General features: G+C 36.8%; 4 protein-coding genes and 1 pseudogene across 7 annotated transcripts; 3 read left to right on the plus strand and 2 right to left on the minus strand.

Annotated features, from left to right (window-relative positions):
• Positions 1–4,572: 4,572 nt before the first annotated feature.
• Positions 4,573–21,916, minus strand: LOC107831049 (B3 domain-containing protein Os07g0563300). Of its 4 annotated transcripts, none has more exons than XM_016658764.2 (13): positions 21,344–21,916; positions 18,881–18,962; positions 18,610–18,708; positions 12,199–12,526; positions 11,721–12,060; positions 11,386–11,482; positions 10,347–10,521; positions 9,980–10,059; positions 9,271–9,663; positions 7,625–7,674; positions 7,403–7,516; positions 5,698–5,768; positions 4,573–5,568 (listed from the first exon to the last, which is right to left on the minus strand). In XM_016658764.2, the coding sequence occupies exons 1-13, from the start codon at positions 21,475–21,477 to the stop codon at positions 4,808–4,810; spliced, it is 2,724 nt and encodes a 907-aa protein (XP_016514250.1). In that variant the 5' UTR covers positions 21,478–21,916; the 3' UTR covers positions 4,573–4,807. The 4 variants fall into 4 exon arrangements, with proteins under 4 accessions (XP_016514250.1, XP_016514249.1, XP_075106411.1 ...); XM_016658763.2 differs by having other exon boundaries at positions 7,625–7,677; positions 21,344–21,912; XM_075250310.1 differs by having other exon boundaries at positions 12,199–12,478; positions 21,344–21,863.
• Positions 6,555–6,660, plus strand: LOC142179726 (U5 spliceosomal RNA; annotated as a pseudogene).
• A 5,688-nt stretch (positions 21,917–27,604) lies between the features above and the next one.
• On the plus strand, positions 27,605–28,147 carry LOC142178458 (secreted RxLR effector protein 78-like). Its single transcript, XM_075248007.1, has one exon. The coding sequence runs from the start codon at positions 27,605–27,607 to the stop codon at positions 28,145–28,147; it is 543 nt and encodes a 180-aa protein (XP_075104108.1).
• Positions 28,148–39,766: 11,619 nt separating this feature from the next.
• On the minus strand, positions 39,767–48,919 carry LOC107831053 (sphingosine kinase 1). The gene is made up of 10 exons (XM_075250314.1): positions 48,503–48,919; positions 46,007–46,129; positions 45,799–45,903; positions 44,632–44,700; positions 43,354–43,440; positions 43,152–43,229; positions 42,963–43,033; positions 42,275–42,541; positions 41,268–41,390; positions 39,767–40,325 (listed from the first exon to the last, which is right to left on the minus strand). The coding sequence occupies exons 1-10, from the start codon at positions 48,816–48,818 to the stop codon at positions 40,131–40,133; spliced, it is 1,434 nt and encodes a 477-aa protein (XP_075106415.1). The 5' UTR covers positions 48,819–48,919; the 3' UTR covers positions 39,767–40,130.
• A 10,966-nt stretch (positions 48,920–59,885) lies between these two features.
• On the plus strand, positions 59,886–67,085 carry LOC107831052 (calmodulin-binding protein 60 B). The gene is made up of 8 exons (XM_016658767.2): positions 59,886–60,294; positions 61,515–61,590; positions 63,297–63,355; positions 63,581–64,074; positions 64,166–64,326; positions 64,423–64,626; positions 64,932–65,169; positions 65,993–67,085. Exons 1-8 carry the CDS (start codon positions 60,206–60,208, stop codon positions 66,535–66,537), a joined length of 1,866 nt encoding a protein of 621 aa, XP_016514253.1. The 5' UTR covers positions 59,886–60,205; the 3' UTR covers positions 66,538–67,085.
• The last annotated feature ends 5,004 nt before the right edge of the window (positions 67,086–72,089 follow it).

Below are 72,089 nucleotides of genomic sequence, written 5' to 3' on the forward strand. Positions count from 1 at the left end.
TTGTTGTAACAAGTTCTAAAAGTATGTAATTTTATTTGGAAAATTGAGATTTTGTTCATTTAAGAACGACAATTCAAGACGATTACTTGCAGATTCTCTAACCAAAAATATTCGTACTTTGTGCACATAAATTTCCGAATATATATATATATCTATGAACATATTGACGGAATACTACCATAGTGGAGTGGGAAGAGAAAAACAAAAAGGGGTTACAGAAATCGGACTCAAATGCAAGTGATTGCTTTTAATTTTGATCCCTTCGTTGAAGGCAAGTAGGAGCTCCAAGTAACAAGTAATTTTGAGTCAATCACTCAAATGGTTACTCAACTATCTAAAATTATCTCCTAAAGTCAACTTTCTTTCATTTTGTAACAACAAAATCACTGAACTATGTCTATTGTATTCAGAAGGTCACTCAACTAGATTTTCCAAATTTTGGATTGCCAAATACCTATTTTACCCTCTAAATTATAAATATTTATCTTTCTTTTTTTTTGTAATTTTTTAGTATTATGATTTTCTCCTTTTAATTTATATTATGGACTTGCCTATAGAATAAATAAATATTATTTATAAATTAAAAAAATAAAAAGTATTTAAGCATCTATAATGCTGGACTAACAAAATAATGAGCATAGTAAAAAAAATTAATTAGAATAATTTGTTTGTAATAATAATTTTAGTATTAATAACAAAAATTCAAAAATTTATTTACACAATCCAGAATGAAAGAAAATAAAGGTTGTAAAATATATATTCCATGCATGTAATACAAAAATAATTATTTAAATAAAAGTATTTTTAGAATATACATTATATATTTTTGAAAATTATGCTCAATTATATTATATATATTCCATGCACGACTTAACATAATATATTTTACCCTATACAGATAGTCCCCCTGCTTTCTGGTGACATAACTTTGTGTCATCGGAAAGTTAGTAGAAACATAATAATATAATTGAGCATAATTTTTAAGAATATATAATCTATATTATAAAAATACCTTTATTTAAATAATTATTTGTATATTACGTGCATGAAATATATTTTTTACAACCTTTATTTTCTTTATTCCGAATTGTGTAAATAAATTTTTGAATTTTTGTTGTTAATACTAAAATTATTATTACTAACAAATTATTCTAATTAATTTTTTTATTATGCTCATTATTTTGTTATTCCAGCATTATATTTGCTTAAATACTTTTTATTTTTTAATTTGTAAATAATATTATTTATTCTATTGGTAAGTCCATTAATATAAATTAAAAAGGAAAAATCATAATATTAAAAAGTTTTAAAAAATAAAAAGAAGATAATAATTTTACAATTTAGAGGGTAAAAATAAGTATTTGGCAATCCAAAATTTAGAAAATCTAGTTGAGTGACCTTCTGAGTGCAATATGCACACAAAAAAAAAAAAAGATAAATGTTTATAATTTAGAGGGTAAAAATAAGTATTTGGCGATCCAAAATTTGGAAAATCTAGTTGAGTGGCCTTCTGAGTGCAATAGGCATAGTTCAGTGACTTTGTTGTTACAAACGAAAGTAAAGTGACTTTAGGAGATAATTTGGTATAGTTGAGTGACTGTTTGAGTAATAGACTCAGTAATTTTTCACAACACTAATATAATGCTGCTCTAGTAGGTCTAGTAATAGTATTATTTTCCGCAACCAATATAATGCTGTTAATTGCATGCCAAATATGTTACTCCTTCTGTCTTAATTATTTTATGTGACAAAAAGTATTTTCATTTTACTCTCAAGAACATGACTTGATATGACCGAATTGATATAAAATTTCATTCTCTTATATGGAAAAAGAAAATAATAAGATGTAGAACTCGCACTATCACTATCATTTAAAAGTATAATTTTTGTATTTTGCATATAGTTGGATTATTTTACTAAAGCACTCGCTACTATTTATTTCGAACGTTGGAATTTGAAACTTTTGATTAACTAGAAAGATCCCGACCATTCATTTTTTCCTCTTTGATTATTAGAGCAAATGGGTGTTTTGGAAGCTTGAATCACATATGTTTCAGTGACAAGATATATATGGGGACCAAAATAACATAGTTGTTTGGGAGTTAACGAACTGTCGGTGAATTTGGATTAACCTTAGATTTTCCTACTTGCAACTGCCTCAATCTTTTGGGTCAAATTTTCCTGCACAGCAAAAAAAAGCCAAACTCACGTTACATCAGATATATAGTGAATATTTAAGAGTAGAATTTCATATTTTATTCATGATTGTCAGAATTATATTTTTGAAATAAAATCACGTTATTAGACACAAGTTGTAGCTCAGTTACCTTGTACTTTTGTGCTTGTGGTATATTCTGAGGATCGAACTGAAAGGGTGTCAAATTCCGTAACCAGCACTACAAAGTCAAATTTTCCTTTTCAGATAATGACAATCTATTAGAGAGAATTAAAAAAAAAAAATTACATTAGCGTGTAGAAGTTCCAATTATAATATTTGAAAGGCTCGTGACAAGGTTGAGTAAGATTGTCAGCTGCAAGAGAAGAGAAGAGAAGAGAAGAGAGAAGGTAAGTCGAAACCAGGGAAATATTCTCCACCTTTAAGGCGATAGCACTAATACATTTAGGGATCGTTTGGTAGGATGCATTAGATAAGTTAATGGATGCATTGGCTTTGTGTATTAATAATATATTGTTTGGTAGACATTTTGAATCTATGCATTAGTTATGCAAGCATTAGTTATACATCCTGTTTGGTATTATCCTATGCATAACTAATGCATAGAAAATAATGGTATTAGCAATGCAATGGGTTTTAATGCATGCATTAGCTTAGTTAAAGACAAAATTATCCTTCAAAATTTATGCTTGTTTAAAATATGTTAGTTAGTATATTAATGCAAGTTCAAAATAATCCAAATAGTGAGAAATAAAATTATATCCCTAGTAAATGAATAAATACTTAGCATATTTCCTTATTTATAAATAAATATTTTATTTTATTTTACAATATAAGTAGACAAATAAAATAATTTTTTAAAAATTTTTCATATAAAAATATTTCTCAACATATGTTTCTTTTAAAAAGTTAGAGTGTGGACTAGTTTTGAGGGCATTTTTGTAAACAAATAATTCTTTTAGAAATTATGCAATACTTTAATATATCAAACCAAACAATGGATAAGAAATATGTCAGCATAACTAATACCAGCATAACTAATGCAAGCATAACTAATATCAGCATTACTAATGCATCCTATTCAGCATTATTCTTATGCACCCTACCAAACGACCCCTTAGAGAGTGTTTGGCTAAACTTATAAGTTGTCAAACTGGCTTATAAGCACTTTTTGGCTTATCTACGCATTTGGTAAAATTAAAAGTACTTATAAGTTAAGTGCTTATAAGCCAAAAATAAGCCAAAAGTCATAAGTTGGTCTCTCCCAACTTATCAAATTTCAGCTTATAAGCACTTTAGGTTTGACCAAAATATTTATTATTCTATCCCTAAAATACTTCTTTTTAAAACAAAACTCTTCGTAAACCCGGTTCTTCAGCTGCTTATTATTAATTTCAGCACTTTTATCCAAACACGTAACTGCTTATTTTTTAAATCAGCTTCAGCACTTAAAAGTACTTTTCAGCACCTAATACTTATCAGCTACTATAAATCAGCTAAGCAAAACGGGCTCTAAAATCGTCTCATTTAGTTATTTTTAGATGTATTGCATGCCATATCCATATTGACATGATATTGCAAGGAGACCCCCCTTATTCTTTCTCTAATTCACATACCTTTTAAATATTGGAGGAAATCCCGTATTTGAAATTTTCATTCTACCTTACAATGCATGCCAATTTAAAAAAATGGATCCTAATCTTGGAATAACGTTGGAAAAGAGAAAAAGAGAGTTAAACTGGACGCAAACAACAATACTCTCAGCGTTTCATCACCCTACATATGATATAAGATATAGAAACGCCGTTAAGAGTCCATTCTTCAAATTAGCCCTCTAATTTACCCATTATTCATGTTGGCTGTGCTCTTCGCAATTAAGCACGAACAAAATGTTTGTAATAATAAGAAATAAGGTTAACGTTTATGGCTCCAACCTTTATATAAGTTGGGTTGTTGGATAGGGGATCCTCATAGTTGGCTGAACCAAAAGCCAGGAGGTATTAAGTCAAATCGATCTTCTCCAACGAACAATAAGGCTCTAATCAGTCTACAGTTAATCAGTCTATTTTTCTACTCGTTTTTAGCATCATCAAAATAGATTTCCCTGTCACCTTTGGGAACCATGACTTCACCCATAGCAAGCCAAAGTTGGCCACACATGCTTAGACAACCCCAAATCCTCGAATCCGTATCAGGGCTAATAAGCCTACGGTCATAGACATAATAGAATGCCTGTTCTCGAGATGGAAGGAAAACCAAAATAACTCGTGCCATTGTTGGCATTAAGCAACTTCCCAAGCGCAAAGTCAGTCCATGAGCCTTTCTATCCAAAACTTGTGACATTTCCAGAGGCACCAACAAAATAAAAAAAGAAACAAGCACTTTTCACACAAAGATTGAACACTCCAAAACCCTTCCGGCCATTTATAATAATATGCAAAGCACCTCGCACCCATTAAAAAAGTAACCTGTGCGGAGAGGTTGCATCACTTACTACACCTACCTATGTACAACTCTGGAAATGCATGATACCTGTAAAGCCTAAATATACATGTTACCACTATGCTGCAATAGCACCTCTGATTTCTTATATAGCACAAGCTAATATTAGGTGCTGGATGGAGGAGTATCCTACTGGTCATTAGGTGCCAAAGATGCAGCCGTGCCTATAGATAAAGGCCTATTATGGTCTACATCAGTTTGATTAGTACCACCAACAATAACACAATTATTCGGATTTGTCTCTCCAGTACCATCTCCATTTTCATGATTACCCGTGAAACTTCCATTCTCACAATGCCTGACATATTGCTCTGCAGCAACTTGGAGTATGCGCATTATGCTGCCAGAATCAGAGCCTGGTGAAAGCTCATCATCTCTCTCTGGTTTAGCATTCAGGTCAATTTCACCTTTAAATGGCAAAGCAGAAGATTTCTTCTCATTAGGGTAATTGGGATCATCCGCATAACCCTCATTGTTCAGCTCTCCCCGCTGTGGGCTAAAATGCCCTGCGTCATCATTAGATTCTTGAATGTCACCAGCATCAAGCAGTTGTCCAGCCAATTGTGGCTGCAGTTTTTGACAAGCAGCTTCTGCTTCTTTCTCTGATAACTTTTTTTCACGCTTCAGCATCAATGTTTTGAAACGACGCTTTACTGATTTACAGACGATACAATCACATGATTGCTTGTGCTTAGGACCTTTTCCACTTGGGGGCTGAATGCAGACAATGCAGGTACACCCAGGTCTATGACGTGGGTGCTTCGTCGTGGCCTGTGATGATGCTGGAAGAGTCTCTCCCTCGTCTAGAATAGCGAGATTAGCAAGTGCATCAAGCCCATCCAGAGCCTCAACGTCTGTTTCCTGTTTAGAAGCCTTCATTTTCTTGGCAGCTGCACAAAGATCATGTAATTTCAACAAACCTGAAGGGCCCCCAATTGATTGATCAATATGAGGCAAAGACAGAAAGTATTGGCTCACTAGTGTAGAAATTTATGACCGACAGGGACCAAAACACTCGCCTTTATTAATACGAGGCAGGAGGTCTCGCAGATGATCTGCAGTTAATTCTTGATCTGCCGAGCACACAGACCTAAAAAGCAGAAAAATCATAAGCCAAAACTTAATTGCAATTGAAAACTTGCATGAAATTCAGGTATTGACTAAACTATTTTGGAAATGAACTGACATTAGTTGATATCTACGTTAATGCAAAAGAAAGCCAGATGCCATTTGCAGAACAACAATCACAGAACATGGAAAACTGGGAGTTCTTAAATGATCAATACTCATATAATGCAGGACACTCAGTTGTAAAATTCTAGCAAAGGTGCCAAGAACATATCATGAAGGTTGGTTCAAAGTCAACTTTTTTTAAAGAACAGAAAACAGGAGGTGACATGAGAAAAATGCTATAGAGTTGATTAAACGGACAAACTGCTGAGAGAAGAGAGGAGACCAACCAAACATAGAAAACCTCATCAATGGCGAATTCCAGATAGCAAGGTTAAGACGGCCTTCAGAACAAGGAAAGGATCAATTTGTGTCCAGATGACAATATATTCAACGATTTTCAATATCTACCATTTGAAGTCCATTTGATCACGAGTGATTCACCAGGGGTGTCAATGGCTCGGTTCGGCCAGTTATTTTAAGAAATTTATACCATACCAATTTTCGGTAACTCAATTGTATATAACCAAAATTAGACTTTTCGAAACCGTCATAATCAACTTGGTTTCTATATGGTACCGGTAAGGTTCTGTTAACTTTCAGTAATTTAGTTTTAAAACATCGCATAAGAGTCACGCTGTTATTAGGATGTCTCATTTGTTATGTATAAGATAATAGCAGGTTTTAATATATAACACATAAACTCAGCCACGCGGTGAGCACAAAGCGAACTATTCTTTCGCCTTTAACTAAAGAATATCATGTGCTCGCCGCAAATAGTGGCATACGCCAATTATTTTAAGAGGGATTCTGAAGGAGGATCCCGCTGTTAAAAAAAATACAACACATAAAATATAGAGTAAGGAAGAAATCTCTTCCAACATAAAACATAAAATATAGGGTAATACGCGAGATTTTGATTTACATGGCAGAGGTTGCATTACTGCAGGTTGTGCACTCCCAAACCAACAACAAATATTGTTCTATCTTAGAACAATTGATGAATTGTTAACCGAAAATTTGAAACTCAAAAGACATAAAGTCTAAATAACTAACAGGTAGCATCAGTACAATTTTTTGAAAAAATAGAATTGAGATTTGACCCAAATAGTACAAAGGATATAAAGGGGAAGGAAAAAAACGAAAAAATATTCCTTGGTAGTTTGTGAATGAAAATTTTGGATCAATTTAGTTTCAATAGTAGCAGCGTAGGATTGAGTTTTACATGTAGCTGTTTTCCTCTAGATCCATCCCAAGGTCCAAGAATTTTTTTAAACTTAATATTATAAGTAATAGTATATTTTTTACAAATAAATTTATCGGTTCCGTCGGTTTTCAAAGAACCTCTGACATCCCTATGATTCGCCATTACAGAACATTCTCTTTTTATAACAAGCTGATTACTGGAGCTAGAGGTTGTGGACTTCCCGGGATTGCTTATTGCAATCCTCTTCAGCGTTTACACTCACAAAATCATGCCTTGGGTAGTTCCTTCATATATTCTATTGTCATTTAAGAGCATATTGTAGATATAATAAAGAATTTCCATCATACCTCTCGGAGTCCCATGAGTTTTCTGAACAAGTCCATCTTGATGGAAGGAGAGCACTGTCAGGAACTTTTCGCCACTTGAAACAGTCCTCACATTGTACCCATTGTATTTTTTCACTGGATAGGATGAATAAAGCATCAGCATTCATTCATTCAATGCAATTTGATACATACCATGCAGAGCTAGTTGCATATACAACTAATAGTCAGAGTTTAGCAGTTTACCCCAAATGATCCACAGAAGGGATTGCAGGCCTGCCAATAATTGGTGCATCCTGCTAAGAGGAACAAGTCAAGGATAAATAGGACAGGATTAATATCAGTAACAAATATTACAAGGACTACCAACACGAACTGACAAGTGGAGGGAAGATTGGACACATATTGCACGTTTCAGTATTAGCTACAAAATAATTGCTGAGTTTTTACAACCACTGAAAAGAAATGCCAACAATAACCTCTCAGAAAGAAATGAGGGTAAAATAAGCATTGAAGAATATTACTCAACCGAAACATCAACTAAGCAAATAATTTCATTATTGAAAACATAACTCGTTGCATAGTAAGAAGTATGTCATCACTAGATCCCATCTTGTTTTGGTGACATAATAAGTGTCTGCATACCTTGAGTTCCTTCCTTTTTTTCTGAAGTAGGAGTCCTCCTCAAAGTCCTCACACAAGCCAGTTTTAGATGGGCCAGCCAGAGAAGTGGGGCTCCGGAAAGCTCACACAGTAAAAATACTGATAGTACTCAATTGGAAGCAGCATTGCCTTGACATAATGATTTAGAAGCAATGCAGATTTCAAAGTCCAATGAGAACAGAAGCAGAGGGGGATCCAGCATATAAGGTTTCCAGCACACAAGGTTTATTATGCTATATATGTGTATATAGAAGACACTTAAAACTTTCAAAAATAAGTATATCCATCAAGTGGTGCCCCTCGTGCTTTTAATTTGTGGTGCTATGGAAGATAAAGTATATTGGACTATATATTGGCCTTTACCGGTTTACCCCCAATTTTTTGTATAAGGTAGGTGATTTTATCAATGTCGGTAAACTCCCACATCTAGCAGCATAGCACAAAGTAGAGAGCATACATAGAATATGGTTCTCAACAAAAGAGACACAATCTTCTATACAAACAAAGACTTAATGGGCGCACTAAAGTTAACAAAGAACAAGAGGCTATTTCTCAAATGTACAAAGTCATTTCCAACCCCACAAAACCTCTCCAACTTCTCTCCTTCAACAGGACCACACAAGGGGCTAGGAACGCAATATTGCTCAGATATGCAGTACATCCTTCACAGGTCCAGCATCATTCATTGTACTCCGAACCAGTTCAATACTAACCATACAATCATGTTGCACCTGAAAATGCAACAGGATGGGATCCCACGACTTCGCTCAAGCATCCACACATAAAGCACAATCTAACATATGTAATCCTCCTCCTTCTCAAGTTCTCAGCTGTCAGTATTGGCCCCTTGGATCCAAACTGATAAGACTCTTTTAGGTGCCCCCCTCCCCCCATTTTCAATGTGATATACCCTATGCTTCCAATGCATACACTATTTCAATACTTTTCTTTTTTTTGGTGTGTGTTGTGTGGGTTGGGGTGGGTTGGGGGGAGTATTTCTTACGGAACCTTGGAAAGAAATATGTGATTCACATTTCCAGCAGGAAGTGATAGCTGCACATCTTCTGAATGGAAAAATCAAGAGAGTGCTTACAAACACCATAAAGCATGCATAACAAAGAAAACTGATCATCTATCCTAGTTATATGCAAAAGCACATAGCAACTTAGAATTTCAGATCTATAACCAGCAAGAATTGGTAGACAATAAACTGCTAAAAACCATGGTACCTCGTATTCTTCAAACTCACAGCCTTCTATCACGATTACTGTAGGAGCATCACTTGAAGGTGGACGCATCAACCCTTGGGCTTGCACCACTGTGACCTTCAGCTCTACTAAGTCCTCATTGTCAATCCTCAAGCGTTTGCTTTTTGAACCCAGGGTGCTACTCTTCCTCTTACAAGGAATAGAACGATTGTTTCCTAAAAATTCCATAGCCATATCATCGGACAATTTAGTTTCAGCCCAGCCAATTGTTGAATCTGCTGGAGCAACATGAGTGGTTGATGAAAAGCCTTTTTTAGTAGAATTTGCCAGAACTTCTTCAGAGAACTTGGTACTTTTAGTATTGACATTCCCATTTGTAACAACACCGTTACTGTTACTGCAAGCTTCACTTCCCTGTTAATAGAAGGACAAGTAAGAACAAATGGAGGTCTGAATTCAACAGCTTTCCAAAAGAGACATGAGAAGCTCAGAATCTATACCCGATGAGCACCATGACTGAGACACATAAAAGTGTTGAAATCAGAAAGAAATTGCAGAAAGGATCCATATGGTTTATTATCCCTATTCTGACATGCTTTTCTTGTTAGCCAAGGTTTAATATTTTTAGCGTAGAGGTCTTAACTTTTGTTTCCAGATAATCTCAGAGCTTGTAAATTAAGACAGTACACCATGAGGAGGCGAAGAAGCTACTAATTAGGAATTGGCAAACCTGATCTGCTGTAAGAGTAGTTGAGGCCTTTCTGCACCCCATGACCAACTTTCCTTCTGGCTCTATCCTACTGAATGTTACTGATGGAAAAAACACACTCAGTCAGCAAGATGCCTCTAACACGCGGACAGAAATTAAGAAAAGTAAACGAATTTAAGGCCTACAGACAATTTCCTACTGATATCACAAGCCAAGAATGGCAGTTTAATAGTTAGCCACCCAAACAATCAAAATATCAAATAAGCCACTACGCTCTAACGACAAAAATCTTTCTCTTTCGTTAAGAGCAATCTTTCTCACCTTCCCCACCAGATCCATCAAGGAAGATAAACTAGAAAATAATTAGTTGTAGAACAGATGAAATTACCTATGTCACCTGCTTGCAATTGCATCGACTGTATACAAGGAGTCACCCCTTCCAAGACATACATACGACTGTTATTATTAGGCCAAAATCTGAACTGAAACATCCATTCCTTCCCTTTCAGATCTTGCACCTTGAGAGGCAGCCCTTCTGGATTAGAAATTGGTGGAAAATAGGCCTTCATCAAAGAAAAACTTTGTCAGAACAGGAAAAGAATGTGATACCTTTCAGTTAAAAGGGAGAAAATATGCATAGATTAATCAATTACGCAATAATCCTCAACGAATTTGATCGGTGAATTTTTTTCTCAACCAGCTTACGAATGGAGAAAGCAAGAACTTCAGCAAAGAATTGGTACTAGGAGACAATATCAAAAGCTATATACCGTGAACAGAAATAATGAAATAGATTTATCAAAGACGAGCAAATCCTATACCACCCCTGGCCCAAAGTAGTTAGAATTATTTTCTAGTTCACTTGTGTGCCTTTACCCCTTAGGGAAAGGCATGCGCACAGGAGCCCTTCCTAGATTACAGAGACACACGCAACTCACTCGATGTACTTTCACTACCACACCCTTCCTACAAAACAAAAGCAACCATTAAGGCATTTGGATATACACTTATTTGCAAATACAGAAATATTATTTGCAAATCAATGTTTTCCAATTTTGTTCATTATTTCAACTTCAACTTGAAATAAGAATCTGAAGTCGAAAAACTGCTGAGTATTTCAGGTGATATATAGGTTGTTTTTTGCTCACAAAACTTCTACTTCTCTCTAAGTGAAATTCATGTCCAAACACAAATTTAACTTCCAAATACACTTTTTCAGCTTCATATACAAATTTTTTTAAATTCACCCAAATATTGTCCAAACAGGAAGTCATTTGATAGAACACTTGTATTTTCTAATCCCTATTGAATACAAAATTTTTCTTAGATATTCTAATGTTTCAATAACCAAGTTTTTTCTTGGATTTGTTGAATCTGGAAGGAATAACAGATCTGGAAAGAAAAAAGAGTAGAGCAAAGGAGCTCACCTCAGCACATTTCTTCGGCAATACTAACCGTCCTATCCTGCCAGCGTCACTAGCACTTAGCATCTTTTCAAACAAAGGAGTAATTACAGAATTTGAGCTAAAGCATTGTCAAGATTGTAAACAATTAGCTGACTTGCACCCAGCCACTTGGCGAATAAACATATCCATGTAATTTTGGCAAACGAGCATTGCACCAGATGCATTAGCTATCAGCAAAGACGCAGTGCATCCCAAACGAATTTTATATTGTACAACCATGCATAATATAACCACAGGAAATTATTTCATTAAGACATCTCCATTAGTTCAAAAGGTCCTTTAAAAACAAAGGATACTCTCCAGATATTTGTTGTAGTTCTTCATCCGTTATGCGAGGCCAGTAACGAGGAAGTAAATGATGCTTTCCTCTCCCATCTACACGGGTTTTCGAATTGCGGACTTGAGTCTCTCCAGCGTAATCCACTGTAGCATGACCACCAAGCTGCTTCCCCAATGGAGTCGAAAGTGTGGTTTGTTGTTGGAGACTAATAGACACCTTACTGTGATCAGTTGGTTCATTTTTGCAAGAAGAACCGATAGTCAAAGAAAAACTGGGAGCAGAAAGATCATTCTTTGCATAAGATAATTGTGGTGGACCACTTATACAAGACTTAGGGGGCTCCTCATGATTAAGACCTGTAAGACAATGGTTACTCCATATTAGAACAGCCTAAACCTGTAATTATCACTGTAGTAGAACATCTTAGATATGAGTAAACCAAGAGCATTTCCAGTTTTTAAAAAAAAATCTATGTGGTAAGTGAATATCAGTACCAGCATATCCATTTTCAAGTGTTCCTGGTACACCAATCTTCAGCTTTCCATTCATCAACTTTTCACAAGAGTCCTTCCTGCTGTTGTCGGAGGACAAGGCAGACGGTCTCTCACCAAGACAAAGTCTGTCGACGCTGCCTGTGGCATCAAGAAAGGGTGTCCTGGGCTGCAACTCATTTTGAATGGCGGAACCATTAAATAAACTTGGTGCTTGTCTCCATGGAACAGGACCAGAACCAGCTATTGGATTCCAATTATTGACGTCTTTAATTCTTTCAGGCTGCAGAGGATGGAAAAGTGAAGGTGGAGGCCAGGCAGGATTTGGGGTCTGATCAAATATGAATATGAAGTCAAAATTAAGAAAACAATTTTACTTAATGACAATATGTGATGAAAACAAAAAAACTCTTATGCATACACACAAATCAAGCCAATGATACTATTAAAATTAGGAAATATTCTAAAATAAAATTAAAAAAAGTAAAAATGAAGAGCATTTCACAATGTCGACAGTATCATTGGAAAGGTTCTAAATAAGAGTTTTTTAAAGTGCACCACATTTTGTTTAAGAGGTTATCTAATATGGATACACAATCTTCTTTTTTCCTTTCTATTCTTTTTCTTTTCCTATTTTTTGTTTGTGCAGGAGGAGGGGTGCATTTTTTGCTTTGATATTGTTCATCCGGTCAGTGTAAGCAATTTCAATGGGGCAAAACATGAAAGTGAGAAAATTACCGATACATAAACTGTCAATTATAGAAAAGAATTCCCCAAGATCACAAGGAAACACTCTTAGATAGGGCCATCACTCACCTTCCTATTTACCTTGACCATAGCTAGCATATTAGTGGCTCAGCTGTATAACTTACACGAGGCCTAGGATGGAAAAATACCAATTCAGTAAGCTCATTCTAGGTACACAAACAACTTCAACTAAGAGATCAAAGTGTAACATCTGGAGGACCAGGCTTAGCTCCACCCTGTGAAAGGATAGGTCAAATGGCAGCAATGACCTGGGTAATTGGAAGCAGAAAAATAAATTCACCCTAATGCAACATACTTGTATTTTTCTTCGACCACTTCATCTTAGCCAAAAGGCCGAGAAAGGAATTATTTGACCCCTTCCTCAAACTTCCAAAACAACTAAAATATTTACCAGAAGCATTTGCTGGGGAGCTGGGGACAGAAAGGCAAGTACAAGGAGGAGCTCCAAAAAAAAAAAAAATCTTTGATCGGTATAAAGAGGAGCTCCATATTGTTGTTGGTCAGTATTGTGAGGATGACATTGTCATTAGAGCTTTATTAAGTTCCAGCGCGAGCATCAGTGATTTCCATCAGCAGCATCAGCATGAATAATAAGCATCAACATAGTCATCAAAAGATTTTCTTTTTTTTTTTGATAAAGTAAATTGTATTAATCCAATAGAAAGGGAAAATTCCCTTTTAACAGAGTTACACAGAAAAATAGAGAATTTACATCAGAACATGATTCTCTACAAAAGACGCCCAAAGGTCCACACAAGTGGGGCTACATGAGTACACCAATAAGCAAGCAAAGATAAAAGACTATTACTAATATTTGAAAAAGGTAATTCAATTCCTTCAAAAACTCTCCTATTTCGCTCCCTCCAAACTATCCACATGAGAGCTAGCGGTGCGAACTTCCACGCCTTTTGTTTTCTTCGCCTGCGTAGACCTGCCCGGCTCTGTAGCATTTCCTTAACAGTGCTTGGCATCACCCATTGGACACCAAAAAGATGTAATATAACCCTCCACAAGGCCGAGGAGACACGGCAGTGCAACAAAAGATGATCCAGTTCTTCCCCTGCGCTTTTGCACATGTAGCACCAACTCACAAGTGTAATTCCTCGCTTGCGGAGATTTTCTGCTGTCAAGATCACACCCCACGCTGCTAACCATGCAAAAAAAACACCTTCGTGGGCGCTTTAGGGATCCATATAGATGAGTAAGGAAAAGTGGTCTCCTCCCTCACAAGCAAACTCTGGTAGAAAGACTTGACGGTGAACAAACCATCAGCACGCAACCCCCATCTCCGAGAATCACTAGATTGGTGGTGCGTGCCTTGCCCGTATAGTAGTGCCAATAGGTCTTGGAGTTCCTCAATCTCCCAATCTTGCATGTTCCTTCTAAAAGATAGGAACCACACTACCACCCCTTCATGCTCCATGCGAATCTGTTGAACTGTCATTTCCTTCTGGTTTGCGACACTGAAGACGTTAGGGAAAGAGGCCCTCAGAGTATTCTCTCCACACCACCTTTGATACCACAGCGATATATTCTCCTTCCATCGCCCATTCTGTAAGTTATGTTTGCATTGAATGCTTCTCAATTCTTCATAATGCTCATCCACATGCCGCATCCGAAAGGCGCTGTGATTGCCTTGGTCCCCCAACCCCCTACTGTGGAATCGTACTTTTCTACTGCTACCTCTCTCCATAGAGCATTTTCTTCTACCCCGAATCTCCACATTCACTTTCCCAGCAATGCTCTGTTAAATATCCGGAGGTCTTTTACTCCAAGTCCACCCCACTTCTTTGGGGTGGTTACTGTCTCCCAATTCACTAGATGAAACTTTCTAGTGCCATCTGCCGCATCACAGAGAAAGTTCCTTTGTAGTCGCTCCAGTTTTTCTATGATGTTCGCAGGGGCTTGCAACAGCGACAAGTAGTAGGTGGGGGATACTCGATAAAGCACTTCCTTACCTTCTTTTGACAAATACTATTTCTGCCAGCCTGCTAATTTTTTCTCCACTCTTTCGATCACTGGAGTCCAAACTGCAGTATCTTTGTACGAGGATCCTAAGGGAAGTCACAGGTAAGTAGTGGGAAGGGAGCCCACCTTGCAACCGAGAACATAGGACAGAGAATCGATGTTAGCAACCTCACCCACCGGGAAAATCTCGCACTTGCCGAGGTTGATTTTGAGTCCGGATACAATCTGGAATCATCTGCTTCAAATTTGTCAATTAATCCATATTGGCATCACAGAAAACCAGAGTATCATCGGCAAAAAGCAAATGAGATACTCTTCGGTCGCTGATAGCTCCAATTGGAGCTGAGAATCCTATCAAAAACCACATGCCGCCGCACGATCCATCATTCTGCTCAGAGCATCCATCACTAGAATGAATAACTTTGGGGATAGGGGATCGCCTTGTCTGAGTCCCCTGGAGCTGCCAAAGAAACCGCACGGGCTACCATTTACCAGGAGTGAGAATCTGACTGAGGAAATGCAGAACTTTTATCCATCCCCTCCATCTTGCCCCAAAACCCATCCGCATCATGATGAAATCCAGAAAATCCCAATTGACATGGTAAAATGTCTTTCTCAAGATCCAGCTTGCATAGTAATCCATGTTCTCTATTTTCCTTCTGGAGTCCACAAGTTCATTCGCCGCCAAGGCGGCATCCAGGATCTGCCTACCTTCCACAAACGCGCTCTGCGGTGACGAGACAGTCACATCAAGGACCTTCTTTAGTCTGTTGGATAGCACTTTAGATATAATCTTGTAAGTGCTCCCTACAAGACTAATAGGCCTGTAATCTCTAGATAAAGGATGAGCCTTCTTTTTTAGGCACAATGGTAATAAAAGAAGCATTGATACTTCGCTCGAAAATACCATTCTCGTGGAAGTATTCAATGGCTTCCCAATATATTTGGAAGAAAGCCATCGAGAAACCATCAGGCCCAGGTGCCTTATCACCAGCACAACTTGATACAGCATTGTGAACCTCCTCCTCATCGAAACCCCTCTCTAGCCATTCACTGTCTCCCTCCCCTATGTGACTGAAATCTAGCCCGCCCAAAGTAGGCCTCCAGCTTTCTTCTTCTTTGTACAAATTCTCATGAAACCCCACTATCACCTCTTTTCCCTCCTCATCTCCCTCAACCCTCACCCCATCCACATCTAAAGAATTAATGTAGTTTCTCCTTCGATTTGAGACCGCAACCCTATGGAAAAACTTAGTGTTTGAATCCCTCTCCGTTAACCAGAGTGCCATCGATTTTTGCCGCCAACTAGTCTCCTGAGCTATTGCTAAATCGACTATTTCCCTCTTGACCTCCCTCAATCTCACTTTCTCGGCATCTTCTAACACCCTCGCCCCTTCCCCTCTCTCTAATTCCCCCAATTCATGCATGAGCTCCCTCATTCTAACCTCTACCCTCCCAAAGACCTCCTTATTCCACCTAATGATGTCTTCCTTGAGCAGCTATAGTTTCTTTGAAAGATGGAATGAAGGTGTTCCTGTTACGCTGTAGCTTGTCCACCATTCTCTCACTTTGTCGCAAAAACCTGGCACTTTCAACCACATGTTTTCGAAAAGGAAAGGAGCACGCACCCCTCTCCCTCTGCAACCATCTAGCATAATTGGCATATGATCCGAAGTCAGCCTTGGTAAAGGAAACTAAAGTGCATGTGGAACCAGCTCATCCCAGGATGTCGAAATCAGAAATCTATCAAGTCTAGACCTTGAATTTGACTCCTCCGCCCTGGCCCAAGTGAATCTTTCCCCTGACAGAGGAAGATCAATGAGAAAGTGATCATTAATAAAGTCAGAAAACTCCTCCATGGCCCTCGAGATCAGATTACATCCTAATCTCTCCTCCAGAAATCTAATAGTGTTGAAATCTCCCCCTAGGACCCATGGAATGTCCCAATCCCCCATAACATTCGCCAATTCCTCCTAGAAAGGCGCCTTGGTCCCTTCTCCCACCGGACCGTACACTCCCCCAAACCCCCACTCCACTCCACTCATCCTATCTTTAACTAGGGCTGCTAGAGAAAAAAAAACCTTCTTAACCTCCTTTACCTCCAAACTTCTATCATCCCACATAAGAATAATGCCCCCTGCACTTCCCACTGCTGGAACTCAATCATATTTTACCCAACTACCTCCCCAGACACTCCTCACAATCGCATCTGACAGAACTTCCATTTTCGTCTCCTGGAAACAAACTAGATCGGCACCCCTCTCTAACTCCCACTTTGAGGATGGCCCTTTTGTTTGGGTCATTCATCCCCCTCACATTCCATGAAAGGATCTTAACTTCCATAAGCAACGTGTCCCCCTTTCCCTCGGCCCCCCTTGCCGAACTCTCTTCCTCCCCATCGCTCACCCGGCCCCTTCTCTGGTACACCGCTACATCCCTTAAATTTTGTTGCCTGACCCCTTGACCCGACTCCCACCCTTTACCGTAAAAGAAAGACTATTGCTCAATCTCCCTCAACAGTTCTAACACCCTATCCTCCTTTCCTTCAAAAGAAACACCCAAAAAATTCCCAAAGTTTAAAAGTTTTTCCTCCATCCAAAACGACAAGCCCCCTCCACTCCGTGACGAAAGTGGACGTGCATCAAAAGATATTGTCGATTGACCCGTGATCTAGAGAGAGAAGCTCCCTCTTTTTGCTAGATTTTAAAATTTGAATAAACAGTAACATTACAAGTTATAGTTCTAGAAGGTTGGCGACCACTTTTCCAACAAGCCCGCCAAATCCGATGAACACTAAGATTATTGTTTTTCAGATTGAATTATTTCTCTGAGACATAGGAACACGTATCCAGCAAGGCCATTCAGACAAGACCCTTGGCAAGCACTATCTCAATGGTGACCTTTGGTAATCGAAGCTGGGAAATGAAGAAATTTTCCAGTCTCAATAGATGGAAATGTTAAGTTATCGAATTTCCTCAAAACTTGTTTGGCTGAAAGATTCAATATTTGTAATGGACAACAGATATAACCGTTGATTGGGCTGTAAAGGTATGTAATTTGATGTAAGACATAAGAATGCTTATGGAAGGTAATCACTGCAGGGCGAAGCTATTCTTAGTGTTGGGACGATGAACTTTTACCACAGCCTGTACTGGGTTGGACAAGAAGAATGTTTTGGTCATTACGGCGGATAGAGTTCTTCAAAGTGATGAAATTATGCAAATTTCACATTGACATATCTGTCAATAGTTAAATGGTAACCAGGAACAGAGGCAGATAAAACTCTGTGCCAGTCGAAGATGGATTGTTGTGCTATATGGTAGGGATTTCACATGGACTTATCCTAACCCATGTGAAATCCTAGCTTTGGTTAAGTTAAGATTTGAGATATGAACCCTGCTTCAGAACTATGGTTTTATTTTTAGTGTAGGTTAGTGGAAATCCTAATTTTGGTTTAAGTTAAGATTTGAGACAAGACCAAATGCAGGAGGGAAGGGTCATAGTTTTTCCTTTTCCGATTTGTGCTTGTTTCCTTTAGATTGATTGGGCTGAATTTGTAGTTGTTTGTTGTGCCATACTTCTGAAAGTTGCCACATCTTGGTGAAATTTTAATATAAATATTTAAAAAAGAACTAGCATCACATCCACTGGATCCAAGGGAGGATAGATGACTCTTACCAAAATAAAACTTTTCCTTGCACAGGATAAGCACTCAATACCTCCAGCATCCAACAGAACGAATGTATGGAAAGAGACAATGCATCCACAATGAATTTGCTGCATAAGGAAAACAAATCCTATCAAGACTCAAAGAAACTCTTGCAACAGGAGAAGCATGAAACACAAAGGTGTAGCATGACCATGTCCAGTATAAGGATTAAAAAAAGTTCCAACAGAGTTGGAACTTCATAACAGCAACAAGTAATGAAAAAGAAAATGTGTTACTCACCTTTCCACAAGACTCACAAGATCTCCATCCAGAAGTTTTGAGGTGAAAAGTCTCACAAAACTTGCCATCATCATAAGCAGAACTACGCGAACATTAATATACATTAACTCCAATCAAAATTATAAAAAATTGAGATGTCCAATGGACTATCACTAGCATAAGGTAATGTACAACATATACCATTGACCAAAAGATCGATTTACATCATAAAATAATCAATTAGGACATTCAGCCAGGTACTCAACAGTTAAGGCGTGCCATCTTTTTAGCTTGTATTTTCTGAGCATGTCGTCGACACTTGATAAACATTGATTTATGGTCATAAAAAGGAGATAAAAGAATAAAGCTAACAAACTGTTGTGTACCCAAAAGAATATCTTACAGCTAATTTTCACAAGATCAATTTCAAGCTCAAATGAGGTCCAAACATGACCATAATGGAGCCAATAAAAGCGAGAGAACTGAATTCTGAATTTCAACTTAATTCTACTTATCAACTTTTCTACTAGAAGCAGTTTTTAAAACTTTCTTTCCACATATGAACTGAACATTTAAGTAGGTTATAAGTTTAACCAAATCTCTATTTAACTGCTCACCGAAAATGGTCATCATAGTAGGACCATCTTTTCATGACTCAAGTCCCATACTTATGAAGCACATATGTGAAAACAACATAAAAGAAGAGATAAATGGTCAGTTCTTCGGGGGATTAAGTCCTTTGACTACTTTATCTATGGTTACCTCTCCTTTTTTAGAAGGTAATGATTGTATTAAGATAAACTAAGAAAGTGCTAACAAAGTGTGTACATCCGTAGCCAAACCACGATTCAGACTGCATCTCTAACCTATTCCTATAGGGAATCTATAAGATCTAACCTTGAAAGTAACAAGAAACAAAATTTTACTGTTCCGTATTTTCAAGTGATCTACCTTAATATGTCAACAGTGAATTAGTGACCCAAAGGAATAAGACTCAATGATTCATTATTTTAGTAATAATGGTCTATGGGCCACCTTGCGTGCATTTCGACTAATTTATTGATTACCTACTACCTCTTAGCAACATAGGTATGGGGCAACTCTACACCAAGGTTTATATAAATAGTAGGACATCACCTAGCATTTATTGCCTTTGTTGGGATTTGAACCAAGGTTTGTCATGGTTCATTCTATATTCATTGACCACTAGGTCACACCTTAAGTACGACTTGATGCTAGTCATAGGATAACAGCTAGCATAAAGGTATCATTACTACGAAACCTAATGTTTTCTCCTGGTAAGCACATTCTATGCCAGGTTACATATGGTTACGGATAGTTTAGTACCTAAATAGCACAGTACAGCAAATGATATAAATAAAATCCTTGATATGTCTCTTTATTAAACAAAGTTGAGCTCATTTTTCTTCAGTGGATTTAGCACAGAACTGAGTTAACAGGAAAACATGTTTCCTAATCCCAAGACGGTGATTTTAGTTAGGACAAAGTTCAGACCAAAATCATGGGGTCATATTTTTTTATAAATTAAATAAATTGATTGATGTAAGAAGGAACAAACTCATGGAATGATGATGGCCCTAAAGAATAAATTCCCATTAAATTTATTTATTTTCTGAAATTTTTACTGAGAGAACAAACTTGTAGCACCCCCAGAAAAGATTATTACTTTCTGCCTAGTGGAGGTAAACTAATTTATTTGCTGACGAGCATTCGTCAGGTACTAGACATATTTCAAAGCAAAAAGGGATTGTAATTTGCAGTATCTCTATGTGGTTCCACATTCTGCAACTATTTATAAAACACACAAACAATTACTACATCTCCAATTTCGCTTAACCATAAAGTTGATCAAGAATTTTGGTCAAAAATAACTTATTAAAATATTTTGTTTTAATAAGGAAATACCTTATCATAATTTTGGTCATAAACAACTTATCAAAAAAAATTGGTCAAAACAAGGCTGGCGGAATGTGAAGTGCAGCAATCAAAAATGGTATAAAGAGGGTATCCATATAAAAATAACAACTTTTACGTGGATAGTTTTCCATCTAAAATGTTTCGGTGCAAGAAAAGGAAAGAGTCTTGAAATTGTAATGCATATCCTCAGTCTATTAACCCAAGCAGAAGCAAAACCACTCCTTTGTCGGCATCCACATAATTGAATCACATGAAACATAATAAAGACATCATAGACCTAAAGCAGTGCAGACCAAGTAACATTAGCTAAATTAAGGTAAACTTTAAATCTAAAGTAAGCCTTACTATATAATACTCGGAAACCAGAAGAAAAAAAATCAAATCTTTGTAAATAATAACCAAAGATATATTTCTTTTACCATATCATTTCCATTTAGACTTGTCAATTCAGTTACTCAATAATTTGTCTTTTGAAATAATGCTAGAAAAAAAAAGCGTCAAAAAATTCAAAATTCGAAAAAGGTTAAAGAAAGGAGAAAAGCTTACGCGCAACGATCACAAAGGTCAGCGAACTCGCCGGTGCGACGGCGCCAACCTTTCTTCGGCCGTTCAATAAATTGGTTGCAGTTGGTGTTGAAGCAAACCTTCGTAGCCGACGACGGCGCAGCGGACGACGACATCTGAGTTCACCAAACTCACGAAAAAACCACTACATATAAAACCTAAACATATAAATCCCCCCAAAAAGAACGTATACACAAACAAGCGTGCGAAAAAAGAAAAAGGAAAGTAAAAGTTTTTCGTCAACAGTAAAAAGTATGATTAGAGTAGAAAATTCACATTAAAGATGGACAAAGAAGGTATGTTGAAACCCTAGAGAGAGGGAGCGGAGGAATTTTAGAGAGAGAAATTGAAGCGATGGAGTGATAGAGAGATTATAGCCATTAGAGAGAGCTAAAGAGGGTTTAATTTGCAGAGACTGAAAGATTTTAGAGAGAGGAAAGAGCAAGCAGTGAAGTGGCATTGGATTTTATATATCACCCTTATGCACTGTGTGTGTGTGTGTGTATTTGGCGTATGTGCTTTTACTCTAAATTCGTAACTCGTTGTTGTCGTCCTTTTCATTGGAGGAAAATTCCACGTTATCTGAAGAACTGAAATTACCATTTTATCCCATTCACGGTTTCACCTGAGCTCTAAGATATTTTGAGCCCAAGTGCAGGGGCATTTTGCTTGGGATAGTTATAGGTCAAAGAAGCACCACTGCCATTTTGACTAATAATATGATTCTTTGTTCATTTAGTTTGGGCGTGTAACTGTCAACGAATTATATACTTGTTATTGAGTTACAAAAATAAAATTTTACAAAAAAATAATTCTTGAGAATAATAATAGTTGATCTAATTTAGCCAATTACTTAAGAAAAAAAATTCTACCTCATAGAGATTCTCAATCATGCATCTCAATTACTATATTCAACTTAATATTTCTCCCAATTTTATAATTTTATTAAAATAATATACCATAGTTTACCTAATACTGAAAATGATAATCTTATACCTCTTTATTGTTTGATTTTGAGCTGTTTTCCTTTCGACTTTGGATTTTTAGCACCCAAAAAGTATGTCTGTACAAACAATCTAGGCATGTATTCGGAGTTTCCATGGGGTTGGTAAGGCGAAATGAGGCTACCCTTTCGTCCATAGCTGTGCATTGGTCCTTTATGCCAGCTAGCATAATATAAAAAAAATTCTATGTATTCTAATAATCGCTTATAGCTTCTTACACATTAAATAAAATAAGTATAAAAATATACAAAATTGGCTTATGGAAGATAATAAAACTTATTGTATATATTCATATCTGTATAAGGAATAACATAAATAAAAGAATACAATAGAATAATACTATATTCTTTATTTTATTTTTAACTAAATAGTAAATAGAATAGAAACTATAGACCTTTTTCTAGAATTTAAATATATTATGAAAATAATTTCATATTTAACGTTATACTTTTAAAAGGAGTTGATGAAAAATATATTATATGCAAGAATAATTTCCCCCAAAGTAAAAATAAGACGTAAGATATTAAAAATTTAAATTAAAAAATTATATAAGGAAAAGATAGATTTAATGATAGAATTTAAATGGGAATCAACCTTTATATAAACCAAACCTAAACTTTATATAGAACAAACATAAACGTAAGAAATCTAACGAAGACAAATTAATTATGAAGTAAATAAGGAAAGAATTTACTTAAGTAAAATCTTATTTGGTTTTAAATCCTTAAATGTTAGGTCCTAAATATTAGGACTTTTTACCTAGTTCAATAAGAAAATATTTAATAGTCAAAATTTTAGTTGATTTTAAAGTGCTAGATATTAGGAAAGTTAATTAAATTACAATTTTATCTAACGTGAAACCTATTTTTAAAGGGTAAAAAAGGCGAACGATATTTCGCTAAGGGCCTTCGTGCTTTTAATATAGTATAAATATAAATACTTTTACAATATTATTAACTTTCCGTTTCTAAACAAGTAAGTTTTGTTTTAAAATGAAAACAAATTAATGTTGGAATCCACTGGAATTAAATGTACAGATTCTCACACTATAAAACTTTGTCATTGTTTCTTATTTAGATAAAGGAAGTAATAAACTAGCTTTTGCTAAATGTCACAATCATGTTAATTACTTGGGTCTTGGGCGACTATATGTTATTTCAAAAAAAAATATTGGACAATTTACAAAGTTTATTAAGATAAATATCTGACTACAAATTAGCTTTGGAATAAGACTCCAAATGGTCGAACATTTTTGTAAAGTCACTTTTGTGAAGAAAATCAATGTATGTTAATTAGTTGACTTGTGAGTTTAGTGACTTCATGTACACGGGAGCGTTGGAAAAAACATGCAGTTCTAACACGTACTCTCCTTTCGTCCAAAACTATTACCAGTTCGAATTAAAAAGTAACTCATGTAATCTTTGGAATAAAATCGATATTGATTCTTTTTTTAAAAGTTTTAAAATGTTAAAAACTACATCAATCTTATTATAAAAGTAATATTTTACATATAGTTGTCCCTACGTGAGGTGACGGGTGTATATATAGATATCATGAATTCTCATGCTTGAGATAGAATATCAGCTTTGTAATTGTTTTACTTCATATTTTTTAAATTGTATCAATTACCATCACATGATATCCTGAAAACTTAGAGAGTGTTGGCTAGTATTTGTAGAGAGAGAAACTCTCATCCATCACTAAAACGAAGCTAATGGAAAACCCACCCAAAATACCAAACATACCCAAAATTTGGGTACGCCTCCCACAACTACCCACTGAATTCTACGACAAAGAAGTCCTAGAGAAAGTAGGCAGAAAACTTGGGAAGCTTCTAAAAATTTATACATGCACCTCCGCTACACTGAGAGGTAGATATGCCAGAATATGTATCCAAGTACCCTTGGAAACACCAGTTGCTACCTCTGTTACAATAGAGGACCATAAACAATTGGTGGTCTATGAAGGAGAAAACGTACTGTGCACTGGGTGTGGAAGGATAGGGCATACTATAAGAGGATGCTCACACAGACAAAAACAACATCAAACAACAAATACGCAAGATAACCCAGAGTGCTCAAATACAAAGCCAAACGGTGACCCATGTCAAAAACAAGATAGTGAGGAAGAAGAGGAATGGAAAGTTATTTCATTTCCAAGAAGGCGTAAAAAGTAAAACCCCACACAGCAAAGTACAACAACGGACCAGAGTAGAAAGGGCAAACCAACAGCAAAATCAGATGGCATCAAAGTCAGAATGTTCGATGTTGTATCCGGTAAGTTTCTTGACACTCAGACATTTCGATACACCTCTAAATCTAACCCTCTACAGGACATGGACCAAGCCCAGCCCATAAACACACAAAAAAACCACAATGAGAAAAGCAAGCTACAACCGGGCAGCCCACAAAAGAAAGGCCCAATACAAGTGTGAAGATGAAGGCGGACCCAGGCCCTGCTGACCAACACCCAAATATTGAAAAAGGGCATACGCCCCTAGCCAAAAACAAATTGAACCCCCCACACACCAAGCAGAATCCAATGGACAATACCCTACACCCAAAGTCAACTAAACCAAAGGGCCAAGGGGAAAGTCAGAAAATTCAGACCGGGTCCTCCCCCGCAACTGAACAACTAGGCTTCACGGTGGACCCTAATCATGATTCCTACAACGCTACGTCTTCTCTACCAACACCAACCGGAAAAAACCACTCCATGAAAGCTCAAGAGCCAAAGCTGAGAAATCAAAAGATTTTAAGTGATTTGGCGCAACCCATCAACTCAACCGGATATCACAATAATCCCATAATCTGTGTATAAGACACAGACCCCAAAACATCAAGCATGACCGTCGATTCACTTCCACAACCCCCCAAAAACATGTGATTACCCCAATAACCCACCCCTTATTACTAACCCAAAAAAGGTCAGACAGAAGAAACCCAAAAATGGAACCTATTACCAACCCTACAGTCTTCCTAACCTCCACCCCACCACCACCAGACCACATACGAGCGTCGTGGTTGGAACTAGCCCTCCATGGCCAAGCCCTATGCTACAATTTTCAGTTGGGCGATCAACCAATATCTCTAATCAGACAGAACCTGGCTCTTCTGGCAAGGGTAACTGCAGAAGCCCTAAACAGGGGTTTGGGGATGTTTGGAGCGCAGCTATGGCAGGCAGTGATAGCACAGAGAAACCCAAGTCACATGCAACAAAACAGCGACTCATCGGTCCATAACATGATGCAACCGATCTTCAACAGCATGCCATTCTTCCCAGATCCATCAGTAGAGGACCCCTATGCAACCCCACAGTTCAAGATCCTCCAGCAGGGATCACCCAAGAAAGCTTCATTTTCAGTGCAAGAGAATCAACAACAACCACCTCTGGAGAAACAACAGTAATCACCTTTGTGGAATATCTCCAAAGGAATATCAAAAGCCTTGGAGTTACTGAAGAATCATGAGGTGACGATGGAACAGGAAACAACCCAATCGACAATCTAGTAAGGGTGGATTCACTATGGCTGGAAGCAGTTCGAGCGGTGGAGTTCAGCGTGGACCACAGCGATATATTGATACTCCCATGCCCCAAGAACCTAGTCAGGTGCGGCATGGACTTCTCATCTCATCAGAGTCAAGGTACCCTTAAACCTCTCCTAACTTTAACCTCAGTGATGAGATCCCAACAATCTCAATACATGGGAAGAGAAATGATGCAAGCCCAGGGCAGGGACAAGGCATCAACGAGCAACAGCCCTCCAACCCTAAATCGTCTAATAAAATTCATAATATGGAATGTTAGAGGGGCAAACAGTGCGGAGTTTAAGAGGCATTGCTCGGAGATTGTTAAAATGCACAAGCCCGCGATGTTGGTACTCCTAAAGACCAAAATGGCTGATCATAAAAGGCTAACTGAGGAGTTTCAATATGATATGCATATCCAGTTCCCTGTTGTAGGCCATTCTGGAGGTATAGTGATATTATGGAGGGAATCTTCCCTCCAAGTAGATGAAGTGATTGTTAATTCCCAGGGTATCCATGCAATGGTTAAGGTATTACCTTGAAACCCTCCTTGGCTAATTTCTGCAATTTATGCTAGTAATTACATTGAGGATAGAAAGTCCCTCTAGGATAACTTAATTGATATCTCAAATAACCACAAAGGGAGTTGGTTTGTGGGTGGAGACTTCAATGAAGTCCTGAAAGCAAGATACAAGTTTGGGGGAAACCCTATCAATACCCACATGAGTAACTTATTTTGGAATTGTATTAATAGTTGTCACCTAGTGGACCTAGGGTTTAAAGGTAGCAAATATACTTAGTCAAATAAGCGATATAAAAATAGGTCTTGCCTAATTCTAGAAAGGATTGACAGGTGTTTTGCTAATAACCAATGGGTAAATGAATACCTTAAAGCTAGCATTACACACTTCCCCAGGATCCACTCTAACCACTGCCCCATGCTTGTCAATCTAAGCAATACCAATCACACTCCACTCAATAAACCCTTTAGGTTGGAATCAATGTGGTGCAGCCACCCTCTGTTTCAAAACTTAATTAGGAAGTCTTTCCATCCTGATTCTTCTCTAATCATATCTACCATTTTGTTCAAGGAAAATGCCCTCAAATGGAATAAAACTACCTTCGGTAATATCTTCCACAAGAAGAAAAGGTTGCTTGCCAGGATAGTAGGGATTCAAAATTTCCCTCACTATACTATCAACACCTTCCTACAAACCCTTGAGAACACCCATATTGAGGAGTTTAACTTAATTCTAAGGAATGAAGAGGACTTCTGGAAAATAAAGTCTAGAATAAGCTGGCTCTCAGATAGGGATGCAAACACAAAATTCTTCTATACTTCTACTCTGAATAGAAGGAGGAGGAACAAAATCCTATCTCTCACGGATGACTCAGGACAGTGGATGTTTGAGCCTAGGGAAATCAAGGAATCAATCTCTAAATTTTTCCAAAAGCTCTACACAACATCCCTTCCTCAGTCCCAGAACTGCATGTCCCTTTCTGAAATCCAGGGGCAATGCCTCTCGCAAATCCATCAAACAACAATTGGGATGCCTCTTAGGGATAGTGAAATTAAATGTGTTATGTTCTCTTTCAAGCCCTTCAAAGCCCCTGGCCCTGATGTCCTTCACCCTTTATTCTACTAAAAATATTGGGACATAGTAGGGAAGGATGTCATCCAATTTTGCAAAAACTGCTTCACCACATCAACAATGAACACAGCCATGAATGAAACCCTCTTGTGCTTCATCCCCAAATGTCCCCAAGCTTCAATGATCAAGAATTACAGGCCCATATGTTTATGTAATACAGTCTACAAGACAATGACCAAAATCATTGTCAATAGAATCAAGTTTTACCTTCCTTACATCATTGGCCCCAACCAGGCTAGCTTCCTCTCCAACAGGAAAGCCTTAGACAATGCCAGCATAGTCCAAGAATACATCACCCACTTTGGAAAAATGGAAGGCAAATCCTCTAACATGATTCTTAAGATTGATCTGGAAAAGGCTTTTGACAGACTAGAATGGTCTTTTATCAAGCAAACCCCCCATGCTTTCAAATTCCCAAATACCATCACCAATCTCATCATGTCATGTGTCAGTTCCTCCACCATCTCTGTCATTGTTAATGGAGAGAAAACAAACCCATTTATGTCTACTAGGGGCATCAAACAGGGTGACCCTCTTTCCCTATATCTGTTTATTCTGTGTATGGAAAAACTCTCCAAAGACATTGGCAGAAATGTCCTTTAGGGAGAGTGGCACCCCATCAGCATTAGCAGAAGTGGCCCTAAGATATTTCATCTCTTCTTTGCTGATGATCTAACCTTTTTTGCAACAGCGAACCAAGCCAATTGCAACACAATCATGAGTACTCTTAACTCTTTCAACTTGGCATCTGGGCAAAAGATAAACCTTACTAAGTCCAAGGTCTATTTCAGTGCAAATTGCCAACCCATCAAATGGAATTCATTTCAAACACTCTTGCTATTAAAGCTTCAGCAAACTATGGAAAATACCTGGGCTTTCCAATCTTCCACAAAAGACCACCCTATAGTGATTTCCAGTTCATTATTGATAATCTCCATACTAAAATGGCAGGATGGAAAACAAGCATGCTTAACATGACTAGGAGAACCACTTTGGCAAAAGTATCCCTGAACTCTATCACCAATCATATAATACAATACATTAAACTCCCTGCAAAAACAACCAAAGGGATTGATAAAATCCAAAGGAATTTCAACTGGGGTACTACTGCTATTAAAAGAAAGATGCACCTTGTCTCTTGGGAAACAATCATTATGACTAAGGCTAAGGGTGGGCTGGGAATTCAGAAAGCTGAATTGAAAAACAGAGCCCTTCACTCAATGCTTGCTTGGAGGCTATATCAGAATCCCTCATCCATCTGGGCAAAAACCCTCATTGCAAAGCACTGCAACTGGAGGAACCCCCTAAGAAATCTAAGTCCAGCACTTGGCAATGCATTTTAAAGGGGTGGAAACTTGCATTAAAGCAAAAATATAGGTAGTGCATTCAGGCGACAGGGTCAGCTTCTTCAATGACACTTGGCTAAATAACCTCCCAACAATAAGGTCCTTAATAGAAGGACCTCTGACCAGAGAAGACATGGCTAAAACTGTAGCTTCTATTTATAATCATGGGACTTGTGACCTCTCTACCATCTCTCTTACCATCCCTCAAAACATCATAAACTCCATTCACAACACCTTCATCTCACCCAAACCAACCAAGGAAGATAAAATGATCTGGGGAGTCACCTCAAATGGAATCTATTCCACAAAATCAGCTTACTCCCTCCTGGATAGCCTTCAACACCAAAGAGATGAAATCATAAGTAATAATTACTTATGGATCTGGAAATTAAAAGTCCATAAGAAGCTTCAATCCTTCTTTTGGCTACTCTTCCATGATAGGCTCCCCACTGGAGCTTTTCTCCATCATGTTGGGATATAACCAGATCCTACATACAGCTTTTGCAATCAAGCTATTGAAACATCAGCACACATCTTCTTTAAATGCACAAACTCCAAGCTTTTCTGGCCAGCAATCCTCTCACAAAGCGCAAACAACAACACTACTACTTTACCATCATTCACAGCTAGGGATTGGCCAAACACATGGGCATCACTCAAGAAAGAACATTACAACAGCATCATCACCTGGGAAGAACTCTTATCCTTCTGCTTCTGGAAAGTCTGGCTAGCAAGGAACAACAATCTATTCAACAATAGAAAGGAAAGGGTGGACACCAAAAGTGTTATAGCTAAGGCAACTGAATATGTAACCATTATGTTGAATAAAGCACCCAAAAATCAACACTTACAAGCTCAACACTGATGGAGCCGCAACAGGGAATCCTGGAAGGAGAGGACTCAGAGGAGTCTTCAGAAATGCAAGTGGGAACTGGGTATTGGACTACATGGGATCCATCTAGCACACCACTAACACTCAGGCAAAACTGCTAGCGATTCTGAAAGGGCTGCAAATTGTAGAAGAAAGATAGTTAACACCGTTGGAAATAAATACCGATTCAACTAAGGTAATTAGAATGCTATTCAATGGGAATCTTCTTTTTGACTCACTTATTCATGAATGCAGGTCAATCGTCCAAAGCCGTGGTGGTAAAACACGGCTACAGGAAGACTAACAGAGTTGCTTACCTACTGGCAAAGGAGGGCACTAACAAGAAACTTTTTTGAAAATATTTTTATAACAACAGTTCCTCCGGTGTTTGTCACGCATGTTATTTGGGCAGATATTGCGGGAACTGCTTTCCAAAGATAAATTATGGACTGTAATATTATTAATAATGGCCAGGTAGTGGGATATTTGATATATCCACCTACAAACAGTCCGTCTGTAAGTCCTAACATGTAGATTTCTTATTATAAAATGCATCCACTTTTAACCAAAAAAAATCCTGAAAACTCTGATGACCGAATTCCTCGAAATCGCCGGTGACCACCCGAGTAACCATGATCTAACAATGACATTTATTTAACTATAGTTTAAAATTATCAATCACCCATAAAGTAGTAACGATATATTGATGAAAAAGATACTTTGGACTTTCTTTAGCCAAGTGATGTAGTAGCTGAAAAGTTGGAGTAATAATTTTGGAATCCAAGTTCGAATTCCAGCAAAAAAACTCTAATAGATGAATTCTTCTCATTTGCCATTTACAAAAATAGAATATTCTCTATGCTCAAAGAATATATGAGATGTTGTATTAATGTTAAAAATTATTATTATTATTATCATTAATAATAATAATAAAAAATAATTCAAATTTACCCTTGAATTTTAGAAAATAGTCATTCATGCCCTTTCTTAAAAATTTGGTTAAAATGACCTCGTCGTTATAACATGCACCCACCTTTTAATTAATTGTTGTCAATATATCTCTTTCATGCTCGATTATATTTTATGTTGGAACATCTCAATGAATGTTATTCCGATCTAAATGGTCTGATTTTGCGTCACATGCCAGGAAGTATTATTCCTCTTTTTGTTCCAAATTCAAAAATATAACTGATACAATTAATTGGTCTGTGCACATCTTAAATGTATCATATATGCCATTAATTTTCAACAAAGTTATATCTTAGATATTTTAGCTATCTATATTGACCATTGTAAATAATAGTCATGTAAAGGAGCACTTATGTTGACAAAAGAAAACGAAAAAAAAATCCAAACAACGAACAACTTTATAAAATTAGTCATTTATACCCCCCCCCCCCCCCCCCGTTTTGTTTCTTTAGCCGAGCTTTACCAAAAGCTAGCTTGGGCCTATTATCAAACAAATGATTCTCCTAGTCTCACTAGTCTTACTTTTCTCTTCTTCTTCTTCTTCGGGTAACAGTAATTTTATATGGTAGCTTATTTTATATGGTGTTTATGACATATATTAAGTTAGCTTATGATGTTTTATAATGGTGAGCTGTTTGGTTTTTTTTTTCTTAATTACAAAATGGGTTTATTAGATTTATTGTTGTTTTGACAAATTAATGATTGAGGTTTGTTCTTGATGATATTTGGATGTTATGTTTCAAATTTGAGCTCATTTGGAGTAGATTTAGGTATTAAATAGTATATTAGATTGTTAAAATTCGAAGAACAAATTTCTGCTTCTGGTAAATTTGCATTTCAGGCATATTTGGACTTAAGTAAATGAAAATGTTGGTTGTACTTCAGACCTTTTAGCCTTAAGTGTATCTTAAGTCAATTTTTCACTTCAGACTTGTTGGCCTTAAGTGTAGAAAATGTTTGTTGCACTTCAGACCTTTTGGCCTTAATTGCATCTGAAGTATAATTTTTCAGTTCAGACTTATTGGCCTTAAGTGCATGTAACCATTGATTGCACTTCAAACCTATTTGGCCTTAAATGCATATGAAGTGCAATTTTTTCACTTCAACCTATTTTTTTTAACTTTAGGCCCGATAAGTATAAAGTTGATCGAAAAGTGGGTAGGCTTGCAAATTCTTTTACAAAGTAGGTATAGGTTCAATTGTTACCCCAAAACCGGGTATAGATGCAAAAATCCCAACAAATAGTCTTCTTTAGGGATCTCCTTTTTAGATTAACCGAAAAAGATAAATCGGTTTAAACTCTTACTATATTTCTTGAGTTTTATCCCTTTTCTATTAAATCATTTCCTAAAATTGATCCGATAATTTAGTTCTCAAATTTTGTTAAGCAGAAAATGGCTCATATATAAATTTCATTTCTCTCCTTGCTATATATTGTTAGTTGTTTCTTTTGGGAATTTTTACCTCATATAGCAAAGGTTAACACCTTATTTATTTTAAATAAATACCATTTAAAAAAATTATATTCTATAGATACCTTTTAATATTTATAGCAAAATATCTAATTTTGGTTAACTCCTACCCCTAAGCCACTAAATACGCTATTCAGTTACACTATTTTCTTTCTCTCTCTACTTTGATACATGACATTCTCTTCCCCCATTCCGTGAAAACACAATGCTCAATCTCAAAATTCTTCTCACCCACATTACCTACGTTCCCTCCGATCCTAATTTCTCCAATTCCATCGATCGTTGCTTTCTCTTAAATTTTTTAATGTATACCTGATTTGAGCAAACTTCAGACACTACTTCCACTTCCTTCTTCTTCTCTTTTTCTTATTTTCTTTCTTCTCCGTTCTTCTTTGTTGTTGTTTGAAAGCTATAGGTATGTTAATATTGGAAAAAGAAGAAACTAAGTGTTTTGGATTCTGATAATGTGAATTGTGGGATTTGTTTTGAGCAATATACTGTTTTTTCCGATCGGCACACACAACACAAGGGTTTTTGCTCGACGGAGGATTCGCCGGAAATTAGGGTTTGTTCTTGAACAAAGACGACGAAGTTTGGGGCGGAGCAACTTGATTTTCTGTTAATATATTTCAATGTATTTTCAACGTATCACGTTGTATTTTCATGTATTTCATTGTATTTATTGTCTTTTTTCATCGTAATTCAATGTATCTCGTTATATTCCATGTATTTCATTGTATTCACTGTCTTTTTTTCATTGTATTCCAATGTATTCCGATGTATTCTATGTATCTCATTGTATTCAATGTCTCGTTATATTCCATGAATGTATTCATATATTTTTTTAATTAATATAATTTATGCATTCAGATGTATTATATAATTTCTTTGAGATTGCTATATTTTTGGGGTATTTTTCGGTTGAGAATCTTTTTTATAACTGAAAATACAAATTTTGTGTGTTATAATTGAGTTTGTTGAGTTATATTAGGAGTCTATTATGTTAATTGATTCACTTTCCGTTTAAAAACAATGTAATCCCCTATTTCACGCCGTGAATACATCTGAATACAATAATCTGTCCAGCTGCAATCTCATGTTTCACGCCATGAATACAGTCGAATACACTCGAATACAATAACTGATTAGCTGGTCTTCCCTGATTTACGCCTATTTTTGCTATTGTATTCATAAATACAGTAGCTTAAATACATTTAATACATCTTATAATAACAGAAAACATATCTGCAATCCGTAATATAGCAAATGGTATCTATAGATAACTAATTACAATTAAAAGATAGTGCTTTGTGAAAATTTCTCTTTATTTTATGAGTTGATGTGTTTGTATAGAGACTTTGCCCCATTCCATAAGGAGAAAATCTTGGGAAACTTACATAAATGTCCCAAATAAATCTCAACTTACCAACCTCTAACCATTAGTCATAAACTTACTAAAACTAGCCAACAAAAGTTGAAAAACCAAATAATAGGGTTCTTTCTCTCAAAGAATCACATGCAAAAATCACCTTCCATATTTTTAAGCGTGATTAGCAACACTAGATACAAGATGGAAAGAAAATTTCATGGATGAGGTAGCAAATAAGATGATGAAATACAAAAATATATACAATATTCCAAAAATCTAGACAAAAAGAAACTTTTTCAATGGGTATAGTTGAAATTTATTGAAAATATATAGATAAGTCAATATACAAAATTTGAGAAAGATTGGAGGTGATTTGGACTGGTTTTGTATCAAAATTCGTAATTAAATCGAGTTCAAAAAAGTCTTCTGCGACACATGTATCAAACATGTATCACGCATGTATCTCTCACACAGGTATACATGGATATACATGTGATACATAATTGATACAAATATGATACATATGTGATACACAAATGATACATAGTGTGATACACATATCATTTTTTTCATGTTCAGGTTTTACTTCGAATTTTCAATTCAAACCACCTCAAAACTTCACCAAATCATCCCAAAACTGAGATTCAAACTCCTTAAGTTGTGCCTAATCTATTCTAATAGCACCCGCTCAAAACAAAGCAAAAATTTGATATTTTTTTGCTACAAATAGCTAATTGGCTAATATTAGTAATATTTTATCAATTGACCAAGTTTTATAACGAGCTACTTATAATTGGACATAGCTGATAATTTCCCGAAAATCTTTGATTTATTCCCACCTAGCTTTATTGTGTGAATGACTAATTTTTCCTCTATACTTATCGGGCTATCATTGATGTCTTATCCTTTGTCTTTCACTATCATTTATTATGTCATGGGCTACTTTCCAGACACGCCCCATGACCCCTTGACCGAGCCCCATGGCGGCCTAGCAAGCCTCACAATGCCTAGCGCCATGGTCTGCCCCGTGGTCTTGGCTGCGCCAAGTGACAAGCGCGCATGTGCCTCTGTCGCCCCACCGATGCCTCTCGCCAGCGCCCAAGGGCTGGTCATTGACAACAGCGCCGCGCGCCCTGACAATGTCGCGCGCGCAGATCCTGATGCCTCGCCAGCGCCCAGCTGCAGGCCCATTCCAACAGCGCCTCGCGCACAGACCCTGATGCCAAGCACCAGTGCCCAGCCTCAGGCCAGCACATCAAGTGTCGCGCGCGCCCACAGCAACGCGCGCGTAGACCCTGACCCACAAGACAAAGATGCTGCCATCGGACTTAGTTTTTCCTTGTAATAATCTAAGTCCTTTTCATTGTAATCATAGGCTAGTTTACATCATTTTCATTTCAGTGTGCTTCTACAGCTTTATTAGGACTAGTCTTGTAATGTTGGTTTATTTTTTTTAAGCATTATTAAGGGGGACCAAACAATCAAACATTTCAATCAGCATTTTCTGGTGTCTCTCCCCCTCGACACCGCATCATTGTAATCAGCATTTTCATTCAGCAATAAAATCATCATCATCATTCAAAACCCAATTCTCTCTCAGCTTCCGCAATTTGCTTACGACATTGGTTTTCCCGCACGGCACTGACAATCTAGTCTAGCGTGCGGCGAGGACCTCATTGGCGGACAGCAACTGCACTGACATCGGTTGCTTAGCCTTACGTTGCCCTTCCAAAGATCATCAGGAAGGCGTTGCGTAACAGTTGGTATCAGAGCCTAGGCTCGACATCGGACGAGGGAACATTTGCCATCATCACCATTTCTGACCATGGTGAATCATGGGGAGCGTCTAGCATCCCTAGAAGAGACGGTTGACCGATTACGACCCATCGTAGAAACGGTGCCTGATCAAAGCAACAACCTAGTGCAAAGGTTGGACGACCTGGACCGCCGAATGCGGCAGGCCGAAAATGACATTGCAAACATCAGTCGTGACTCCGACGAGGACCGACAAACGGCAGCCATCGAAACTGCCAATATTCATGGCAAATTTGAGGACCTCCAACAGGAGCGTGCCGACGATTTAGCCCATCAGCAACATGAGGCAGACAGACTAACTGCCATGCAGCAAACCATAAACGACTTGACAGACAAGCTCAACGTTGTCAATGCTGCCTTACAGAGCCTACTTCGAGAAGGCGACCATCATATCAGGGGTGCAGCAAACCTCACCCTCATTCCACAAAAGCTTAAGATACCGGAGCCAAAGCCATACGACGGATCCCAGGATGCTAAAGAAGTGGAATACTTCATCTTCGACATCGAACAATACTTCGATGCCGTGGGCCATTTGGAGGAATCCAAAAAGGTAGCGACTGCTGCCATGTATCTTCAGGGCGATGCCAAACTTTGGTGGCGGGTCAAATACGAAGCCATCAAGGCCGGTGAAGATACTCTCCAGACATGGGATGAATTGAAGGTAGCCATACACCTGCAGTTCTTTCCCGAAAATGTGGAATACAACACAAGGAGAAAGCTACGGGACCTCCGCCACACCAGATCAGTGAGGGAGTACGTGCGCGAATTCTCCGCACTCATGCTAAACATACGCGACATGGGGGACAAAGACAAACTCTTCGCATTCATAGAAGGTTTGAAACCTCATGCCCGTATGGAACTACAGCGACAACGGGTAGACACCCTGCCCAAGGCCATTCAAGCTGCAGAATGCCTTGGCGACTATCATTTGGGAACTCAGAACGACAGGCCCCAGCCGTCTGTCCGAGGGGGATTCAACGGGCACCATCCCAGCAATGGTGGCCCAAGCAAAAGTGGGGGAGATCGGAGTGCATCCAAAACTAAGACTCCTCCCTCCAACAGCAACAGTGTTGCATCCATCAACAACAATCAGGGGAGAAAGCCTCCCTCAGAATGCCGTCATTGCGGCGGGGCACATTGGAACAATGAATGCCCAAACATCAAGGTCAATGCTCATCAGACTGTCGAGGATGAGACAGATGCATCAGACACATCTGAAGACAACCAGGTAGGCGCCTTCAATGCAATTGTTGGCTCTATCCCACATGCCTTAGCGGGGACCAGTGCATGTCCTCCTAAGAAAACATCAGTCCCGATCACCAGGAAAGGGAAAGAAAAGATGGACGAAGGACCTCCTAAGCAAGCGATGACCCTAATGTTCGTCGAATTGAAAGTGAACGGCAAGCCCCTTCACGCATTGATAGACACGGGTGCCACCCATAACTACTTGTCATCAACGCAAGTAGAGCGCCTAGGTCTTGTGGTACAAAAGAGCAAAGGCCGCGTCAAGGCTATCAACTCACCACCTCAGACATTGGGTGGAACAACTACAAATGTCCCAGTAAAACTTGGCCCATACAAAGGAAGCATCGACCTGCGCATCGCAATCATAGATGACTTCGACATCATAGTGGGTTTGGATTTCATGAGGCAAACCAACACCATTCCGGTACCATATGCCAACATGCTCCTGATGATGGGAGAAAAAGGGGCCAAGCCCTGCACCATACCATGCTTTCCCATAAAGATGGTCGCTGAAAACATCTCGGCCATGCAGTTGGAGAAGGTAGTCAACAGACATGAACCCCAGGTTCAGGCTACCCTTCGCAGCAACAATCAACCATCATGTCATCGGCCTCAAAAGACTGGTGACGCTCATCATCGTGTGAAGACTTGTCAGCCATGCCACAAGGACAAGTCGGATCACTCATCACAGCCGGGACCCTCGCAGCCATCACATGTCCCTCAGAGACCATGGGAAAGTGTTTCCCTCAGATTCATCACGGGATTGCCCCAAGTCGGCAATCTTGCATCCATCATGGTTGTCATAGATCAGTTCTCAGACTATGCAACTTTCATAGCAGCCCCGCAAAACATCTCAGCAGAAGATACAGCTCGACTCTTCTTCTCGCACATTGTCAAACATTGGGGCCTGCCCAAAAACATTGTTAGTAGGCGCGACTCACGCTTCACTAGCAACTTTTGGACCCATCTCTTCAGGTGCTTTGGGTCAATATTGAGTCACAACATAGACATCCATCCACCATCGGATGGCCAGACAGACCGGTTCGATGACATGCTGGAGGAATATCTCCGCAACTTCGCAACCGGATCACAGAAGCATTGGGTGAAGCTTCTGGATGCTGCCAACTGTGTTTCAATTCTCAAAAGAGTCATCATACAAACAAGAGCCCTTTTGAAATTGTTACCGGACAGCAACCGCTTCTCCCGCAAACGGTGAATGCATCAACCATGCCGAAATCTCCTCGAGCTGCCAACTTCTCGAGCGAATGGGAGCGCAACATGGAGATAGTGCGGAGCTATCTCATCAGGGCCCAAGAGCGGGCAAAAAGGTTCACCGAACAAAATCTTTGCTTTGCCCAACATCAACCAGGGGACAAAGTAATGCTATGCATCCCAAAGCGGTACTTGTTTGCAGAAAGGACCCATGACCCTCGGCTGCAACAAAAATACATCGGGCCCCTGCCCATTGAAAAACGCATTGGGAAGTCCACATACCAGGTCAAAACTCCATCCTGGTGGAAGATCCATCCAGTCTTCCATGTCAGCCGCATGAAATCATTGCTTCGCTACAACAGCAAGCTCAAAGAACAGAGGGGCGCAGACCTCCCATCCAACAACCATCCGAATCATCATCATCATCATCATCATCATAAGGCTCCGAGGACGGCGCCAACTCAGGTGGGGGAGAATGTCATGGGCTGCTTTCCAGACACGCCCCATGACCCCTTGGCCGCGCCCCATGGCGGCCTAGCAAGCCTCACAATGCCTAGCGCCATGGTCGGCCCCGTGGTCTTGGCTGCGCCAAGTGACAAGCGCGCATGTGCCTCTGTCGCCCCACCGATGCCTCTCGCCAGCGCCCAAGGGCTGGTCATTGACAACAGCGCCGCGCGCCCTGACAATGTCGCGCGCGCAGATCCTGATGCCTCGCCAGCGCCCAGCTGCAGGCCCATTCCAACAGCGCCTCGCGCACAGACCCTGATGCCAAGCACCAGTGCCCAGCCTCAGGCCAGCACATCAAGTGTCGCGCGCGCCCACAGCAACGCGCGCGCAGACCCTGACCCGCAAGACAAAGATGCTGCCATCGGACTTAGTTTTTCCTTGTAATAATCTAAGTCCTTTTCATTGTAATCATAGGCTAGTTTACATCATTTTCATTTCAGTGTGCTTCTACAGCTTTATTAAGACTAGTCTTGTAATGTTGGTTTATTTTTTTTAAGCATTATTAAGGGGGACCAAACAATCAAATATTTCAATCAGCATTTTCTGGTGTCTCTCCCCCTCGACACCGCATCATTGTAATCAGCATTTTCATTCAGCAATAAAATCATCATCATCATTCAAAACCCAATTCTCTCTCAGCTTCCGCAATTTGCTTACGACATTGGTTTTCCCGCACGGCACTGACAATCTAGTCTAGCGTGCGGCGAGGACCTCATTGGCGGACAGCAACCGCACTGACATCGGTTGCTTAGCCTTACGTTGCCCTTCCAAAGATCATCAGGAAGGCGTTGCGTAACAATTAGCATGCTAGGTAAAAGGCGGAATTCGATTATACTTCTGGACCTTGAATTTACTATTAGACCCTTTATCATTAAACCAGTAATTCGGGCGTTGTTCTATATGTCAAGTCAATTCTCTTAGCTTTCTTTTTCCTTGGAAAGTCAAAAGTATTTAAGATGTGATTTGTCTATTTCTCAATGTATTCAGGTATTTTGGAAGAAACAAATGAGTGAATTTCAAGTCTACATAGGGTGGAGTACATTGATGGAGTTGTAGTGTCTGTATTCGAACTTTAGCAGAAACTAGGACAGGCTTGATATACAAGCAAAACCTTGCATAATAAAATACTAGAAAATCTACTATCCGTAACTTCAAGAGTATTTCTTTGCATATATAAAACAAATAAGTTATATGTAGTTCTGAATTATTTTTACGTAAATGCAGCGCTATCTATTCCATTTCCTGTCTTTAATTTGATTTCAGCTCTTTAATTAGCAAAATGTCACTTTGGTTCCCACCCAACCCGCCCATTTAGAATATGAATAAATTTGGGTCAATGACACTCATGACCAGAGATGTGTAGCAACACTAAATCAAAGAAGACAAGAACCAACGTTTCAGAAGACGAAGGATCAATTTTCATGAATAGATGAAAATGACATATAAAGCGAACAATTCAAAAATGATATCATTTGACAACAAGCGGCAGAGTGAAATAATTAGGTTCGTACAGTCAAAAATAGTCTAGAATGATTTGTGGTCTCCAGTCGGATAAGCCGGAGTCACAAGAATAAAATGGCAACCTTGTATAGGTGAAGATCAGTCCACTTGTGAGCACCAAAAGCGCTCAAGACAAAGTTCAGAAGTAACACAGCCCCACACACCAAAAAATGGATTCATATGCTTCCTTCATTTAACCACTCTTTCGCCATCATGCTATACAGAAAACACCAACTAGAACTAATTTCTCTTTCGGTGAATAAATTGAACCAGACAAAAATTAACAGACAGGTGAAAATACTGTAGCCAACCCTTGATCTACTTCAATATGGAGCTTGTCATAGGCCATCAATGTCCTCTGCTCAGACTTGTAAGCTCCTCTACCTCTGGCAAGGACCTCACCGTCTGCATCAATAATCCCTTCCTTGTTTGGATCATCTGATCGTGGACCAGGCTCTAAAACAAAAGCCTTTACCTGTGGTTGTTTTAAATCAATGAGAAGCCTCAAGTTAAATCCTAATTAATGTACAAAACTTGTCTCTAATTTCAAAATAGTTGAGTTTTCAAAAAATAACTTATCTCTAATTTTAACACATAAACGCGAATATGCACGGGTTAAGGTTGGGGGTTGGGGTTATTGCAGAGGCGGACTCAGGATTTGAAGGTTGCGGATGCTCTTTTTGATTCAACCAAAATCTGTTTTGTATATAGGGTTCCCACTATTAATATATCACTATTTTCTAAAGACATATACATGTATACGTAAAAAATTTGCCAAACTTTACGGGTGCCAGCGACCCCTCTAGCTATTGCATAGGTCCGCCTCTGGGTTATTGTATTGCTGATTATTCAGGCAAAGGGTGTCATTGTTTAAATCAGCTGCTACAAAACCAAAACCTATTTGGTCAAGGAATTACATTACATTTTGATTGCACTACCAGACAAACATCAGAATTTGAAACTGTAGAAATGGGTACCCATCTTATCTAAAAGCTTAAGTTATTAAAGAGAGCACGGCTTTATTTACTAAATTGTATCTTTTAAATGCCCGCTCACGTGCATGTTTGATTTTTTTTTTTATGGGCCAAGCACATAAAAATTCTTTTTGATAATGGGTGGCAGTGATACTCGAACTCAAGACCTCTACCTGCTTTGGTACCATGTTGAAGTGTGTATGATCAATTCATCTAAAAGCTTAAGCTGATTAAATAGCACACTTTTATTTACTTAATTATGTCATCTATGAAACTTTCAGAAAAATGAAAAAAATAAAATTTCAGGTCTTATTTTAATTGGCGACAATAAAATGAATTGTAAGAGTTGTTCCAAAATATAATAAAGAAAAGGAAGAAAAAATAAACGCGACAAGAACTTGCATAATAGAAGTTACTTAAAGAGCTAAGATGATGAATCTAACCTTCAAATACAAGACATGCGGTGATCTAACATGACCTCCTTTATTTAAGTCACTCATCAATGCCAGCAAGGATAATTTTGAGCAATCTTTCATCACAACTAAGTCCAAGTAACCATCTGCAAACTGCACATGAGCGCAAAAAGAAAAAAGGAACTTCAAGATATGCTAAAACAATGAAACATGCAGCGGGAAAGTCGCAATTTAAGTATCCACAGCTTAGTGCTTCTAAAGAAAGAACAGAGGAAATGTAGTAGCTTGGTATATGCATCTGCAAGTGCAGGGCCTTTTATAGGTATGGGATTAGACATGTTCCTTCAGCAATGGCACTATAATGAAGCCATTATTGCAGAATATTCTACACATAAAATGCAGACTTATGGTTAGGAGAAGATAAAAGAAGAAAACTACCATGTCAAGTTACTACCTGCAAGAGTCCTAGTCTAAGCAGAGGGTTTTCACCTCTAGAGCATCATAAAACTTAATCAGTAAAGTTAGGCCCATATCGTGGCCCGTATTGTAGGAAGCCTACTTTTAGCCTACAGAAAGAAACTCATCTTTTTACGGCTAAGTCAAAATATTTATCTTTGACTCTATATTCAAAATGTGGAAAGGTAATTGATTGACAAAATTTTTTGCTTACTTATTACACCCAAAAAAAAAAAAAAACAATTAGCAGTGATGTTATGTTTGCACTGGCTTGGTGCAAAAGTTTGTAAAAATCTTTGATTACTTACCCAAAAAAAAAAACAGTATAGTGAAGATGCCCCAAGAATTACTTTAAATCAGGAGTTACCTTTAAAAAGTTTGGCATGAAAGATGCAGACACTCACAGTTATATTTTAAAGGTAACCCCTGATTTAAAGTAATTCGAAATAAGCCCTAGATTCAAACTACATATTACAGAAGCCATTCTATTTGGTATACTTTGAAAGTAGCACTGAGAGGAATCCGATCACAAGTTTAATGGAGGCAACATTTACAATTATGTCCAAAGAAACTCAACCAACCTTGGCATCGGGTGCTGCGAGAACATTTTCACCTCCCCAAGGAACATTATGAAGCCAGATTGAGACAAAAGGCCCCTCAATCTTGCGGTTGAAACCCTTCATGTCAAAAGCTGGACCACAATAGCAATTTTGCTGAACCCGATTCGAGTTAAGTTCATTAATTTCACCTTCAAGTTCAAGTGGTTCTCCAAAATTTTCATATCCTGGTGCAGCCAAAAATTTTATACAGCCATGATACCTTCTAAGACAAAATATCCGCTGTATTGCCTGGAAAAACAGTATGAGACTAGCAATTAAAAAGCAAACAATGATACTTTAATGGCTACAAGAACCACTAAGCACGTGATCAACTGAAGAGGCATTCTACTTTTTCTTTTCTTTTTTTTGTCCTCATACGAAAAGAGAGATGCAAGGGGGACGGAAATGGTGTCCATGAAGAAATCCGGGTACACAAAAAGCTGACCAAATTTCTGGGTCAGTGAAGCTCAAATATCGTAATGAGACCAAACCTTCCAAGGAAAGAGAAGGAGCAAGGAGTAAAGAGAGAGAGAGAGAGAGAAACCATGGAATGAAGTTGTATAGCAAGCTAGAGAATTTGTAAATAAATCGAGTGATACAATCAGGAATTTTAACTTCTGTCTGAAATATAAGAAAAATATATAATAGAGGAAACAGATGCAAAACATACATAAAAATCCATTCGAGCACTACCCATCCATCTATACTTCTCGGACTCTATATCTATATCAGCTACAAGACCTGAAAAACAAAGAGTCCTGTCAGATAGTTTAATCATATATCAATTTGCAATGAACTTAAGCAGATATGAAACAAAAACAGTGTCAAAGCCAGAAGAGCCAATGTCAAATATACATACCCCAGGCAAGCATTAGCACACTGAAAAACCTTTTCTGCCCCTGTGAAACTGTAGCTACATCTAGTGATCTTGTATGCCCTGCCATTGATCAAAGCATGCATAGAGAATTAAAGAGCTTCTTTGGTTCAACAGAAAAAGAAATGAAATTGAAACATCAGTTCGGCAATCACCATTTTAGTTTAAAAGGATAGCAATTATTTACCTCTAATAATAGCAAGAGTTGCGTTAAATGCAGTACAAGATTCACCGACAGAATCTAGAAGAGATTTTGCCATCCCATTTGAAGTGCCTGCATTGCATACACAAAAATGCAACTATAAGACAGTGGACGAAAGTAACAACATTGCTTACATGTGCTAAAGTTTTGGTCAAAAGCTATTAAAAAAACTATGCACATTATATTGTAAAACTTTAATGAACAGACGATGAGCGAAGCAGTAAGTCCCATAAACAAAAATCCTTGAGCATCAAGTGGATCTCAGGTTTTTACACATTTAAAGCCAAAACGAAATTCAAAGCTGAAAACGAATCTACCAAGATTAGAATTTATGTGGAATATTTGCGATCAGAGAAAGATTCTGGTGAAGGGAATTCATAAGGATGTCCAAATCTCTCTCTTGAACGTAAATGCAAATTTCAGTTCCTTACGCGCGAGGGGAGGGGAAGGTGGGGTGTGTTGTTTAGAATATTAGGGGTAAGAAGTTTCTAACCTGATCCAGCTGCCTCTACCAAATACAGTGTTATTGAAACAACAAGATAGGTCTTAATCAGTTAACTACTAAGAATGAAAAGGTTAAAGCTGAAAATTGTTAGCATATATTTGCAGCTATTAATCTGGTTTGTTGGCAGTTGAAGCATTTTCTTTGCTGGAATAAGTTGTTAAGTGTTATATACATCCTAAGGTGTCCTTGAAGTGCACACATTTTCTGTTAATAATTTGTTAGTTAGGGCTCCCTTCGATTCCCCAAGTAGGCTTCTCCTACTAAAGGACAGCCCAGTGCACGAAGTATCTCGCGTTCACGTAGGGTCCGGGCAAGGGCCGCAGCCCAAGGGGTATGATGTAGGCAGTCGATTCCACGGCTCGAACCCGTGACTTATAAGTCACAAGGAGTCACATACACATACACACACCCCAAGCAGAAGAATATCCAAAATGACAAGACATAGTTTGTCTTTGCTGATGTGTGTCATCGCACGTCTATTCTAGATATGTAGGTCATAGAAATGTGTGTCAGCACCATGTGCTCCTGACGACCTTTCAGAAGATAGAGTGAAGAATTAATCTGGTAATTAAGCGTACTATAGGTTTTTTTCCTTTTGAATAATGGTATATAGAAGTTTAGCAACTACAGGTATAAATCATGTAAAAAAAAAAAAAAAAAAAAAAAAGCTTAATTCGACAGACCATAATCATGTATATCAAGCTCCACAACAAAAGCTAATCAAAATATACAAACGCCAGCAAGAGAAGGAAACAGACCTGCAGGTATTACTCCAAGAGGCATCTTTATTGCAGAACTCCAATCCTCCCTTTCAAGTAGTCCATTCACTACCTACTAAAAATTGAAAATCAAGAAAGTAAGAACATGATGATCACTTGTATGATTATCATCATTCACCTCAGAAACGAATAGCCAAAAATTTTAAAAGACAGAGCCGGGCACAAGCCTCTTAAAACGCAGGATAACTGGAGAACAGAGATGCGTGTAATCTTGTTGTGGATTCCTTCAAAATCATAGTGGAGCAACTCTGAAGTTGTTCCAGGACTCACCTCTAAGACATTTCATCTACTTCAGTGCGATGTGTCTTAGAAGCTCAACATAACTCTTTGACTTTCTTTTATTTTCTCTCTCTTCTCTTTTTGGGGAAGGGGGGAAAATGTACAAAGCATCTGTGCTTCTCTTTTTAAATGATGTTCAGATGTTTCTATGTATACATATGAAGCATAAGAACAACATAGTTATATATAAGCTTTTTAATGTTTATTAATAAGTACTATAAATTGATCTTTGATTGTTTTACATTTAATCATGAAATTTATGAGTTTATTTCTTGGCATTAGCAATTCCTTTCAGTAAGTTAACAAATAATTACCCTGAAGATCTTAATGCACTCTCTAATGCACCTGAGTAAAAGTCTTAGGAAGAACTGACTGGTTAAGTAGTAAAATTTACATATCAGTTTTTCCACTAGGGTTCATCTTTGACATCTTTTAAATCAGAATTTTATATAGATTAAAATATCTTGAGCCTTACAACAGGAAAGGATAACCTTCCATTCAATAAACAAGCTAGGTATTCCATAATCAAGTACTATATGTCAAAAGAAGAGTATACTGCAAAATTGTTTGAGCCGGACTGATGGAAGGCTAAGACATCACTGCACAAGGCTAAACATTGCCTTCATTCGCATAGGGATAAGCACTGCCCTCATTATCAGTATAGGGCTCAGCACTGCCCTCATCTCACACAAGGCTAAGCACTGCATTCCTTCATTCTCGCATATGGCTAAGCATTGCCTATTTCCTCTATTGAAAATCAATATTGCCGCATCTCCGCATTTTGTGGGATGAAACATCGCCACATTGTCCGAAAGACAACAATAGGCCAGACAAAAGATAAAAAAAGAAAAAAAAAACATGACCAACCTACCTCAACCAAAATTCCATCCCCACTGACACAAAGAACTCCGTCGTAGCTCAAAAGATCCAATGAATGAGCGACTTCCTTTGCATGTAACCGATATTTAGTTTCTGAGAGTGAAAGATTAAGAGTATAAGGCATGATCATAGACTCAAGTAAAATCATTGAACAAACACCAGCCACACGTGGATAAGAAGATTCAATATTTCAAACCTTGCAGTGTGTAGTGAATATTTGCATCATCGAGTAGGGGCTTTACATCATCAAGAAATATCTTTGATGCAGATCGCTTTCCTCCATATGGATTCAGAAGTACAAAAAGTTTCTTAGGACGACCTAAAATTCCATGATGTCAAGTATTCTATATCATGTATAAACACCAAAATAAATAATAATAAAAACAAACAGAAGAAGATCCCAAGGGTGTGGCCTAGTGGTAAAAAAAGTGGGTTGAGAACCATGAGGTCTCAAGTTCAAATCCCAGTGAATGCGAAAAACACTGGGTGATTTCTATCTGTCCAAGTCTTGGTGGACAGAGTTAAATAATAACAATAATAATAATAATAACGACAACAACCAGAATAATGATGATATAACAATACCCTTCACTATCTGTAGTTAAGAGAACAGAATATCATTTTAAGCAAGACGAAAAGCAAAGCTTGCCAGAACGCAGAAGCGCCAACTTAACTAAAGAGAGTAAGAGACAGCTTCTTAGATTTAAGGAAAAGCAAGCTGGAAGCACTCCTTTTTTTAAATTAGGTGAGCACTCATTTGCTTTAACTTTTCTTCTATGTTACATACTATTACTATATATGCTAGTAGGCCCTGTCATATTCATGTTCTATCACACATCAGATCAAGACTTAAGACAAAATGAAAAGAGCAATCTTTAATTTTGGAAAAAGAACTTTGTAGCTGATTAACTTATTGAATCTCTGATGCTTAAGTATTAAAAATCTTACATTTTCTTCAAATGAACATTTTTCCCCCTCACATAAAGCCGCAGGACCTGATAATCCAAACTATTTTATCAAACTATTTTGACTCACCTGGATGCAGTGCCGGCCATAAGGTAAAGCCAATGAAGCAATGGCTTTAGGCCCCCAAATATTTAGGGCCCATTTTTAATTAATACTATAGGTTAATTCTATGATAATTTTTTTTCCAAAATATATTGAATATTTATGGTAAAATAGTATATAACAATCTTCTAAAAAAGAGTATTATTTAGCCAATGTGATTTGTGGCGACTAATAGTAAATTTACATTCTAATATTAATATTATTTTTCTCTTTCTCATAATAAAACTTGTATTTTATATTCTTTCTTTTCCTCTAACTAAGTTCTCTATTCTCTAAAAATAATAAGGGATGAAAGACGATAAAAACTTATTTGCATTGGATGTTTATACCAAGCCAATAAATTGAAGAAATTTGTCTTGCATATATAATTTTTAACACTTAATCATGGTTGAGTGATATGTATTTTCACTTTAGTTTATTCATTATATTCTTAAGGTTAAATACATAGTTAAGTATAAACTCTCAGTGCGGATGAGTTTTTAAGGATGAAAAGACATTGAATAAATTTAAATTGCTTCTTTTTCATTCTTTCAAGCACTGCAACAACAATGATATTTTATTCTGATATCAAGTTATGGACAAGAATTAGATTTTATTGTTCTAACTTCCTATTATTGTTCTAAAATTTATTATTTTGATATTTTTACCTCATAGTAGTATTATTTTTTTTATTATTATGTATAAGAATTCATATATGTCAACTATAATTTGACATATGAATCAGGTTATTCTATATGATTTTTTTTTAAAGCTTAAGGCCTCAAATTTTTTTTGGGAGAAATCAAAAATAGCCAGATTTACAACTGGTCGTTCAAAAATAGTCGAGTTTCAAAAGTAATCGAAATTTAGCCACTTTTCATGTAAAGATAAATCTGAGCGAACTGTTCAAAACCCGAAAAATACGCCAGTATATTATACTAGAGTTCCAGGATAAGTATGCTGGAACTCCAGCATAATATGATGGAGTTCCCGCATAAGTACACTAGAACTCCAGCATAATATACTGGAGTTCCAGCAAGTATAATTGTCCAGTATAATATACTGGAGTTTGGAGCACCGGTGCTCCAGTCTCTAGTATATTATACTGGAGTCAGCAAAGTATACCGGTCCAGCATAATATGCTGGAGTTCATACACAGGTGCACCGAACTCCAATATATTATGCTAGACTCTCCAGTCTCTAGTATATTATACTGGAGTCAGCAAAGTATACCGGTCCAGCATAATATGCTGGAGTTCATACACAGGTGCACCGAACTCCAATATATTATGCTGGACCAGTCTCTGTTGCAGCAAAATAGTGACTATTTTTCATTGACTTAGTAAACGCTGACTATTTTTGAATGACTAGTCCGAAAACTGGCTATACCGTGCTATTTTTACAAAAAAAATTGGCTTCGGGCCTCCAATGTTCTTGAGCCGCCCCTGCCTGTATGTAATTCAACCAAAGCTCATTGTTACTCTGAATGAATAATCACGCATTATAAGAGAATTATTCGGAAACATGAATTAATATTTTCATATGGTTCCAAATAACATTTCAGTAACTTTATAAATTGTAATACTGTAGTTTTAATAGAACATAAACTACTGCATTCCTCAAAGGTTATGTCGTCAGTTGTTACCGAGTGAATCGAGGACTGCTTGGAGTCTTTGATTCCAAAGCCGAAGAGAATCCTCAGATAATGGCTCAAAAGTGAAAGTCTTCCTCAACGGAGCTCCGCCGTCACCGGCGCAGCAAATTCCGGCTCCGCTCTCAATGACAGCCTTGATTTTGATCCGAGAACCTTCGACGACGAACCCTAGGACATCTTTCTCAATTGATAAACACCGGTCAGGCCATCGGAGTTGTCCTCCGGCAGTCAGAGTCAAGGGAACGACAATTCCGTTTATCTGAACCCGGTCCGACAGTACGGGAGCTCCGGTGTCCTTCGGGTCCATCGTTTTCTCCTGCTAATTAAGGCTCGTCCACTTTATTTGTAAGCTGAAAACCCGGTTCAGTGTACCATGAGATAAGACGTAGATTTTGAGGAATTTTGCTTGTAAATCGCGTTCCAAGGAAAGTGTACACGTAAATCTTCTACTCATGAGACCCACAAGTTGACATGTGAACGGCAAATATTGCCAGTCCTAGTTTGTTTGGTCAACCTTCTTTTTGATCAAAGTGTTTTTTTTTTTTTCAAAAGCACTTTTGGCTAAAAATTAAGGTGTTTGGCCAATTTTTTGGAAGAAAAAAAGTGCTTTTGAGGAGAAGCAGAAACAGTTTTGGAGAAGCAGAAAAAAGTAGGTTATTTTCAAAAGTACTTTTTTTGAGAAGCACTTTTGAAAAAAATATATTTAAAAGCAGTTTTTTAAAGCTTAGTCAAACACTAATTATTGCTTAAAAGTGTTTTTCAAACTAATTAGCCAAACACAAATTGTTTCTCACCCAAAGTAATTTTGAGAAAAACACTTTTAAAAAAAAGTATTTTTCAAAATAAACTGATTTTTGCAGCTTGGCCAAACGGGCTATAAGTCACATAAGTTTTTCAATCATTTTCTCACCCCAAAGGACTGCTTAGACCTCCATCTCTTTGGCTTCATATTTAAGCTTTTTCAATTTTTCTAGTGCATCTTCTATTTGCAATTTAAATTTATGAATATGGATTTGGTTAGCTATACTATTTAGTGCAAAGATTGTTGACTAAATATTAATGTACTATTTTTTTTAGTACGACATATTTTTATCAGCATACTTTGCTCAAGATGTTAAACCGGAGAGAATTTCATTCTAAGATTTTTTCGCTTCTCTTTTTATTTTTGTGATTTCGTTTTTTTCCTAATACATTACATCTTATAACTTTAATTTGGTATGATACTTCATTATATATTCATTTTTCTTTCTTTTGCTTCGATATACTCCAACAATTTCAATGTTTTGGTTCCATAGTTTTAGAATTCTGCTTATTCCAAATACTCCATCTCCTTCATTGCATATAGGAATATAGAAAGTAAAGAGGAAAAGATATGATCAGAAGAATTGTATGAAATAAGTGAATTTATCTAGTTAAGGCATTCTTGATTGATTGAGAATAATATATTACTTACTTTTGACGTGCACTTTGTAATATTTGACATAAGATATTTTAAAATTTCCATGTTGCTTCAGTAGAATTTTTTGTAATTAAGTCAAGAAAATTTAGCAGCGCATATAATTTAATTTTTTTGGCCATATTTGTATAGTACATATAATTTTCAAATGAAGGACATTTAATGAGCCCTCTTTTCTCAACCCTGCTCTCACAAACATAAAGACCAATATCAATAAATATTTGATTATCGAATATTAACTTGAGATTATTATAGGAATCAATAAACTTAAATCCTTGGATCCAACTCTTAACAAAACATGACAACGTGAGGCAAATTTGAGATTTGAAGATCACAAAATATTACTCTATTTACTACAAACCTATCACTGGCGCCAAAGAAAAAATATGGTTACGGTTCGTTAAATGTGCTTTGGATTAATTTAAGTTCTTTCATGAAACATTTTCTTATGAACCAGTTAAACCAAAATAAATTCACTTCAGTTTAATCTATTCTTTTAACTCAATTTCAATTAAATAAAAAAATTAAAACTATATTTTAAATAAGAAATTATACCCCTTCAATTCAAACATAATGTAATTAAATCTAAGCTACAAGCAAAATGTGATAAAAAATTTTAAACAGCTAGGCCGCATATTGCTTCAGCGACCTACTGTTAATTGACACAGAAGTGAAGGCTGTCCAGCTTTTGAAATTATTATGAGCTACATTTTCTACTTCATACTTGGATCTTTTCTTGCTTGTTGAACGCAATTTTGAATAGACTTTGAGATACAAGCATGCCCAGTATGGATTTAATTATATATATTTGTTCTTGCTTCACAGCATTAATTATAAGGCAATTCGATAGTTAGGATTTATGAGTTAATTTCACTGATAATCACTCAACTATGTTTCAATTTCACTAAAGTCACTCAGCTATTTTTTGTAACTTAAAAGTAACTAAATTTTCATATTGTCATTTAAAAGTCATTTTGGCTCAAACCCCTACCATAAATATGACATGACATAAAATTTAATGAGAAAAATCCAAAAATAAATGTTACATAAACTTAAATGGATTATAGCCACTTTAGATCCATTTCTTCCTTAATGTGATTTGACCCATAACCTAAATATTTTCAATAAAAAAAAATATTAAAGTTTACATTAGTTTAAAATGATTATCCTATATTACAAAATTCTTGTCTTTTCTGTTACATAATGCTTATTTATAATTATTCTATATTAAAAAAATTCTTATCTTGTTTATATACCCCATCCTAGTCGTTTTATAACTCTACTGAAGTTAAAATACGACTGTATCCAACTCACATAACATATTTATTAGTAAAATTAAATAGTATTGTATTCATCTTACATAACATATTAATGTATCATAAGCATATAATAATAATAAGGCTAATAAGAGTATTTTCACGATGAACATGCAATTACGGACAATCTATTGCAATTGTTTAGACAAAAGAAATATTATATTTGTACGATAAAAAACCCCACAAAAAATTGCAAGACCTAATTTTATTAGGAGTGTGTATTTTTTCCTCCTATTGAAACCTATTTGGGTTATGGGTCAAATCACATTAAGAGAGAAATGAATCTAAAGTGGATATGGTCCATTTAAGCTTATGTGGCATTTATTTTTTAATTTTTTCATTAAATTTTATGCTATGTCATATTTATGGTAGGGTTTTGGAGCCAAAATGTCTTTTAAGTGACCATGTGAAAGTTTAATTATTTTTAAGTGACAAAAAATAGTTGAATGACTTTAGTGAAATTGAAACATAGTTGAGCGACCATCGATGAAATTAACCCTAGGATTTATGTATCAGTAGTCTTACACTGTTTAGTTGTCCCGAGTTGATAGGAAATAGATATTGCGATTGGTTGCCTGGTATAGTTTGATGAAAGTAAAAATGACACTCTTTAATTTCAACTCCAAAACGAATAAAATTATATATGAGAGTTCTAGCATTTTTCCTTTGACTATTATATTTTTTATTTTAAAAGCTCGTGATCTATATAACGTTTAATATAATTTCTAATATTATAATGTTTACTTCAAATTTAGTGAAGCAATGATTTATATCTCAACTTCAGACTTTTCATTCTTTTCATAACGAATGAAGGCATGCATATATTTTTTCCATTTATTCTTAGACGATGAAGTGAGAAATTAATATGCACATCTTTTGTTTTAATACTATTTCTATACAATAATGTATTTTAAGGGTACAATTAATGCAGCGTATATCCCTCCTTAATTCAAGGTACTGTATATCCCACCCCTCCCACGTTTCTCTCTCCCAAACCCTCACCCTCACCCACGTTTATGTACTGTTATTAAACATAAAAAACTATGATTATGGAAACATAGATTTGCAACATTAGGTTTATGTAGTCATCAGTTCAGCTCCAAGTCCAACACTTCGTTTTTCCCATGTCGTTAAAGTCATCTTCGCAAACACCAGTGTGGCTACCATCCCGGACTAGAAATCTTTAGATCTAATAGTCTAATACTATCACAAACATAAAAATCCAGAAGTAACAAAACAATCTCCATTAGACAATAGATTCTACATGTATAAGTGGGAAAGAGGGAAAGAAAATGCATTTACGGAATAATGGTGTGACAACTCGGCCAGTCGTCTCAGGAATTACCGCTCCATTTTCCCCCATTCATGCTTCTTTATGCTTCGTTAGCTGTGTTTTATGTGGTCGAGTTGGTTGGTTTGCGTTTGGAGTGGAATGGATGAGAAATGAGACACTTAGTCTCTTTTAAGAAGGCTTAAGTTGGAAAAGTCAACCGGATGTTGACTTATAAGTTAGAGAGCTCGGATGTGAGTTCCGATAGTTCGATTAGATTCGGAAGGTGATTTGTGACATAGGAGTGTGATCGGAAGTGGTTTTGGAGGTCCGATGTAGAATTAGGCTTGAATTAGCGAAGTTAGTATTTTGGTGATTTCCGGTTGATAGGTGAGATTTTGATCTGAGGGTCGGAACGGAATTCCGAGAGTTGTTGTGGCTTCGTTATGTGATTTGGGATGTGTGTGCAAAATTTCAGGTCATTTGGATGTGGTTTGGTTGGGTTTTTGATCAAAAGCGTATTTCGGAAGTTTTTAGAAACTTAGGCTTGAATTCGATGAGAATTGATGGTTTTGGTGTTGTTTGAGGTGTTTTGATGATTGGAACAAGTTTGAATGAGGTTCTAGGACATGTTGGTACTCTTGGTTGAGATCCCGGGGGCCTCGGGTGAGTTTCGGGTGGTCAATCGGACCATTTTCTAAGTTGAAAAGTTGCAGATTTTGGGAGTTCAGGTGTTGCTGAAAATAACCCTTCGCGTTCGCGAGGGGTATGTCGCGTTCGCGTAGAAGGATTTGAGGAACACCGGAATTAAGCCTTCGCGTTCGCGAGAGGTGCCTCATGATCGCTTAGAGCAAATTGGGGTCCAAGGCATTTTGTTCATCATGTTCGCGTAAGGTTGTCGCGTTCGCGAAGGTGTAGGAAGGAGAAGCATTGCGTTCGCTATTGGTGTGACGCGTTCGCGTAGGGCAAAAATTGGTCAACATAAGTTTGTGCTTCGCGAACGCGAGACGTTGACCGCGTTCGCGAAGAAGGAATATCAGAACTGGGCAGAAAGTTTATAAGACATTTCCTCCGCGATTTTGAGCCATTTTTCCACCATAGTTGATCATTTTGAGAGCTCTTTGAGGGAGATTGAAGAGGGGTTCAAGAAGAATTGATTGGAGATAAGTTTTATGAACCAAAAAAACGTGATTCTATTGTGAAATTAACCTAGAAATTCATGGAATTTAAGCTAAACTTTAGAAGAATTAGCGCTTGGGACTTTGAACCTTTGACTTGGGATTTGAGGGACCATTTGAGATCGGAATTGAGAACTTTTGGTATGTATGAACTCGTGGAGTGATAAGGAATCTAACGATGTGAAAATTTCTGAGTTCGAGAAGTGGACTCGGTGCTCGGGTTTTGTTAATTTCGAGATTTTTGATATTTTTCGATTGTTTTCGCTTGGGTTATGTTCCCTTAGCATATTGTGACGTATTCATTCTGGTTTTGGTCAGATTCAACGCACGAGGAGGCCGATTTGAGAGGCAAAGGCGTCGCGAGCTAGAGTTTTTGCTGGTTCGAGGTGAGTAATGAATGGAAATGATGTCCTGAGGGTTTGAAACCCCGGATTTGCACATCGTAGTGCTATATTGAGGTGAGACACGCGCTTGATGGTGAGCGTGGGGTCGTTTAATGTTGGGGATTGTGACTTGGTCCGTCCCGAGTGATGATTTACCGCGTATTTGATTGAAGTATAATTGTTATCATCATTATTTGAACTGATTGCCATATTTGGGCTTCATACCAACTATTTGAACCATTCGGGGAATTTTTATCACTATTTCCTCATTGTTTTGACTTACTATTTGAACTCAGTCGTATCGTTTTTCCACTATTTTACAACTCAGCCACTTTTTACTCAGTTTTGAAACTAAAATGATATATTAAATGATGTTTTGGGATGAGAACTACTGTTTTACTAATGCCCGGAGGGCTTATATGATTTCTGGACTGAACACGGCCGAGGGCCAGATGTGAGGATACTATGGAATCGGGCTGCGCGCCGCAGCAGTGTTATACTGAGATTAATATGAGGGCGAGGGCCTAGATTTGATGCCACGAGATGGCTTGATATTGTGCTTGGACCGTAAGGGGCCCCTCCCGGAGTCTGCACACCCCCAGTGAGCGTCGTCGACGATAAATAAATGGATCGGGCTGCGCGCCGCAGCGGGTACTACAGGGTACCGTTCTATGTGTTGATTTCCTTTATATGTCTGTCACTTAACTGCTTATTTGTTGTACTCACATTACTCCCTGCACATTGCGTGTAGATCCAGGTACATCTGAGGCTGAGTGAGGATTTTCAGTTGAGCAGCGAATATCCGGGAGCATCGAGGTAGCTGCATGGCGTCCGCAACTCTGATCTCTCCTTTCTATCCTTTGTTTTTATCCGCATTTCCTAGATTGATATGTATTAGGTTGGTAAACTAGTATTAGAGGCTCAGACTTGTGACACCGGATCGGTGGGCTATGTGGCAATATTATTATGACTTCCGCACATTTAATCTACAGTTTTCAGACTTATATTATGTTAAATTGGTATTGAAACACTGTTAACTGGTAACAATTTTAAAAAGAAAAGGGTTGAGATTGATTGTTGGCCGGGCTTGCCTAGCAATGTGTTGGGCGCCATCACGACCGGGGTTGAGATCGTGACAAATGGTAAATAGTAGGGACTGTCTAAAAAACCTCAAAGAACCATTTACGAATTAGGATTGTACTTGATATATATCATGATATTAAAGTATGAGATCACATAGGAAAAGATTCAATCAAATATGAAGTCTTCCAAGTTTGACTACTCCTCAACAACCAACAATCCCATTCAATTGTAGCTTAATTGGTATTTTTGACATAATTGCGTTTTTTGTAGAAGATTTTATAGAAGTTTTAGTCGTTTTGGATTTGTGAAAATAGAAAACAATGTATCGACAATCAGAATACAAATAATCTACAATTCATCTACAAAATATCTACAAATTGGGTATATTGAATTTTAATATCCCAATTCCCATTCGATTGTAGTTTAATTGAGATTTTCGACATAGTTGCGTTTCTTGCAGAAGATTTGTAGAAGTTTTAGTCGTTTTTTATTTGTGAAAACAGAAAATAAAGCATCTACAATCAGAATACAAATAATCTACAATTTATCTACAATTTCTGCAATATGTCTTCTTCTTCGAGTTTCAATCTGAAGTTCAGTCAAAACCAAGTCTAATCTTCACCAAAACCCCTCAAAATTGAAATATAAACTCCAAACCATATTCCCGATTATTTTTAACAACACCCAAGCCAAACAAATAATGATTTTTGAAAACCCAAATTTGAATTCAATGCTTTCAAGCTTTTTAATGGATGTCAATGGTGGAATTGCTGCTCTATTTTCATTTGCTTTGTATTACTGAAATTTGCGATCGAGAAATGGAGAGAGATGTAGAGAATATGTCGACAAACTGAGCTTTTGCAGAACTGTTTTCTACAATTTGATTCGAATTTGTTGACGATTTTATCTTTTTTTGATTTGTGGCTTAAGAAAAAATATCGAAGAACAAAGTTTTTGCAGAAAAGAGTCTATGTACTTTGATTTTAAAATTGAAGATATAAGATTTGCGTTGCAAATTTGATCTGAAGGTCGCTAAATCAATTAGAATATTCTGTTCCTGATTTGTAGCGCGCCTAATTAGAAAGATTCAGCTACTAATAATTAGTATTTAATGAATATTATAATAATTGTAGAAAAGTGTGAACATAGCGGGTAAATAGAAACTATACACATATTTGATAATAAAATTTCATATATGATATAAGAAGGAAAAAACTATAAGAGAAATGGAGCAAACTTTACAATCTAAGAGAAATGGAGTCTGGAGACATACATGCCCCATCTTTTAATAAGACCTATGCTTTATTCATGACTTCCTGGTTTAAGCTTGAACTATCAAAGGATTATAGTAAGATGAAAAGAATCACTGATCTGTTATATAAGAGGTTATTTCGGTTCCATCCTTGAATATAAATTTTTTTGATAAAGAATGCTTGTTTTTTAACGAGCCTCACGCGATATAAATTCAAATTCAAATTAATTGAAGTTTTGCTTGTTCCAATAAGATGATTGCGCGTGGGATAAACTTAGAATGAGACGGGGAGTGGGCTAAGTTCTGCCAGGCTGCTAGCGAACTGGACTAGTACTAACTGACTAATAATTGGAACCCTTATATCCCACGTCACATTATTTGACACAATTGGAAGAGAAAAAGGAATCAACTTTAGACACAAAATCGAATGCAAAAATTAATGTCACGTGGGCGGGATCCAACAATTATGACTAACTGTCGCTCCGTTCTTTAAACCAACGCCCACGATTAATCCTTACCGCCGTCCACCTACTTATTTTATTCTCTGGATAAGCAATTAGACACTTAATTAATTACACCCGCCAATACATTAGCACTGCTAAGCATGTGCTATACTTTCTTCCCTTTTTTTTTTGGGTACAAAAGGAAGTAATAAATCATTCAATTTAAGTGACTACGTTTCTTTCAAACAGAATATGAAACACAGAAGACCAAGCTGGGTCAATTTTGTTGTCTGCTATAAGCCTATTTTTTAATATACTTAGCACTTTGAAGATAGCAAATGATAAAAGGGAAAATTATCAAAATGAATCAAAAGAATTAAAGAGATAAATAATGCTCTCTCGCCACAACATCAATAACAACAAACTCAGATGCGGACCTACGGTGGAGGGTGCGAGGTCACCGGGACCCGTTAGATTCTGCAAAAATCATGTATATATAGATATATGTGCACTGTATAAGAATTTAATGATACGTATTATGTGAAGTTTTGGGATCATAGAGAAGAAGGAAAAAAAAATGACAAAACAAAAACTACAAAGGAAAAATAATCGAATCTCACTCATTTTCAGGTAAGATTTACGTAGCTCGCTCCTTGCTCGCGGAGCAAAAAGAAAAGCGTTATCGGATTTCCAAATGACTTATATCTAGATAGGACCGCTCAAATAATTTACTTGAGCCCAGGTATAACCAAAAGTTGGCCGGCAACAGTGTTTGAGTTGCTAGTTTAAGTACCTTCTTCATCACTGTTCGGTCTTGAGTTCGAGACTAATTCCAACAAAATTAGCATTTTTTCTTTTATATTTTTGGATTCGATGATAGTCTATCCCTAGCTTCTATATATTTTTTAGAATAATAAAAACTATAACAAATTAAGTTAACTCTGCAGGTTTCGAAACCTTCGCCTCTTACGCAACTTCATTACAGACCTATTAAATCATTACTGTTTTATAATAAAAACTGCATATATATATATATATATATAGGCAAGTAATATGCAAAAATAAACATTGTTATCAGTGCTTTGATATAAAACATTTTGAAAAATACTGTATATATATATATATATATATATATATATATATATATATATATATATATATATAATGAAACATTGACACCGCATCTATCAACATTGCTTCCTGTAGCACCTATTTTGCAAAGTAATCTTTCACTCTTTGCTTAGTGCTTTCTCTTTCTTTTAAAATTTCTCGTCGTTTATATTTATGGATAAATTATCATACTTCAATTTTTTAAAGAGTAGCACGCGAAATTTTATCGTTAATTATCGACATATTTATGGTTAGTGGTGCCCCCGTTGCGCTCAATCCTGGGTCCGCCTCTGAACCAACTCAGTATACTCCCATAAATGGAGTTTGGGGAGGGTAGTGGGTACGCAGACCTTACCCCTACTTTCAATGGCGGATCTACATGATATCTTGTGTGTGCTCAAGCACCCATTATCTTGATCAGATTTAGTAAATTTGCGTTAGCAATTATAAAAATATTTAAATAAATATTGAGTTAGCACCCACAACTAAAATCCATTTTTCTCTTCTTTTGAAATTTTTATCAGTAAACACCCATGACTTTAAAAATACTGGATCTTGTTTCTGATAGACTCTCGGCCCCAGGGAAGTAAATAATGCCCACTCACTATAGACTGAAATTAAAGGTTCTGTTTGTTTCTTTTCTCCCCAAAAAGGAAAAAAAACACTGTACTAACAATTTGTTGGTTTCTGAAAACTAATGTTTTGGCTTTGAAACTCCAAACCCCCCACCCACCCCCACACCAAACAGAAAAGAAAGAAAGCAAATATAGTATAAAAAATCAGACCCTTTATGTTCTATTTTTCTAAATACCTTTTCTTATTTCCAAATAGAATCATAGAGTTTGGAACACAAGGGTAAAAACATCTAATATTAGGTGTTAACTCAAAATTTTTGTTTTGTGTTACGTATTTGAAAATTACAAGATATACTATAACTTACAGTTTTCTTATTTTATTTTTTATTGTGGCTCCAAAATAATACGTAGTAGTTTTTTTTCTTCATATTGTTAATGATGACAAATATAAAATTGAATTGACTACATTTTATTATGAATCTTAACTACCATGAAACTCAGAAAGCCAACACTAAAAACATTTGTTCAGCTGTCAACGAATTCTTTTCTAAATAATTTCTAGCATCATCCTAAGCTTTTAATTTACAAACTGAAAGGAGCATTGACCAGAGAGTAAGTAGTTCATTAACAACCAAATATTATCACCATTTATTGGCAATTCCCAATTGCCTACCTCAAGTCCACGCATTTTTAAATATTAAATTACTTCACTCACTAGCTCTAATTACTTGACTATACTCCCTCAACAGCATTTGTTTAAGGTAATCAATAATGCTGAATATAATAATCATTGATTGACAATTATTATTTCTAGTATCATCATTTTTGTTGTGGAAAGCACACTAATGGTGGACCACCAATGGACTACTCTTTTACTTATGCATAAATTGCTCTAATAAAATGACTTTTCACTTTTCCTATAAAATAATCAATTACACTTCTCAAATCTCAATTTAGAGACTGGTTCGAAATTTTGATGTTTCTTATCTCTGTCGATATAATAGCCATAAAATGACCTCTGAAAAAATTCATCACGTTTTTTTGAAAATATTTTATGGACGAAATGTCTAAGCATTTGATCTAATTTCTAATTTGCCTTCTCGGGTCAAAGCTATATATCACATACACTACTGACTACACACATTTGATGAATTGAAAAAATTTGCAGCTTAGAAAATAATTAGGTTTTCCAAAAAAAAAAAGAAGAGGTCAAGTAGGGATAATTTAAATTGAAAAGGACAAAAGTGACAGATCAAAAATAGCGCGTCAAGTAGAAAACCCACGCGTTAGATATATATATAGCAAGATCGAGTTTACAAGCCAAAACCAAAACCAGCAGCCATCAAAATAGAAACTTTAGCTAACAGCTAGTGCCATCATACGAAAGTCCAATGTTATTTCCTTGAACTTTCCGAGAAACCTCTCTTCATCTTTTTTCAATTTTTTCCCGCTTTCCCCTTTTTCGCTCCTTTTCCTCTCTTCCTTTTTGCCGTTGGGAATCTTATCCAGTGAAAAAAGAAAGTCCTCACTACAAACAGTTCAAAAATTAAACAAAAAATAAAGAAACTTTATTTTAGATCAGATCTGAAAACAGATATAGTTGAAGAAGAAGAGTGTTTAGTAAGAAAATGCAAACGAGGTATATGGACAAACGTGCTTTGGATCCCAGTAGTAGTGAGGAAGGTCAACCTGAAAGGAAAAGACCTGCTCTTGCTAGGTAATTTACTCACACACAAAAAATAGTTTTTTTTATTTAAATTTTTCTGTTAAGGAATTTTTTTTTCTTTAGTTAATTTTTATGATTTAGCAAATCTTAGTACTGTACTTACAGTTGGGTTTGTTGTTGTAATTGGTCATCATGTAAACTTTGCTGGGATTTTGAATTTGATAATAAGCAATTGTAGAGTATTTAGTGAGGGTATTGTGAGAATTGTCGTGAGGATGTGGAGAATGATGGTTATGTTTTGCGAGGTAGAGGAAATTGTATTTTTTAATAAGAAAAATCTGATCTTGATGAATATGTTTGAGGTATGGGGTATTATTATCAAGATACCTATAAAAAATGAGGTATAATTATCAAGATCCTTGGATGGGAAGATAGTGAGAGCTTTCTTTATTGATTGTTTATAATTTGCAAGATTGAGGATAAGGATGTTGACTGCAAGAGAAGGAACATTTTAATTGAATCTGTCTCGATAAGTAGCTCGTTCTTTTTCTTTGGTTCATAAGTGCAAGCACCCTATTTATTTGATCGTCTATGATACAAAATAGAAGAGGTTCATAGTGCTGTATGCTGAGAGTACAAAATGAGAAGAGGCTCATAGTGCCTAATTCATAAACATCATTTTAAGAATTTTGTCACTCTAGGATGTGAATTGAAAGGTTTTGAGCTTGTGACAAATGGCTCGCAATGAATATTTAAGGACTGCCTCTGCCACAGTCCCACTGGACTGGGAGTGGTGCACTAGTCAGCTTTCAAATGGGATTCCTCACCGTTAGTTGTCAATAGGATTATCCATATTTCATTCTTCTCAATCATCATTCAGAGGGAGAGTTGTCTCTATATCTTGTAGCCATGGACATACTTGAGCTTCCCAAGGGAAGTCGTCACCTGGTGTTTGTAATCCTCCAAACGCTTTAGTTTCCTCTGAGTGTCTGAGTGGCAGATGCCTCTCTAACTATGGCCTATTTGTTATGGTCCATCAACTGTGTTCATCTTATCTTATGAAGTAACCAGTAAAAGCTTCTCATTTTAGAAGTCTTTATTTCTATTGATTGTTTGTTGTGGTGTCATCTGTCGTGGAATGATGTAACCTGGATGTCTCATATTTTTTTTTAAAAGCTGAAATTTAGTACCTGTTATAGAGTTACTCATCTTTCTGTGCCTATTCATGGTAACTGTAGCACCGTTTTTTGAAAAGTACATGGTTACTGCAGTGTCATTGTTGAAGCGCTAAAGGTGGACAGTCTGCAAAAACTCTGCTCATCACTGGAGCCAATTCTTCGAAGAGTTGTAAGATTATTAAGCCCTTCAAAATTCTCTTCCTATTCTTGGACATTACTTATGTGAAGTTTCACTTAGACAACCAACCAATTAGTAGTTATGGAAGTTCGATTCTTAATTATATAACTACTGGGGCAGTTACATATTTCCAGTATGACTCAGTGCGACAGGTATTTACTTCTCTGGGAATAAAGCCGGTGCAAGAAAATGAGCTGGATTATTAAGTATTAGACCATTTATTTCATATGCTGAAACTTCTACTAAAAATTTTATATGCTTTGATCATTGTAGAATTTTCACTGAGAACCTCTTTCTCTCTCTCTCAATGATCAATCAAAGAGAGCTGTCCCCATATCCTGCTTGTGTGCATAATGTCTGGAGAAAAATAGCTTTAAATTTTCATGTAAAATGCTTACTGGGTGCACAAATATACTTCCACGTTTTATATTTGATAGGATAACATATTTTAAGTGTATTAGCACTCCAGTTGTTCTTTCAGCAGTTCTTTTGTTGGACTCATGCATGTTAACGTGGCATCAACTCAAGGTTGTGCCCTTATAGCTGTAAAAGCTGAGTTATTTATGTCTTCCATGGGCTTGTTGACCAGCAACGGCCCGACCAATTTTGTGGCCTAAAGCCAAACTTTATGAGGGGCCTAATTTTTTTTTTTTTATTATTTATTTGAAGTCTATTTTTTTTTAGCTTTTCTCAGATACAAAGTTGCTAATAATTTTCTTATAATCAATAACTCCTAAAAAATATTTTTCAATTGACAATATAGCTAATCCATTTAACCTTTCTTGTGACATTGTTGATCTTAGATAAGATTTTATCAATTTTAATTTTGAAAACTTCTTTCTGCTGAAGCAGCAGTAACATGAGTTATTAACATTATTCCATAAGCAATTTAGGCATTTGGAAAAGAATTAAATCTTGTTATGTTATTAAGTGTATTAATTAAACTGCTATCTTCTAATTGTACAATTGTTCTTAATACTTTTATCAGAAAATAAATCTAAACCATTAAATACAAATTGATTATTATGTTTTAAGGAACATTCAAGATTAAGGCAATATTTTTTCAAATTTTCAACATGTAGTGATCTTAGTTTTTACCACCAAATAGAAAACCAAAAATATTTTCATATGCTGCAAATTGTTCAAATATATTTTGAAGTGAAAAAATAGTCTTGTCTATTATGTATAAAAGTAATCAATTCTAAAGTACTCTTCGAAAGATTTTGAGATTTCATTATCAACATTCGCATTAAATTGTTACTTCCTATATATCACACGTTTCTTATGAAATTTGGGCTTGATTTTCATTTCAATTGCAATTTCCTTGGTAGAAATCATAGCAGTTGCAAATACTTCTTATCTATATTTGTTAAAGAAAGAAATCAAACTTTTTCACTTTACAGACTTTTTTTTAAAAGTTATACATAATTTATTAGGTGTAACAAAAACTGGGCCCCCAAAAATATGAGGCCTAAAGCGGTTTGTTTTACTTGCTTTATGGAAGGGCCGCCCCTGTTGTTGACCAGCCCATGAGTCTCTACATTGTTTTGAGACAGTACAGGGCACAGAATGGTGCTCATATTTCTGTGTTTGTGGGATGGCGAGACTCTGCAAACTTGTCCGTTCTTGTTGTACTTGCACAAGCTTTCTTCTAGGCTTTTGTTTTCTTATTTATGAACGTCCACTTGTATTCACAGGTTAGTGAGGAAGTTGAGCGTGCTTTGGCTAAACTTGGTCCTGCTAAACTTAATGCAAGGTATGGCTTCACATATCTTAACTAATTCTTTCAGAGCATAATTCTTATTTTCAACAGTTTTCAAGTATATTTTTATGTATGGGGAATGTTCCATTGTGAACTAATATAACAAGCATTAGCATGACTGAAAAGTTTGTGCCCTTTGCTTGGTTGAGCTTCTAATGTATTTTGTTTTAGTTGGCTGTCCACTCTGTTTTGGGATTGAATTTTTTGATAACCATGCAGGGTTTCTCCGAAAAGAATTGAAGGACCTGATGGGAGAAATTTGCAGCTTCAGTTTCGGTCGAAACTGTCACTACCTCTCTTCACAGGAGGAAAAGTAGAAGGAGAGCAGGGTTCTGCGATACATATTGTCTTGATTGATGGAAATACAAACCATGTTGTAACATCAGGGCCAGAGTCCTCAGTTAAACTAGATATTGTTGTGCTTGAAGGAGATTTCAATGACGAGGATGATGATGGCTGGACTCAAGAAAAATTTGAGTCTCATATAGTGAAGGAGCGCGAAGGAAAAAGGCCTCTTCTTACTGGAGAACTGCAAGTGATATTGAAGGAGGGTGTTGGCACTCTTGGTGAGTTGACGTTTACTGACAACTCCAGCTGGATCAGAAGCAGAAAGTTCAGGCTAGGCTTAAAAGTTGCATCAGGTTGTTGTGAGGGAATTCGCATTCGTGAGGCAAAAACGGATGCCTTCACTGTCAAGGATCATAGAGGAGAATGTAAGTCCATATAATATTTGCCCTTTTGTATGGAAATTACAATTATGTTTACTGAGGTTTGTAGTAACTCTTTGTGACTGTTTCCGTGCAGTGTACAAGAAACATTATCCACCTGCATTAGATGATGAGGTTTGGAGATTGGAAAAGATAGGGAAAGATGGATCCTTTCACAAGAGGCTAAATAAAGCTGGAATACATAAAGTGGAAGACTTCCTGCGACTTGTTGTGAGAGACTCGCAGAGGCTCCGAAATGTAAGATTTTTAAACTTGACAAGTTGAAGATTAGAACGATAATATTGGTTGTATATTAATGTTTCTTTTTTTTGTTTTTTCATCTTGTTATCTCAGATCCTGGGAAGTGGAATGTCAAATAAGATGTGGGATGCTCTTGTGGAGCATGCAAAAACCTGTGTTCTAGGTGGGAAGCTTTATGTCTACTATCATGATGATATGAGAAATGTTGGTGTTGTCTTTAACAATATCTACGAGTTATGTGGTTTAATCTCTGGTGGCCAGTATCATTCAGTTGATTCTCTTTCAGAAAATCAGAAGGTTTGCAATCTGTAGCCATTTCTCTCTTTTGTGTAGTTAGGCCTCTTGGATTCATCTAAACATGCTTAAAGGAAAGGAGAAAAAAAAACATGCACTCTAATTGCAACCTCCTGAATTGCCACAATATTTGAATGTGGTTTGCACTTATTCCTTTTTTTCTGTGACATTTCAAAACTTTGCAAAGTAGTGGTTGTCATTGGAGTTTCTGAGTGTTGCTATGATTTGCTTTAATAAACCTTTTGGATGTTATATTTGCCATGTATGTGTGACAAAGTGCTTAAGCAAACATCAAACAATATTTGCAGGTATATGTGGATACTTTAGTCAAGAAGGCATATGACAACTGGATGCATGTCGTTGAGTATGATGGAAAATCTCTTTTAAGCCTGGGCCAGAATAAAACCTCAGTTGCTTCTCAAAATGATCTTACAATTGGCTCTCAGAACCATTCGACCTCTTTTGATCAACAAATTAATTTACCAAGTCTTCCAGCTTCAATTTCATCAGAGCAGCCTGCTATGAATACAGGACTGAACATGGGAGGTATAAATATGTATTATTGCCTAACATATGTGTTACTGTTAAAGTATAAATTCTTTCTGCTCTGCTTTTACTACTGTTTGGGCTTCTCTGTGCAATTCTTGGGTGATTGGAACAATAATTCACCACTTACCATATGTTCTTCATGAATTGTGTTGAATTATGCCCTCTCTGCTTTTGTTGCTGTTTAGGGTCTTTGTGTGATTTTTTGGTGATTGAAGAATAAATCGTCGCTAGATGAGTATCTTAACAAGAACAAAAATTGCCAAGCTGAAAAAAAAAAAAACATAAGCGCGAATATTGGATGCCAAGTTTTATATCAATTGATTTCCTGTGAATAAGCATGTTGTTGGATCATATCATATTTACTCCTTTTGTTCCAAATCTACATGACACTTCCTATTTTAAGACATCCCAAAATCTTTGATACACTTCTGAATTAATACATTACAAACTTCAAGGTCTCAAATTCTTTTTAATTTGCAATAGAACCATGATTTGATGCTCAAACAAACTTCTCAATAACTATCCAATTTTTTCGATTTAATTGTTATAAATAATGTATACCTTGGCAATTTGTTTCGCATTGAAGGAGGTCTCTCGACCTGCACTGTTTACTGCTTTGCAGAACATGAAGGATACCTAGTTTAAGCACTGCAATTACCTCTTTAACCAGCTCTACTAAAGACTTGCTGTTATTGTATGTGTCAATAAATCCTCAAGCAAGCTAATTGACCAGATATACTATGACCTCATTTGTCCCTTGGATTTTTATAGTTCTACCAATTTATGACTTCATATAACATAAATATTTCTCTGTTAGCAGGGTATAATGAGAGCCTCAGTAGCAGATATACCATGCAGCCTCAGCACATGAATCTAAATGGCAGCATGCAGTTAAATGGTGCTTCATTTCCTCCTCAGAACCATTTGCTAGGTACGTCACAACAAGCTCAACCACATGGAAGTGAGAGCATGCTGGCTCTTCGCCCACCACAGCCATCAATGTCTAGCTATTTTGCTGCTAGCACGCCTAATCCATACAAGGGAGCTGAGGACTTCTTAACAGAGGAAGAAATACGTATGAGAAGTCATGAGATGCTTGAAAATGAGGACATGCAACATCTGCTCCGTATTTTCAGCATGGGACAAGGTCATGCTTCTTCTAGTGGAGAAGAGAATTACCAGTATGGATCATCATACATGCCCAACATGTCTTCTACCTTCGGTTTTGATGAGGACCGGACACGTTCTTCAGGTAAGGCTGTTGTTGGGTGGCTCAAACTCAAAGCTGCCTTGAGATGGGGCATCTTCATCAGGAAGAAAGCTGCTGAAAGAAGAGCACAAATTGTTGAATTGGATGACTCCTAGATTTGATCTTTCCCCTTTCCATAACAACCACTTGGATGTTTAAAGGCTTCCTTTAAGAAGCATATCATGGCTCTTGGAATTTGATATGACAATGCATATGCATCTGATGCTGGTTTCGGGTCACTCAGAATCTGGAAGCCTCTTAATGTACAGTTATGCCTGTCCGTGGAGATTGCTGTCTCTCCATTCACAGAATAACATAAAGCTTATGATAGTTTTCTCAAGCATATTATCTGCTGTTCAAAGACTGTAGCAGTTTTCTTGGCTCTAGCTGAAGGGAAGTTCCCATGGTTTAGACCTGATTTCTACTACTGAGATGGATGGAAATGACTTCGACTTCCCTTATGCTAACTCAGGATTGTAGCAAAGTTTAATTTTATGTTTATGTTGACCGATGCTGTAATTTCTATTGTTTTATTACTATGAGTTTATCAGAGAAAACATAATGTTTGCCTCATAAAACATTTGTTGTGAACAAATTATCAAAATACGATATTGTGGACCTTCAAGAATTTGTTATATTGAATGAACAATCGTGTTTCATTGTACTATGAGTGTTTGAGGATCTGTTAGATCAAACAATCTAGGATCCAACTTGTTTGTCAATTTTGTATCTGGCATAATTATTAAAAGAAAAGGTGAAAAATACTGGTAATTGTTTTATATTCGTTGAGAAACATTTAGTGCCATATTTTGACTATTGTGTTGTGGAAGGGTAGAATAAAAAATAAATTATATTTACAAAAGCAAAAAAGAGACCCGTTTTTTTTGGGTGGTATGTCACTGTATTTAGATTTTTTTTTTTTTTTTTTTTTGTGAGAAAGATAATATTGCATTAAACATAATTAAAGTTACAACGGAGAGGGTGATGCATGTGCATCGACAATATAGTTGTTTGATAGTTGTCTATTACAAGGATTAATACTATCTATTCTAATTGTGTTATCCACCCCATTTACTCCATTGGAGGCAGTTGTTTCCTCAGCAACGTCGTAATTCCAAAAAGTGTTTAGCTCCATGTCCATATCTTGTTCCAGTGGTGTGCATGTTGTCTTCCGATAACGAATCGCTCCTGCCTGATCCATTTGCAAAAAGGTACAGACAAAATCCAGTGGCTCTCCAAAACCTGTTGGTTTTTCAGTAGATTCCATGGTGCATCCCGCCTTAGCTAAACTACCAGCCACATCATTCCCCTCTCTGTAGGTGTGTGCAATGGTAGCACTATGCAGTTGGCCCAGGTATCTTCAGTCCGCTAGTATATTAGTATAGACTATGTTGTCATTTTTTAACATGGTAAGTACCTCTGATGTATTGATGTTTATTTCGAGCAGAACCAATTTATATGTATTTGCCAATTTCAGTCCATAGAATAGGGCCTTTAATTCTGCATGGATGGTGGTGGCAGTATCCAAATTGCCTGCAAAACCTATAATCCAATTTCCATTTGAGTCGCGTATGAGCCCCCCTATACCTGCTTTGTGAGTGATCGATGAAGCAGCCCTATCAGTATTTAATTTATAGTAGTTCGGTTTAGGGGGTATCCATTTGATAGGTTGCATTATAGGAATTTTTGTTGTTGCCATAGTTATGGCTAAGTAAGTAAATTCCAGCGCATGAGTGGTGATTAATTTAATTGATAGACGTTGTTGTGTATTATTAAAGTTGTGATTGTTACGATTAAGCCAAATGTGCCATAAAGTGTATGAAATAAAAGTTTTGGTATTGATACGGTAAGGCATGTTCTTGTGCTTTATATTAATGAGTTTCATTAGCCAATCCGATGGACGAGAATCTGTACTTATATGGGTGATAAAGTTCATTATACCTAAATCATTCCATATATGTTTTATGTTAGAACAGTGTAAAAAGATATGGTTAATAGTTTCCGGATCTCTCCGACATATTTGGCACTGGTCGTTTAATGTGATTCCAAGATGATATAGGTAGTGTTTTGTAGGTAGCCTATTATGCATTATAAGCCAAAGGAATATTTTTATTTTGGGTTGTATTTGAATCTTGCAAATCCAATTGTAGAGAAGTGTGTGTTCTGTTATGTTTAAATCCTGTTGTAGTAACTGTGAAAACATTGATTGGACAGTAAATTTTCCATGTTGGGATAATCCCCAGTAGATAGTGTCCAATTTGTTTGTATAGACAGGTACATTGATTCTATTGAATTGTTTTTTTTTTAAAAAAATGGTTGTAATGCGAAAAGGTATTTCTTCCCATTTCCATTCGTTTTGAGCTCTGTAAGTGTCTATAGTCCTTGTAGTGTGTTCTAAAGGTATATGACCATGTAATAAGGATCTAATTGTACCACTTTCCATTGAATACCATGTTGGCATTTTTCCCAACCCAACAGTATATTGTGCCAAGTATTAGAAGAAGTTCCTATTGTACGTTTGTTTTTATATTATTGTATAAGAGTGTTGGCCCATAGTTGATTAGGTGAATGAAATAGGCGTCATGTTAATCCTGCCAGTAATGCATTATTTTTTAGTTCAAGCTTCTGTATAGCTATGCCTCCCAAATTTTTGGGTGTGGTAACTCATTTCCAATTGACTAAGTGATTTTTTTTGTTGAGTAGTTCCCCATAGGAAATTACGCATATATTGCTCCATTTTATTGATAATATTTTTAGAAATTGAAATGTATTGCATTATGTGATTTGTTAAGGTAGAAAGGGTTGATTTAATGAGAGTAATTCTACCTGCTAGTGATAGAAAATTAATCTTCCGGCCTGCAAGTTTAGCCTTGAAGTTATCCAATAGGAATTGGAAATCTGACTTATTAGGTCTATTTTGAAACATTGGAAAACCCAAGTATTTTCCAAAGTGTTTTTCTTCATTCATGCTAAAGCAAGACATAATATTATTTTTTGCTTCAGTAGTGCAGTTATTGGAGAAAAATATTCTTGAGTTTTGGAAGTTAATAGTTTGTCCTGATAAGTTATTAAAGGTTTTAAGGGTGTCAATGATAGTGCTGCAGCTTGTACTATTTACTTTAGACAGAAGGATGATGTCGTCTGCGAAAAAAAGATGCGATAATTGAGGTCCATTATGAGAAATTTGTATGGGTTTCCATAATAGGTAATCCACTGATTGGAATATATTCCTTGAGAGGCGTTCCAAGCACATAATAAAGATATAAGGAGATAAAGGATCTCCTTGGCGTATACCCCTAGATGGTTGAAAAACTTGGTACATGATCCATTTATCAGTATAGAGATGGAAGATGTTGTAATGAGAACATTATGAGGGAGATGAGATTGTGTGGTAGGTTGAAGTATTGTAGTGTGCTTTTTACGAAGGACTATTCAAGCTTATCAAAAGCCTTTTCCAAGTCCAGTTTTAGTAGCATCTGGCCCGTTCGCTCTTTTTTCTCCCCTTTTAAGTAATTTAGGATTTTCTGTACAATGATTGCATTGTCTGAAGCTCTTTTCCCTTGTTGGAAACTTGACTGTGTTGGACCAATTATTTTTTGTATGAAAGGTTTTAGACGGTTTACAATTATTTTTGTAATTAGTTTGTAAATTGTGTTGCAAAAACTTATAGGACGATATTGAATGATGGATGTGGCATTTTTTTTATTTTAGTAATTAGACACAAGTAGGTTTTATTGATTTCTTCCGGAATTTCACTTTGTTTGAAAGCATTGCCGCAATAATATAACCGAGTGACTCACTTCTCTCCAAAATTTTTGAAAGAAATACGGATGAAATCCATCAGGCCCTGGTGCCTTGAAAGGTTGAAAAGAGAATAGAGCTTGCTTTATTTCAATCAACTTTAGAGGTTGTGCCAGTTGATATTGATCAGAAGAGTTCAAAGAATTAACCATTGTCGATTCATTTTTTATTTTGTTAGTTATTGAGTGTTGCGTTTGGAATAGTGTAGTGTAGTATTGAAAGATTTGTTCTTGAATTTCTGTTTGATCAAATATCCAATTTTCTACACTATCGTTTAAAGCATTAATGCGATTCCGCCTACGTCTCTGTGAGGTAGACATGTGAAAAAAAATTTTGTTAGCATCGCCATCGTTTGACCATTGAATTCTTGACTTTAATTTTCAAAAATCTTCCTCTTGCTTTAATAAAGCATTAAATTCATGATTTAGTTGAATTTCTAAATTTTGTAGGAAATTGCTAGTAGGATAGTGCATGGATGCTTGAATTCCATTAATTCTAGCTAGTATTTTTCGTTTTCTTTTAAAAATATTTCCAAAAGTCTGGTTATTCCAATAAGTTACATTTTGTTGAAAATTTTCCATAGCTTCAACTATTGAAGAAGTATTTTGCCAGGACTGCTAAATTACAGATGGGAATGTAGGGTTTGTTGATCATATTGTTTCAAAGCGAAATATATTTTTTCTAGGTATTCTGTTAGGTTCAAGTGTGACCAGTAGCAGGCAATGGTCTGAGTATGTACAAGGAAGGTGTTGCACTATTGTTTTAAGAAACAGTTGAATCTTGTCACAACCCATTTTCTGAACAAGCCGGGATTGGCACCCATTCACTAAACATGACCGAGCGAAACCATCTGCATTTATCAAGTCTATTATAACTTCAAACTTTATATGCCACACGGCACTACTGTAACCAAATACTTTTAAATAATTTAAATATCTAAAATAAGCTAACTTCAAAACTTTATTCGTAGTAACCTATAAAATACCGCTAAGTTATTATCGAAAACATCTGAATCTTAACCTACCGACTGTGTCTATGAAGCCTCTACTGATAAACTGACGCACTGCTCAGGACATGAGATTTCCTGGTTAGTTCTCTAAGTAAACAAAGAAATAACTAAATAAAGATGACTCTAAGAAATACTCCACGACCAAAAGCGGAGCTCACCAATAGCACTGGAAGGGAGGGAAGTCCTAACTGTAGCCTGCTCGCCTGCAAAACCGGTTCCTACGTTGTATCGCAGACCAACGTAGGTTCCCAAAAGAGAATGCTAGTACCATCCATTGTATTCAGTGAGTCTCAATGACAAGGGACGAAACTTTAATAACATATACATTACGAGCAAAGATTCTAAATGCATATAAGACATAAAACTTATAAGAACAACTCTAAAATAATTGCATAATAGCAGTTTATGAATATTCTAAAAGAAATTCTTTTCTTTTTCTTTCTTATAAAAAAATACTTTAGTTTATACTTTGGGAGTTCCAACTATCCTGACTTAACTCTGTCTTAGTCACCGTGTGATCGGCACGGGTTCGATCCCAACCTGATCGAACAGGCCCAATCCACGAGGTGCCATTCGCTTCGTGGTTCTCAACGCTCATGTATCATACCTTAGCATGACTAAGTAAATTCTCAGCAATAAGACCCTCAGTTCGTGTGCTCCCTACTTTGGCACAAGTAGTTTCAGGAAGTCAATGCCTTGGTCAGGACCCTCGGCCTGGACGATGACCCCTTCTCAGAATAAAGGATACTCCCAAAAATCTTTTCTTTCTAAAACTCTTTCTTGTGACTTTTCAAGTCTAAGTCTTTTCTTTTTTTTGGAACATCATGTACATGCTCATGCTGGTATCCTTAAATGTAA

The sequence above is a fragment of the Nicotiana tabacum genome, chromosome 3 (genome assembly GCF_000715075.1).
Source record: "Nicotiana tabacum cultivar K326 chromosome 3, ASM71507v2, whole genome shotgun sequence".
NCBI classification, from domain to species: domain Eukaryota; kingdom Viridiplantae; phylum Streptophyta; class Magnoliopsida; order Solanales; family Solanaceae; genus Nicotiana; species Nicotiana tabacum.

Coding starts and splice junctions, on each gene's coding strand:
- LOC107831049 (XM_016658763.2), bottom strand. CDS start 21,477: ATGTCGTCGTCCGCTGCGCCGTCGTCGGCTACGAAGGTTTGCTTCAAC. Junction 9,664..9,979: donor CTACTCTTACAGCAGATCAG/GTTTGCCAATTC, acceptor TTCTATTAACAG/GGAAGTGAAGCTTGCAGTAA. Junction 7,678..9,270: donor GTGAGTTTGAAGAATACGAG/GTACCATGGTTT, acceptor TGTTCCTCTTAG/CAGGATGCACCAATTATTGG.
- LOC142178458 (XM_075248007.1), top strand. CDS start 27,605: ATGAACACAGCCATGAATGAAACCCTCTTGTGCTTCATCCCCAAATGT.
- LOC107831053 (XM_075250314.1), bottom strand. CDS start 48,818: ATGGACCCGAAGGACACCGGAGCTCCCGTACTGTCGGACCGGGTTCAG. Junction 43,230..43,353: donor AACTCTTGCTATTATTAGAG/GTAAATAATTGC, acceptor GATCAATGGCAG/GGCATACAAGATCACTAGAT. Junction 40,326..41,267: donor CGCATGTCTTGTATTTGAAG/GTTAGATTCATC, acceptor AAACAACCACAG/GTAAAGGCTTTTGTTTTAGA.
- LOC107831052 (XM_016658767.2), top strand. CDS start 60,206: ATGCAAACGAGGTATATGGACAAACGTGCTTTGGATCCCAGTAGTAGT. Junction 64,075..64,165: donor CAAGGATCATAGAGGAGAAT/GTAAGTCCATAT, acceptor GTTTCCGTGCAG/TGTACAAGAAACATTATCCA. Junction 64,327..64,422: donor ACTCGCAGAGGCTCCGAAAT/GTAAGATTTTTA, acceptor TTGTTATCTCAG/ATCCTGGGAAGTGGAATGTC.